General features: G+C 34.3%; 3 protein-coding genes and 1 long non-coding RNA gene across 7 annotated transcripts; 2 read left to right on the top strand and 2 right to left on the bottom strand.

The window, feature by feature from the left end:
- The first annotated feature begins 6,889 nt into the window (after positions 1-6,889).
- On the top strand, positions 6,890-8,924 carry LOC121230362 (uncharacterized). Its single transcript, XR_005928309.1, has 4 exons — positions 6,890-6,994; positions 8,483-8,566; positions 8,649-8,717; positions 8,805-8,924. It is a non-coding gene; the product is annotated as an uncharacterized lncRNA (long non-coding RNA).
- Positions 8,925-20,252: 11,328 nt separating this feature from the next.
- LOC107963228 (uncharacterized) lies at positions 20,253-21,219 on the bottom strand. The gene is made up of 2 exons (XM_016899794.1): positions 21,206-21,219; positions 20,253-20,955 (listed from the first exon to the last, which is right to left on the bottom strand). The coding sequence occupies exons 1-2, from the start codon at positions 21,217-21,219 to the stop codon at positions 20,253-20,255; spliced, it is 717 nt and encodes a 238-aa protein (XP_016755283.1).
- Positions 21,220-38,938: 17,719 nt separating this feature from the next.
- LOC107962469 (protein Daple) lies at positions 38,939-49,887 on the top strand. 4 transcript variants are annotated; one of them, XM_041114982.1, is made up of 12 exons: positions 38,939-39,352; positions 39,805-39,893; positions 40,345-40,492; positions 41,673-41,873; positions 42,077-42,199; positions 42,419-42,456; positions 42,533-42,662; positions 43,368-47,816; positions 48,399-48,551; positions 48,734-48,835; positions 48,913-49,052; positions 49,246-49,887. In XM_041114982.1, exons 3-12 carry the CDS (start codon positions 40,415-40,417, stop codon positions 49,523-49,525), a joined length of 5,694 nt encoding a protein of 1,897 aa, XP_040970916.1. In that variant the 5' UTR covers positions 38,939-39,352; positions 39,805-39,893; positions 40,345-40,414; the 3' UTR covers positions 49,526-49,887. The 4 variants fall into 4 exon arrangements, with proteins under 4 accessions (XP_040970916.1, XP_040970918.1, XP_040970915.1 ...); XM_041114983.1 differs by lacking the exon at positions 38,939-39,352 and adding an exon at positions 39,435-39,707; XM_041114984.1 differs by lacking the exon at positions 39,805-39,893 and having other exon boundaries at positions 39,011-39,352.
- A 300-nt stretch (positions 49,888-50,187) lies between these two features.
- On the bottom strand, positions 50,188-52,439 carry LOC107962471 (membrane-anchored ubiquitin-fold protein 6). The gene is made up of 3 exons (XM_016898880.2): positions 51,843-52,439; positions 50,953-51,123; positions 50,188-50,516 (listed from the first exon to the last, which is right to left on the bottom strand). Exons 1-3 carry the CDS (start codon positions 51,970-51,972, stop codon positions 50,461-50,463), a joined length of 357 nt encoding a protein of 118 aa, XP_016754369.1. The 5' UTR covers positions 51,973-52,439; the 3' UTR covers positions 50,188-50,460.
- Between the last annotated feature and the right edge of the window lie 19,650 nt (positions 52,440-72,089).

Here is a 72,089-nt window from a genome sequence, read left to right as displayed (position 1 = left end):
TGAAACATAACAGAAACCAAAAAAAAGAAACCTCTTTAAATATCCAAAAATAAGGGGAAAAAAATTAGATAACAATATTTACAGTCAGCTGACAAATCCACTTAACAAGCTTTGTTCTTGTCATCATCCTTTACTTCATTTCTTACATGACCCAACGTAGATGCATGACCCGGATGAACCTTTTTGAACATCGATGGGAAACAACAACCACTGGATTTCTTCCCTGCAAATCCAACATCCTCACTCTTTGCTCTTTCTTCTTCTTCTTTCTTCATTTTCTCTTTATGAAGCTTCCGCATGACATAAATTTCAGCAATTTGGTATCCAGGAGTCGCCATGGCAGCTGGGGCTAGAATATAGATATTTTTCTTTTAAGGTTTTTCTGATATGTATATGATGAAGATTGAGAGTAGAGAAAGTGAGTTAATTTATATAGCTGCTTGTACCAGCTTGGGGAGCAAGTAAATGAAGCAGAAACAACCAGGAAGTGACTACTAGCTTGATTTTGCTGAATATTTCATGGTGGCTCTTGGACAAGTAAAGGAAGAGGGGACCATATATGTAAAAGTAAAAATAAGAGTGGTGTTGATTTTTAGTTGGAAGGTTGACGTTTTTGCTTGATGATCAAGGTTCTTTTTTAAATATTCTTTAGTTGATGGTCATGATCTATTTGGAATTTTTGCAAGCTTAGCATTCCCTGATAAGGACTTGAGAATTAGCCAAAGAGGTGAGATGAGATTTTGTTTTCTAGCTACATTTTTCTCCCCCGAATCCATAAATAAATTCTATCATAGTTGAATACTTAAGAGTTCACTGCATATATATTCCAATAAATCAAGATTATAGGCATCACCAACAATGGCACTTGAATCGATATAGGCTTGTCCCAGATTTTGGGACAATAAGGTTTGTTTTCGTGCACATTGAGATTTGTGAGATAAGTAATAACAAAATGAAAACATGCATTGCATATCCATAATGCTAATATATTTTACTTTTAATATATGTTATAGATAGTTTTATAACAAATTTGCATGTGGTTAAGGATATAAATGCATCAATTAAAATTAAATTAAATTAATTATTTTTTAAAAAATTGTTAAATATTTTATTGGTTAATTGTGAATTTTTAATTGATACAAATCAACTTACGAAATAATTATTTTAAATATATTTTTTAAAGTTAAAATAAATATTTAATTAAAAATTTTCAATAAATATTTTATTAAAAATTTTCATATAATAGAGTAAGTTATACCGAAAGTTATCCTAAAATAACATCGTTCCTATTTTGATCACTCATTTAGTCACTGCCATTAGAAAAATTAACTAAAATGGTCACTCATCCATTAAATCCTTAACATATTGCTAATTGGGCCTGTAAAAAAATGAAAATTATTCTTTTAGTCCCTGTAAAACTTACAAAATTTCAATTAATGCCATTGCTATACTCACGAAGTTTTATTTTTTTATGCTTAGGCAAAGAAAATACAACGATTTACTGTAGCTCCATCCTCTGTCTCCACTCCATCGTCTTTCACTTGAACAAGAAACCTCCTTCATGGTTTTCACCCTAAAAAAACGTAATCACTGATTCAATACCTTCCTCTTCCTCTGTTGATGTCACCATTGACTTTGGTTTGGATTTCAACACCTTGGTTGTGGCCGAAGGTTCTGCTTCTACTTCTATGGTATTACAACCGAGAGAAGTAATGAATAAGTGTAACGTGCGCAAATTTGATGGTTGTTTGGAGTGCAACATTTTCCCTCCAAGTCAACAAGTAGAAAAAAGGAGTCGCCACTGCTAATAAAACTAAAACTAAAACTAAACGTTTATTTAATTTTATATAACTATTCAGATGCACCATTTTTTTTCCAATCGTTACTCATCTCTCCCATAACTTCTTACTTTTATAAAAATAATTTGTGAATCACGAAGTCATCATTGCTCATAGATATGTCAACTAGTAAAGTGTAGAATATTTAGGTAAGGATCAATATATATATTCAATCCGAGTCGTATTATAAAAGTTCCACAGCTACGACAGCCTGATATTTGTATCATTTAGATTACTGGTATTGAAGTAATGTTAGTTTTATATACGGTTAAAATGGTACACTAACCTTTGAAAGTTATTCAGATTATTATTAATATTATTATTTTAGCTTGATATAAGTGGAATGCAATTATTGTGTGATTTCAATTAAAAAAATCTTTTAATACATATAATTTTTGTGTGAAGAGTTATCATTTTTTCATAATTATGGTGCATTTAAAAAATGGTTGCAACTAAACTATTTAGTTGAAAAATAAATAAATTAGAAAATATGGATAATTAAGAAATGTACCTCAGTGTCGATATTGAAGGAGGAACAAAGCAAATAGTGAGGGAAGATGACAAGGGAAGCATATAAGAGGTTGGATCTGGCATTTTTATGTTATTTAATATGGGTTTTTTATGGCAATTTAAGGGATTAATTTAAATTTTTGTAATTTTTAAATGGACTAAGAGAACAATTTTTTCTTCTTTTTTTTTTCTTTTGCTGCTCTAGTCAACAATTCGTTAAGGGTTTAACGGTTGGGTGACCATTTTGGTCAATTTTTCTAACAATGCTGACTAAATTGACAAAAATAATTAAGAGTGACCAAAATAGCGATGAAGCTATTTTAGGGTAAATTACACCCAAAGTCACTAAATTAGCAGTAAGTTTACGTTTTGATCATTTAACTTCAAAAGTTACGAAATGGTCACTGAATTATTCAAAAACTTTCATTTAAGTCATAAGGCTGTTAAAATCGTTATTATATGGCTTTCTTTGTTAGCACACACCAATTGAAAACTCCCATTCATTTTCTCATCTACAGTTGAATATTTTTCATTAAACAACTTTAAACGTCACAAATCTACAAATCAAAATCCAAACTACTTTCTTTTCCAATCTCCAACATTGATCGTCAGATTAACTTAGATCTAAAGTATGTTCTTTTACTTGTCGATAGGTACTAATCCATTGATCGTCAAATCATCACTTAGAGCTCACTAGCTAGACTTTTTAAAAAGAAAAACTTAACATCCCATTGACTTAAATAAAAACTTTCGAACAACTTAGTGACTTAAATGAAAACTTTTGAGCTTAGTGATTATTTTATAACTTTTTAGAGTTAAGTGACCAAAACATAAACTCACTAATAATTTAATGACATTGAATGTAATTTACTTAATTGACATAAATGGAACATTAAATATGGCGTTCAATGGTTAAATGTACAAATTTTTTTTTTATAAAACTGTATATAACTATTTTAAATTTACATCATTGTAAGAGAATATCTTTCCAATATTAATATATACATTCTTTTTCTTTTCTTTTCTTTTTTTTAAATTACGAAGTAAGCTAGACTAAGGCCTAGCCAGATAAACAACTAGGGGCAATGAGCTGCTCTATATCATGCTCCACCAGTAGATCAACCGAAGCAGGAGGTTGTTGAAATAAATGAATGCCCAGAGGTAGATCCCTGGCGAATTTGGCCATGGCAGCAGCCGCAGAATTGGCACCTCGCACCACATACTGCACGTCCACCTGCCATTGTCGAGATAGCAGGCTTCGAATCATCAACCAGAGTGATTGAATCTCGCCTAGTCGCAGACTTAAGAAGGTCAACAACAGCTTGACTATTGCTCTCCACCACCAACCTACGAATGTCGGCTTCCCAAGATACTCCCAACCCGTCATACACAGCCCACAACTCAACCATTAAAACTAAACAACATCCAATGTTACGGCTAAAGCCAGTAACCCATCGTCCCATAGAATCTCGAATCCACCTGCCTCCAACCGCAGCACCAGCCATTTGGTTGACCCCTCCATCTGTGTTTAGTTTGTACCACCCATCCAACGGCCAACACCACCTCACATGCACAGTGGTCTGGTTAACAATCGAAATTTTTGAAATTATTTTAGCCCAAGCCAAACTACTAGACACAATATCAGCAACGCTATGACTTGCGTTACAAAAAATGAATTGATTACGAGATGTCCAAATCTTCCATACCAGAACAATAAACATAATCTCCCAGCAAACCCCTCTAAACATCACATCCTTCACGTTCCAAAGGTTCCCCACTAACCAAGAATCAATAGGAACCAAATAGAAAACATCCTCCAAACACACTAGGACCACCGATTGCCATATCACTCGTATAGATGGACAGTCCCTTAGACTGTGAGCTGTCGTCTCCATATTGTGACCACAAATGGCGCAAGAACTATTATCGGACATACGACGCTTGCAACGTTCCGAGTTAGTCATCAATATCCAATTATTTTTAAGAGTAATTAAATTGAAGATAACATCTACTTAGGGGACTATTTTGAAATGAAATTAAAGATAATATACTATTATTGTAATTAAAATGAAGATAACATTTGCTGGGAGATTATCTTGAAAAGTTTAAATACATCAACTTCTACTACTTGACCAATATAAATAAGATGACATCCGCCTTGAAGATTGAATTGAATTTGTGAATTTATCTTGTTAACTTGAAACATATTTAAAGCTTATTTACTATGTTAGTTTTCAATTCTTTTGAGTGATAATTTTTTTATTGGATAGAAAACAGATTTTTAACGGCGTTTTTAGCAGCATTTAGATAAAAAACGCCGCAACAGTTATATATTAGTGGCGCCTGAAAGAAAACGCCACTAAAGGTCAGAGCTATAGTGGCGCTTGTTAAAAAAACGCTGCAAAAGATCACTATTAGCAGCGCTTATGTAACAAACGCCGCAAATAATCGAGCATTAGCGGCTTTTTTTAGAAAACGCCGCAAAAGTGTTGACAGAACGACAACGTATGCTAATGAGCCATAGAGGCATTAGTAGCGTTTTACGTAAAACGCCGCAATATACGAGAATTAGCGGTGCTTTTATAAAAATGCCTCAAAAGTCTTGAGAGAAACGACGACGTAGCTATAGAGGCACTAGTGGCGTTTTACTAAAATGCCGCAATATATAAGAATTAGCGGCGCTTCTATGAAAACGCTGCAAAAGTGGCTATAGATACATTACTGGCGTTTCATATAAAACGCCGCAATATATCAAAATTAGCGGCGTTTGTCTCAAAACGCCACAAAATTATTGAGAAAAACGGTGTCGTCTTTAGTTGAGCTATATAGAGGCATTAGTGGCGTTTTTATGTAAAACGCCGCAAAAAGATTATGTTATTTTAAGGTTTAGGGTTAACAATTTTTAGAGTTTATAGTTTGGGCTTTATGGTCTAGGATTAATTTATGATTGGTTTAGGGGTTACGGTGTATGGTTTTTGGGGTTTGAGGTTTGGTGTTTGTGGTTTATCTAGAGTTTAGAGTTTAGGATTTAGGATTTTAAGTTTAGGGTTTAAGCTTTCGGGTTTAGGATATAATTTTGGATTTTAATTTATAAGATAAATATATATAAATTATTATTTTAAAATAATATATATCAAAATGGGTTAAATCTCAAAAGCATACATGAAAAGTGATTTAGCGTGCACATGATTGTAAAATATTAATGCAATTATTGATATAATTAACATCATTTTTTTATTTAATTAATTTATATATATGAATTAATGCTTTAATATTTAAAAATATTTAATCTAAACCATTTGATATATTAAAATAGTAGATTTAAAAAAAATGATAAACAAAGAAAGGGCGTCGTTTTTTTAAAAACGCCGCAAAAAAGATTATGTTATTTTAAGGTTTAGGGGTATGTATTTTAGGTTTAATGTCTACGATTAATTTAGTGTTTTAGGGTTTATGATATAATTTTTATTACTTTGTGTTATGGGTTTATGTTTTAGAGTTTGAGTTTTGGGTTTATTGTGTTTTAGGGTTCATGGTTTTAATATTAAAGTTCATGGGTTAACGATTTTTAGAGTTTATAATTTGGACTTTATGGTCTAGGATTTATGGTTGGTTTAGGGGTTACGGCTATGGTTCTAGGGTTTTAAGTTTGGGGTTTGGGGTTTGGGGTTTAGTGTTTGTGGTTTAGTTAGAGTTTAGAGTTTAGGGTTTAGAATTTCAAGTTTAGGGTTTAAGCTTTCGGGTTTAGGATATAATTTTGGATTTTAATTTATAAGATAAATATATATAAATTATTATTTTAAAAGAATATATATCAAAATGGTTAAATCTCAAAAGCATACATGAAAAGTGATTTAGCGTGCACATGATTGTAAAATATTAACGAAATTATTGATGTAATTAACATTATTTTTTATTTAATTAATTTATATATATGAATTAATGCTTTTATATTTAAAAATATTTAATCTAAACCATTTGATATATTAAAATATTAGATTTAAAAAAATTGATAAACAAAGAAAGGCACTAAAATGTAATAAAATTTGTAAAAACGGCACCGTTTCAGTACAGGGGAAATAAATTTAGTGGCGTTTAGCCTTAAAACGCCGCAAATATGTTTTTTATTCCACTAAAATGATGCAGTTTCAATTTATATTTAGTGGCGCTTCCAAAAAAAGGCCGTCAAATTACATTACCATTTGGCTTAAATGACTGCGTTTCACAACAAATTTTTAGTGGCGCTTCCACAAACGCCGCAAATTTTAATACCAAATTGCCAACTGTGACGCCGTTTTGAGTCAGGGAACTAAGTTTTAGTGGCATTTTTGTGAAACGCCGCAAAAGTGAAATACCTATTAGCCTTGTACAACGACGTTTCACTACACGCAATTAAACTTTTAGTGGCGTTTGTTATATAAATGCCGCAAAGTTGCAACCCAAATTCGATTTTAACGGCGTCGTTTCCTTACAAACAAATTAAACTTTTAACTTAAACGTTTTCGTCAGCTTGTTTGCCCCGATTCTGAAATCCCCAGTTTCCCTAAATTCTGAAATCCCCAATTTCCCCATCTCCTCCGTCGCCTTCTCCCCGTGCCGTCGAGTGTCCCCTCTGCTGCGCCACCGTCCTCTACCGTCATTAATCGGTAAGTATTTTCCTTTAATCATCATTCATGCCATAAGGATTCATGGAAAGAAAAAATATATATACACATATGCTTGTGTATATAAACCTTTGTTTCTTGTTGAGATTCTGCTGTAATAAAATATCCGTTAACTAATGGGATTTTTTTTCACTTCCATTTTCACATTATTTCCATATTTTGTATTTGGCTGAATAAAGAGTAATTCACCCTTAAAATAGAGTTCCTCTATGGGTGTTATTGAGTTATTCCAACTTCTTTTTGTTTATTAAGTTTGATTGAACTCTGATAAATGATGAAAAATCATCTCCTAGCTCTAGTTTCTATTTTATTTTATGTTTTCTTTCTAATGCCTTTGTGCTAGGAAAGGTTTAGAAATTATTTTTATGACATAAGGAGTAGTGTTCTTTATTTGTCTGAAGATGTTACAATTTTATCTTTTCATCTACCCTTGCCGAGAAATTAAATCAGTCAGCTTATGTCCTTTTGTTGCTTCACAAGCTAAAGTTAGGTATTATTGATTCTTATAGTTTTTAACTACTTATGAATTTTACTGTCTGATTTTGATGGAAGTAGACCTGACAACTTGTGTACCCATCTGTGTTCATTCATTTTTCTGGTCATGTTTAAATTATTTTATATTCTTATAAAAGTTGATACATAAATAATTTGTATTATATACAATATGCAATATTTCTATTTTCATGTTATAATTATGGTATTTGCTTGTATTATGGCATAATATAGCAAGTAGCCGTATTATGGAAGATATCCTTGTTTCTGAAATAAAACTCTCATTACCAGCTTTTCCTCGTCATTCAGCACATCTACTCTGTTAATATAATTAATTTCTGCCCTCCTCTTTTTTTTTTCCATTTAAACTTGGAATGCGTTTACAACTTGGGTTTGTCGAATTATGTGGCTATATATGTAAAAATATGAATATATTTTCCTTTGTTATGTATGTTAGGCATCTATGCTGCTACATGATTCTAATGGAAAGAAACAGACCGTGTTTTATATTTGTCTAAAGATTTTATGTTGAAATTTCCCCTTTTCATCTCTGAATTAAGTTTAAGAACATTGCTGCTGCCTCCTATTTTCTGCTGCCCAAATTTTTATTGCTTTATAATTAAGTTTTATTTTTTAGTCATTACAAAATTAATTGTCATTAGGGGCTGAGGTTATTACAGGCTGCCTTTGATTGTCTTGTCCAGATATAAATGAATGTATCATGTTAATTGTTAAAGACTCTACTTGAACTTGAATCTAAAAGAAAATTAATATAACATTCATTTTTCAGCTTGATTCATTTCTCTCTATAATTAAATTAGCTTATTTGGGATAATTAGAATCCATTATCTGGTTTTGATGTCTTTTAAGAATTCAGATGAGGTTAACCCAAAATATCTATGGCATATATACAAAGGCATATCAGATTTTTCTTTTGATTGCTGCTTCACTAAAAAAAAAACTTTCTGTTTGGACCAGATTCAGCATCAGTTACTGCTTCCTACTCTTCCTGCAACTATTGGTTCAACTGAAGCTGCCATTTAATCTTCGAATTAATATTTGGTACTGATATTGATAAAGTTTTTATATTTGCTTAAACTGAAATATATTTGGTGCTACTCTTATAATCTTCCATTTGTTCTAGGTACTATCGAGCACCTGAATTAATATTTGGTGCAACTAAATACACCACAACCATTGACATCTGTTCTAGGTACATGTTTCGTTGCTAAATTTTTTCCCTTATTTCTATGCACTTTCGGTTTAACTTACTTAACAAATTCTACTTTTTTGACTCCAGCTCTGTTTGCTGGTGAGAGTGGAGTAAGACCAGGTTATTGAAATTATTAAGGTACGTTTTACTTCAAAATTCTAATCAATAATAGTTTTATTATGATTACTTTGGAAAAATTAATATTTTGGGGCTGCGATTTTGTATAGATTTAATTGTTGGTTGTGTTTGGAGCAGAACTATTTTGTTTTCAAATTATTTTTAAATTTTTGTTTTTGAAAATATTTATAAATTAGTTACACTATAATAAGATTTTAATTTGATATGTTTTCCTTTTTAATTGAACTCGAATAATTTCACTCAATTTTATTCGATACGACTCAAATTTAATTTTACTTAACTCGATAAAATATTAAATTTAGTTAAGATACTAAAATAATACTTATCATAAAATATTACTTAACTCAAATTTTTTTCATTCAAAAAATTACTTATCAAAAAATAAAACTCAGTTGATTCAATGGAATACTCGCTGTTGATTACATTAGAAAAGCTAGAAGTATGACAAACTTGCCTATATCATAGTCATTTTTAGTAGTAACGACGGTAATTCTACAAAATCATGGACTCTAGGAACAACCCCAAAAGTTAAACTTATGGTAGCCATCATTGTCTGCTCCAAATTGATGAGCTTCATATAACAGAGAGATGAAAAGCGAAGTTGTATAAATATTTTGTTCTCTTTTATTTTATTTTCAAATTACCTAATTAAATTAAATTATATTTTAAGTTTCATTTTAAATATTTTATTTTTTTGAATCACGAAAAATAATTTTAATATTTTATTTTATTTTAAATATTTCATTTTAAATATTTTATTTTATTTTAACATTACCTAATTAAATTAAATTGTATTTAAAGTTTTATTTTAAATATTTCATTTAATTTGAATCACGAAAAATAATTTCAATATTTTATTTTATTTTAACATTACCTAATTAAATTAAATTGTATTTAAAGTTTTATTTTAAATATTTTATTTAATTTGAATCACGAAAAATAATTTCTATATTTTATTTTATTTTAACATTACCTAATTAAATTAAATTGTATTTAAAGTTTTATTTTAAATATTCTATTTTTTTGAATCACGAAAAATAATTTTAATATTTTATTTTATTTTAACATTACCTAATTAAATTAAATTGTATTTAAAGTTTTATTTTAAATATTCTATTTTTTTTGAATCACGAAAAATAATTTCAATATTGTATTTTATTTTAACATTACCTAATTAAATTAAATTGTATTTAAAGTTTTATTTTAAATATTCTATTTTATTTCAATTTAATTTAATCACAAAAAATATTTTGTTTTCTTTAATTTTATTTTCAAATTAACTAATTAATTAAATTTTATTTTCAAGTTCACCAGCAACTCACATAATTTACATAATTTACATAATACATAACTTACATAATTTAAAGTTCGAATTTCATAACTTACATAATTTACATAACTTACATAATACATAACTTACATAATACATGACTTACATAATTTAAAGATCAAATTTCATAACTTACATAATTTACATAAAATTAACACACATGGAACTATATCCTAAAATTTAAATATTAAAACAACTATAACATGGAACTATATCCTAAAAGTCAAAACACAATAATACATTTAAATAATTGTATATATATTACTTTATGTCGTACATAATACATAACTTACATAATTTACATAACTTACATAATACATAAATTTATATCATATCATAACTTACATAACTTAATTAAACTTATAAATAAACAACTTACTCGTGTAACTTATTGTCAACTTTAGACTTCAAGAACAACAAAATGGATAGAAGTTGGATGAATTTGTCAACGGTAAGCAACAGATATCGAAATGGAGTTCAAACTTTTCTAAATTTTTCATTTCAAAATGCAAGCCAAGAGAATATGATTCTATGCCCGTGTAAGAGGTGTGGCAACATCAATTGGCATTTTCGTGAAGTTGTCTATGAGCATCTAATTGTTGATGGCTTTATTCGGGGGCATAAAAAATAAATTTTCCATGGAGAGTGTACATCTAGTGAAACTTTTTCAACGATTAATCCGACTTATCCTGATACTGCTTACCGTCAATATGTTAGACAAGATAACATGGAAGGTATGTTGCGGGATGCATTTAATATGCACAGTCATGGTGAGCAATTGTTTCCAACTAACTTTATTACATCCGATGATTGTAATATTGGTGGAAATGTTTTTTGCGAAACGGGAACAAATGCACGTGATGATGAGCCAAATGAAGAAGCGACGAAGTTCTACAATTTACTTAATGAAATAAACGAAGAACTTTACGAGGGTTCAAAATATTCGAAATTGTCCTTCTGTATTCGTCTATTTCACTTAAAATGTTTGGGAGGGTGGACTGGAAACTCTTTTACAATGCTGCTAGAGTTTCTGAGAGAAATGTTTCTGTTTGCAAAAATCCCTCATTCTTGTCAAGATATGAAGAGACTAATAAAAGATTTGGGTCTTGGGTATGATAAAATTCATAGTTACCCAAATGACTGCATGTTGTACTAGGTGATCAGAAGAACCAACAGTCTTGTCATGTTTGCTGTAAGTCTTCTTGGATGAATGGAAATACAGAAGATGTGAATGCGGATGAAGGTGGGGCACAGTTAAGAAAGAAGCCAGTTAAGGTCTTGCGATATTTTCCCCTAATACCAAGACTTCAAAGGCTTTTCATGTCGTCAAAGACGGCCGATTCTATGAGGTGGCATAATGATCAATGAACCGATGATGGATTATTAAGGTATCCAGCTGATTCTTTAGCTTGGAAATCGTTTGACAATAAATTTCCAAGCTTTGCAAGTGATCCTCGGAATGTGAGGCTTAGGCTAGCAGCTGACGGCTTAATCCTTTTAAAATCATGAGTACTTCGTACAGTACTTGGCCTGTAGTACTTGTTCCTTATAATTTGCCTCCATGGATTTGCATGAAACAATCTTCATTTATTTTATCAATGATTATCCCTGAAGAGAAAGGTCCCGGAAATGATATTGACATCTATTTGCAACCACTTATTGAAGAGTTAAAACGATTATGGTCGGGTGTTGAGACATATGATATATTAAGAAATGAGAACTTTAATTTACGTGCAGCTTTATTGTGGACAATTAATGATTTCCCGGCTTATGCTAATTTATCGGGTTGGAGTACTAAAGGACGTTATGCATGTCCTTGTTGTGCTGCACAAACTTGTTCGAAGTGGTTGTATAGTGGGAAGAAGTTCTCTTACATGGGCCATCGTCTGTGGTTAGATGGAAATCATAAATTTAGATTTTAGAAGACTCTATTTGACGGTACTAAAGAGTACAGAGGAGCTCCTGAGCCGACTGTTGGATCTGAAATCTTGTTTATGTTAAAAGATATCAACTTTAGTTACGGGAAGATGAATCAACCACCTAACACGCAAACAAAGAGGAGATGGAGGGATGAATCTGATGATGAATCTGACGAAGAGGATGATCCTAATGAGGCGGACTTGTAGAAAAAAATGAGTATTTTTTTTAGTTGCCTTATCGGGAGCACAACATTTTACGCCACAATCTTGATGTCATGCATATTGAGAAGAATGTCTGTGAGAACATAATTGGGACAATTTTGAATGTCGATGGAAAATCAAAAGACAATCTTCAGAGTCAACTTGATTTAGTTGACATGAGAATTCAGCGTGATCTTCATCCTCAAGTACTTCCGAATGGGAAATATCGGTTGCCGCCTTCTATTTTTTCAATGTCAAAGGAAGAGAAAGAGGTGTTTTGCATGGTGTTGAAGGATATAAAAGTCCCAGATGCGTATGTGTCAAATATATCTTGATGTGTGAGTCTTAAAGATCGAAGATTATATTCATTAAAATCACATGATTACCACATCTTGATGCAAGATTTACTCCCAGTTGCTTTACGGTGCTGCATGTCAAAAAATATGACGTCCTGTATAATTGAACTATCCAATATAATGAAAGCTATTTGTGGCAAATTTTTGGATGTTGAAGAACTTGAGAAAGTACAGGATCGAGCCGCTTTGACTTTATGCAATTTGGAAAAGATCTTTCCACCTTCTTTCTTCACTATTATGGTGCACTTGGTAATCCATCTCCCTCACGAAGCAATACTTGGTGGATCGATTTTTTATCAATGGATGTATCCTATAGAAAAGTGCTAATTTATTTGTCAAGTATTTATTTATTCGCCTCTATACATTTAGTTACAACTTTTGATAAATATTGTATATCATGTTTAGGTTCCTAAGCAAATTGAAATCTTATTCTCGCAATAAGCGTTATCCAGAAGGATCAATTGCTGAAGGCTACTTGGCAGAGGAGTGCATGACCTTTTGTTCTAGATATTTAGAAGATGTTGAAACACGATTGAATAGACCAAATAGAAATGCTGGGCTCAATGATCATAACTTGGCCGAAACTTATTTATTCCAAAGTTATGGAGAACCAATCGGCAAAGTTGAAATTGCAGAATTAGATGATATATCGTGGATACAAGCACATCGATATGTACTTTTTCACTACGATTCAGTTGAATCGTTACACAAGTAAGTTCTAAAATTTTCTCACATATTCGTCGTTTTGATTTGTTTATCTTCTAACCAATTAAACTTGTATGTAATTGAAGTTAATAAGTTACATATAATCGTAAAATTTAGTTAATCAAATAATAATGTTTTTACATAATACATTTATAATTACTCAATTTACTTTCGATTCAATAAGTTTAGAGTGGAAGGGACGTCAATGACGAAATTAAATTGCTTTCCCAAGGTCCGAACAGAGTAATAAAAAGATATAGTGCTTTTCTCATCAATGGATATAGATTTTGTACAAAATATTGCGAGAGAATGAGGAGAACTCAAAATTGTGGAGTTGTTGTTAATTCTTCAATTACAAGTTATGCTAGTGCTAGGGACAGTAATCCAGTTGAGGGTAATGTGGAGTATTACAGACTTCTTACCGACATTATTGAGTTGGATTACTATGGCAGATGGAAAGTTGTCTTATTTTGGTGTGATTGGGCTGATGTTAATACTGCTCGAGAAATTAAAAAAGATCAATTTGGTTTTACAATGGTGAATTTCTCTCGCTTGATTCACACTGGAAAATAATTAATGGACGAGCCATATGTATTTTCCTCTCAAGTGAAACAAGTTTTTTATTCGAAAGATCCAACTGATGAGGGTTGGTATGTTGTACTCCGAAACACCCCTAGAGACTTGTTTGACATGGGTAATGGAAGTAGAGATGACATCGTCGAAAGATCAGAAACATTACCTTTTCCAGAACAAAACTTAGATAAAAATATCCCTAGTACTAGTACACAACATTAATGGGTTCGACATGATGTGGATGAAGATATTTAGGAATAATGATGTAGTAAGATTTTACGATTTTTTAATTATATGTAATATTATAATTTTAATCTTGGCCATGTTATATAATTCAACTATTTTATATGTATTATTATTGTTGTAATTTGTTACTAAAACTTTAACTATTTTATGTGTATTGCAGGAAAAATGCGTAGAAGAAGATTATGAGATTTAAGTATTGTCCAGAATACTCCAAATTCGGAAGAAGCATATAGTGAACAGTAGACAGTTGTTGGATCTTCGAATGTGCCGGAGACACTTGACAAGCCTGAAGAATTTCAAAGTAATGTTAAGTTCATTTTACATGTGTTGACTTTTATTATTGATTTATTTGTCAATTTTAATATAATAATAGTATATCATTTTTCAGCTGAAAGTGGCGGGACGCGCAGAGTTCGAGGACGTACGCTGTTTAAAGATTTATACGACTTAGATCCTGTCGAGCGTGTCAAAGTAAGTAGAAATACTCATGGTAAGCCTGTTGGATCTGAAGCTCGACTTTTAGCAGGCTATTTGGGCATTTTAGCGTGAAATGTCAATATGTTGCCCATCAACTACGAATCATGGCATCACATGCCTGATAGCAACAAAATCAAGCTCTCGCTAATATTAAGGTAACAAAATGTGAATGTAATTTATAATACTTTGGTTTAAGTTTCATTTATATCTACATTCTAAACTTGTGTTTTTTAGGAGAGATTTGCTTTAGAGGTCTTCGATGATTATATCAAGAAGGCATCGGGTAAAAAATGGAGAGACAATAAAATCACTTTAAAAAAACAATATTTTAAGAAAGACATAAGCCTCGAGGAAAAATTGAGAAATGTCCCGCCGGGAATGCTGAGGTACCAATGGGAAGATGCGGTTAGATTCTGGAATTCAAAGAAATGAGAGGTATTACGTATTTCCAAACTCTTATATATAGTGTTTACTACATACGTAATAATAATTTCATTATGTAGGACCGTGAGCGAGTTGGAACAAGCAGCAGGCAAAAACAAAAATTCACGCACACGGCAGGGTCAAGAAGTTTAGCTTCTGTAGCTGAGGCCGAGGTATTATGAATTTATTAATTCTTTCAAATATTAATAACTTTCTACTATTAAATAATATTTTTACTACTATATTGTAGGAAGTCAAATCTGGACAAAAAGTTAGAAGCCTTCAGCTTTTTTAGATTACACATAGGAAGAAAGATAGATCTCCTATGACATCCGAAGCTAGAGAAATTATGGTATATTTACTTAATAATATTTAATTTATTATAAATATTTATAATGTTTAATTATAATTGTTTAATTCAATTCATCATTAGTAGTTTTAAATAATGTTAAGTTATGTTGCATTCCTTTTTATTATATATTTTGTTTCTAACTCTTTAATTGATTTTTTAGGAGAAACTAAAAGAAAAGAAGGCGGAATATGAAGCGATTACTTCGAATGATAGTTCTGTTAATCTTGAGAACATTGATAACAGAATTATCACTGAAGTTTTGGGTCCTGAAAGGTACGGTCGGGTTCGATTTTAAGGATCTGGTATTACCCCGACCCAATATTTTTGATCCGGCTCCCAGCAATACATGCCTTCCAGAAGTCAAGCTCAAGCTGAAGTTCAGAGGTTAAGAGACCAGATAGCTCAGATGCAAGTGAACACGGTTGAGCAAATTGCCGAGGTTCAACGAAAATATGAAGAACTCCATCAACAACTTAGAGTGGAGGCAGCAAAGAGGGAGGCAACGACAGCAGCAAAGGAGGCAGAGGCAGCAGCGATGGCAGCAGAGCAGAGCAGAAAGTACGATGACATCCAGCTACAGCTTCAGCAGATGATGCAGATGTTTTAGCAGTAACAAAAGCCACCATATTAAGAATTAGTTTTCTCGTTGTAAGAATGTTTTTAACTTTGTCACGTTTAACATTATTGTAAGAATATTTTAAATTATACTTTATTTATTAATTACATCATATACCTTTCGTTAAATTTGAAGTATCATTTAGAATTAATGTTTTTTTGTTGTATTTTTATTCTAAATTTGCTGTTTTTGGCTGCATTTTATGCTATATTTGTTGTATTTGGTTGGATTTAATGCAGGAAGGGCTAGATATTGGTGAAAAAAATGCATTGCAAATCTGCCAAAATTAGCGGCGTTTTTCCCACAAACGCCGCTAAAAGTCATGGCTTGTAGCGGCATTTTTTAAATAAACGACACTAATTTTTGTGGCGTTTTTTGCGGTGTTTTCAGAAGTGCCGCAAAAAGTTTTAGTGCGCTTAAAAGCACCGCTAAAGGCTAAAAAAGCGCCGCTAAAAGTCTATTTTCTTGTAGTGAGTGATTGAGTGGAAAATGAGTAAATAAAAATTGCGCAACTTTGACGTTGCATGAGCCTGGATAGATCGAGTTGATTATTAAAAGTTGTGCTATGATCAACACCTTATTTCATATACAACATTTTATTGTCACAATTTTAGATATAATATAGTACAAATATAATTGCTACTAGATTTTATATTTTGTACAAGTTGTGAATTTAGTACATGTATTTTAATTTGGTCATTTCCAGTATTTGTATTTTTAGAATTTGAAAATTTTAATCCTAATCAAATAATAGTAATTAAATTCATTAAATTATGTTATTTTAAAATTTTTTGTTAATTTTATCTTGATTCTATATAAAAATTATTATATATAAAAGTTCAAAAAATCTATAAACACAAAAAAATTCAAAAAAATTGGAAGACATGGTCACCCAACTATGCCTTTGTTCCTGTTTTGGTCACCCACTGCTAAATTGATGATGGAAAGTCTTTTTTTTCTAACTAATATAATAACACATTTAGTCCTCAATACTTACATGTTCTATCAATTTGATTCTAATTCTAAATAATTCAATAAATTTAACCCTTCATATTTACAAATCCTATCAATTTGATTATCAAACTTTCTAACCAAAGTTTTCAACTTTTAAAACAGATATTCCATATCTATAAATTTGGAAACCCAAAAAACACTTCTTCGACTACAAATTAATAATATACTTATATTTAGCAAATTTGTAGTGATTTTGCCAACTTGTTCATGGCATGGAATGCCTCTAATTGAAAATATGAAAGCTTTGGTTAGGAAGTTTGAGGATCAAATTGATAGAATATGTAAGTATTGACGACTAAATGTGTTATTATACCAGTTAACAAAAGGCTTTTCATTATCAATTTAACGATGGGTGACCAAAACAGAAACGCATTTAAACATTAGTACATAAATTAAATTTTTTTAAAGTTGGGTTACTAAAACAGGAACACGAGTGATGCGTCATTAAGAGCACCAAAAATATCCTATTCCCTGTAAAATAGTAAAAATAACAGTAAAGGGGAAGTAGGGTCAAATCCTCAGGGATCGGATTGTACGAATGCTCGTTTCTTGAAATCCTGGACAACTTCTTGGCCAAGAAAACCTGCATTCCTAAAAAATAAAAAAAATAGAATTAAGAATTTAGAAAAATAAAAAAAATTAAAGTGAATTGAAATTGCGAAATTAAATAAATTGCAGAAATTAAAAAGAGGAATATAAAAATAAATAGAGTTGGGAAAATAGAAGTTTCTTATGTGGCGAGTTTCAGCCTCCGGTTGTCTCGATTCGCCTTGGGTTCAATCCTTGGCTTTTAAGTAACCCTTCTCGAGTAGGATAAGCCAATTATAGTGGAAAAGGACGCCTACGACCACCACTCCAAGGATTTGGACTTAAGATTTGGTGGAGCCTGACTCTAGCCAATAATCGCTTTTGTGGGACTATCTTCTACTAGATCACCTCTTCCAAACGGCGAATACCATGCCGTTTTGTCTATTAGATTCGCCAACCTATGACGCAGAAAGCCAACGAACCGACTGTGTAACCTTTCCAAAACGTACAAAGCTGTCATTCCTTGCACAAGTTGAAAAGATCACCTATTAAGGGACATGGACGGAAGCGTCAGCCCCGTAATACGGAGAAGCGATGAATACTCTGTTGAGAAGGCTAAGCGCGGATTCTAAGACTCATGAACCTTTTTAGGGAATTTTGACAACCTTCGGCTAGATGGGTTTAGTGGCTCATGATTTTTGGGAAAGAAATAAATATAATAAAAATGAGATTTTTATTGAAGAAAATATGGAGAGAACAAAAAGACAGTTTTTTGGAGAGGGAGTGTTTACAGGAAAAAAAGATGTCAAATATGTGCCACTTCATCCCCTATTTATAGTACTAGAAAACCTAGCCTATTCCTAATGAAATTCTAAAAGATAAATAATAAATAATTAAAGATAAATGAAAATAAATCCTAAAATTAAATCTAAATAAAAATCCTTAATAATTATCCTAATATAATTGAAATTAAAATAGAGTCTTGTGCTATAAAATCTCTTCTTTTGCATTTCAGTCCTTTGGTCTTCCATGTTTGCATTTTTGGCACCACTTCTCTCCTTCTTTGCATGTTGCCATTATATCTTCAAATTGACACTTTTTACCCTTAAATTTCTTCTTGCCTCCAATTTAGTCCCTAAAAGATAAAAACCATAAATAGCCCAAATTAGTAGCATCATACTCAAAATAAATATATAATTAGTGCATAAAATATGACGTTCTAGAGTATTATCATATTCCCCCTACTTAGCCCATGCTTGCCCTCAAGTATGGTTCCTGTCCACTGTGAAAATTAAATCCTGTCATGAAAGAAATACTACTCTAAAGTTTTATAAAAATTAGTCAAAATGCATATGAAAACAAAAAGAACTCTTAGCTTTCTTTAAGTAAAATTGAAAAAGTATTCCAATTAACACAAACAAAATTAAGATCAACTTTGATTATTTCATGAAAATTAGGTAATTACCAAACCTATCAAGACACCTTATTTATTTCTCCCTTTAGTCTCCAATTTTATTAATGCATATTTATTTATTGTTTTTTCTCTTTTTTTTTCTTTTACTTTCATTTCAATTTTATTTATTTACTTTTACTTAGGGAAAAATATTGAACCTTTTGACGCGAAGAGAGATGACAGCCAAACACCTCACCCCGGTTACTCAGCCCAACACATTCCTAATTTTTATTTTTCCTAAGAACATATCGAACCTTTTGACGCGAAGAGAGGTGACAGCCAAGCACCTTACCCTTGTTACTCAGCCCAACACATTCTTAGAAATTAATTCCAGTTAGCGGAGTTTTACCTAACATGTCACACAACCTTTTGACGCGAAATAGGATGACAACCCAAGCACCCTACCCCAGTTACTCAGCTAGTCACGTCTTAAGCTGCACTCATAACCACGGAAACATTATTATTAAACGAAATTTTAATTTTGGAGGACTTAGGAAAAACAATCAAGTGTCAAAAATAAGTTTCAATAACCACCTTAATAGTCATGAACATATTTTAAGCATGCAATTATATTAAGTGTCCTCTTTGTATTTAGACTAAATCAAATTTACCAAAATCAAGATAGGGTTAACTACATTAATCATAATTATTTAAACTAAAAGAAATAAAACAGTGGAGATGAAATCTATCAAGTAAAATCATAATTAACTCAGTAGATAAGACTCATGCATATGGGTCAAATAGTGGGCAAGTCGTGGTCAAATTCTTGGGCAAGAAAAGAGGCACAATATGCTTAAAAAATATTATATGGGTAGAACAACCAAATCAACAGCTAAAATGACAGAAATAATAAGGAATACCTCCCCCTACTTAAAACACATAGTCCTCGATGTGGAATAAATAAAATAGGAGAAAAAGGTGTATAAGAACTCCCCGTGTTATTACTATCGTTCGCGTATGATGGCAATGAGATCTACTAGTTGCTGGCCAAAAGTGTCGAGTAGAGGTGTTTGGCTGCAGATTTGTCGTTCCTCCTTTCTTCCTATCTTCATTTAGGTTTACCTAGAAGAAGAGAATTTTATTAATATCTGAAAATAATAAATAATAAAATAATAAGATAAAATAAAAATAAATAAAAATAAAAATTGGGTTGCCTCCCAACAAGCGCTTGTTTAGCGTCGTTAACTCGACGTCGTGAATGGTTCTATGGTGGCTCTAACTGAATTTTTTCGACCGTGTGGGCCTGGAAATTTTCGTAAAATGTCTTCAACCGTTGGCCATTGACTACAAACTGCTTCTCTGTTTCTTCGCTCTCTATTTCAACTGCACCATGTGTGAATACTTGAGTTAGAATAAAAGGTCCTTGCCACCGAGATCGAAGCTTACCTGGGAACAGCTTTAATACAGAGTTATAAAGCAAAACTTTTTGCCCTACCGAGAAATGCTTCTGAGCTATTTTCTTATCATGAAACAACTTTGTTTTGTCTTTATAAATGCGAGCATTCTCATAGGCATCATTACGAATTTCCTCTAACTCTTGAATGTCTAATTTTCTTGCCTTCCCTGCGGGCTCTAACTCCATGTTACATTGTCGAATAGTCCAATAAGCTTTGTGTTGCAGTTCTACTGGTAGATGACATGCTTTTCCAAAAACAAGTTGATACGGGGTCATGCCAATCGGGCTTTTATACGCCGTCCGATAGGCCCAAAGTGCGTCATTGAGCCGAAGACTCCAATCCTTTTGGTTGGGTCGAACTGTTTTTTCTAAAATGGACTTGATCTCCCTGTTCGAAATCTCTACTAGACCATTTGTTTGGGGATGGTAGGCTATTGCTATACGATGATAAACTCCATATTTTAATAATAGTGCCTCCATGACCTTGTTGCAAAAGTGGGTATCACGATCACTGATCAAAGCTCAATGTGTGCCAAACCTAGAAAAAATAATTTGTTTTAGAAACTCTACAATAGTTTTAGCATTATCATTGCGAGTAGGCTTTGCTTCTATCTACTTAGAAACATAGTCTACTGCAAGAAGTATGTATACGTTTCCAAATAAAGAAATAAATGTGCCCATAAAATCAATGCCCCATACATCAAAAATCTCACATACATGAATTGGGGATAGGGACATTTGATTTCATTTAGTGATGTTACCTGTATGTTGGCATTTATCGTAAGACTTACAGAAGTTATATGCAACACGAAAAATTGTGGGCCAAAATAGCCCACACTCCAATACCTTGTGAGCTGTTCGTTTAGGGCCGAAGTGACCTCCACAAGCTTCTGTATGACAAAAAGTAAGGATAGAGGTTACTTCGATTTCTGGAACACATCGTCTTATTATCTAATCTGAACAATGTTTCCACAAGTATGGGTCGTCCGAAATGTAATACCGAGCTTCCCGTCTAAGCTTGTCCTTCACGGAACGTGCTAACTCAGTGGGTAACGATCCTGTGGTTAAGAGATTAACTATATCCGCATATCATGGATAGTGAGCCTCGGTCGAAAATAAGCTTTCATCAGGGAACTCATCCTTTATAAGAACATCATCAAATGGAGTTTTTATCCTACTCAAGTGGTCAGCCACCAGGTCTTCACATCTTTTTTTGTCACGAATTTCGATGTTAAATTCTTGGAGCAACAGAATCCATCTAATGAGCCTTGGTTTCGCCTTCTTTGCGATCAAGTACCTAAGAGCTGCATGTTCAGAAAAAATTATCACTTTAGATCCTAATAAATAAGATCGAAATTTATCAAAAGCGAATACAACTGCTAAGAGTTCTTTTTCCGTAGTGGTGTAGTTGCTTTGTGCAGCATCTAGGGTTTTTGAGGCATAGCAAATGACATAGGGCTCTTTATCTATCTTTTTCCCTAACACAGCCCCTACACTACGTTCGCTTGCGTCGTACATAATTTCAAAGGGGTAGTTCCAATCTGGTGCTTGCGCTATAGGAGCGGTCACCAACTTCTGCTTAAGTGTATCAAAAGCCTCTTTACATTTTGGGCCGAACTCAAATTTCCTATCTTTCTGCAATAACTCACATAATGGTTTAGCCACTTTTGAGAAGTTTTTTATGAAACGCCTGTAAAATCCTGCATGGCCAAGAAAAGAACGAATTTCCCTTACAGTGGAGGGATATGGCAAAGAATTAATAATGTCAATTTTGGCCTTATCTACCTCAATTCCCTTGGCAGAAACTATATGACCTAGAATCAGACCCTTGTCTACCATAAAATGACACTTTTCATAGTTCAAGACAAGATTAAATTCTATGCATCTATTCAAAATTATTGTGAGGTTTTTAAAGTATTCATCAAAACAATTTCCATCCACAGTAAAATCATCCATAAAAACTTCAATAATTTTCTCCACGTATTCAGAAAATATACTCATCATGCATCTTTAGAATGTGGCTGGTGCGTTACAAAGTCCAAATGGCATCCTTCTGTACGCAAAAGTGCTGCATGGGCATGTAAAAGTGGTCTTTTCCTGATCCTCTGGTGCCACTGGAATTTGGAAGAAACCTGAGTATCCATCAAGACAGCAAAAGTGAGTTTTACCTGATAAACGTTCAAGCATTTGATCTATAAAAGGAAGAGGGAAATGATCTTTTCTAGTGTAAGAGTTCAACTTCCTATAATCAATATAGACACGCCACCCACTTTGTACTCGAGTTGGTACCAAGTCACCTTCGGCATTTTTCTTTACTATCACACCCGTTTCCTTGGGCAAGACTTGAACCGGACTTACCCATCTACTGTCAGAAATGGGGTAGATTATGTCAGCATCCAACAGCTTGATTATCTCCTTTTTTACCACCTCCATCATATTCGGGTTTAATCGCCTTTGGGCCTCTCGCCTCAATTTTGCGTTTTCCTCCAAGTAGATTCTGTGTGTGCATGTCAAAGGGCTTATTCCTTTCAAATCGGCAATGGTCCAGCCAATCGTGTCCTTATCACTTTTCAGTTCCTGGATCAAACTTTCTTCCTCGAGCTTAGAGAGTTTGTTGGAAACTATGATTGGTAGAGTATTACCTTTCCCCAAAAATGCATACTTAAGACGTTCGGGAAGCGATTTCAATTCCAATTCTGGAGCCTACACAACAAAAGGTAAAAGTTTAGTATTTGACGGAGACAATAGCTCATTAATAGATTCATAGTCATCAGATATAAATTCATATTTATCTTTATAAATCGACTCAAAAGTCTCATCTACTAATGAGTTGATTATGTCGACACAATTTACGCTCAAAATTTCGCTTGCATGGCTAATGGCGTCATAAACATTAAACTTCACGATCTTCCCATCAAATTCCATCGTAAGAGTTCCGCTTCGTAGGTCGATCTTAGTGCCAGCGGTACTAAGGAAAGTTCGGCCCAACAGGAGGTCCGAAGATCCAGTAGTGTTATCCTCCTCCATTTTTATCACGTAAAAATCTGCAGGGAAAATAAGTTCGTTAACTTTTACTAGTACGTTCTCAAGGACTCCTTCGGGGTGTACAACAGACTTGTCTGCCAACTGAATTATAACACCTATTTTCGTCAAAAAACCCGCGTTAAGTGATTCATAAATAGAATAAGGCATAACATTTATGAAGGCCCCTAAATCACACATGGCCTTCTTGATCCCCAAATGGCCTATTTTGCATGGTATAGCGAACATACCCCTATCTTTGCATTTTACCGGTGTTGAAACCCAAATTTGCCCTACTCACTTAGCCCACATAACCCCAATTCAAGCCCATAACCCATTTTACACAGCAACCCAAGCTACCCAAACCCAAGACAATTCAAACTCTAGCAGCCCAACCTAACCCCAGCCCAAACAAAATCAAAAAAGAAAAAAAAACTAGCCTTCACCTAAGCCTAGCTGCCGCCTCCATCCCATCACCTCTGTCAGCCACCACCTGCTCCACCGCCCCAACTGCTCCTGCAAAAGAAACACGCAAACAACAGTGGAGAAATAATAAGAAAATAAGTGTAAATGGCTTCAAAAAGCCAAGAAAAGAACACTTTAGACTCTCTACAAAAATTTTTATCAATATTAATAGATTTAAAAACACAAAGCAGTGATCTGAAGGAAAAAGTGTGAATCTAGCAACATCAAAGCAAGAGAATGGTTCGAAATAAAAAAAAACCAAAGTATCAAACATCAAAACCAAAAAACCCAAGGTGACTTTTATTTTTTTTCTTCCCTATTTTTGAGTTTATTCCTCATATATAATTGAATATTAAAAACATATAAAAATATAAAAAAAAACTTTTTGACGATTTCTGGCCATCGTGTACGATGGCCGGCGCGGCAGAGCCCACGGCGAACGGTGACCGGATCTTTGGCCGGAGCCCTTGCCGGCGTAGAGACCTCTGCAGAGAGGAAGAGAGGCAGAAATGTTTTTTTTAAAAGCAGAGGAGAAATGAAATTTAAAAAAAAAACTCAGCTTTTATAGAAACATAAAACGGCGTCATTTTGGGTCTGAAGTTCAGATGCCAAAACGGTGTCGTTTCGCCCGGGATCCGCGCCTTGACCCGACCCGTTCCAAGGATCCGTGTGTTTTTGGTTTCTGGGATATTTATACGCGCAGTCCTTCCATTTTTTACTTTAATTTACAATTAAATTCCTTTTAATTCCTAATTTTGGCCCAGCAGATTACTTCGGATTTCAATTTAGTCCCCCTTTTTAATGCGCGTTTTAGAGGTTGAGGGTTATTTCCCATTCTAGGCCCTCTATGTTTTTTGAGATTTTAAATCAGTCCCTTTCTTCTTTGTTTATTTGCAAATTGGCCTCGAACCTTCATTTTAATCTAATTTACTCCCTTTTTGTTATTTTCAATATTACATATATTAAACTAACTAAACTAATATATTATTATTGCTATAATTATTCTACTATACCATCTAAATACATTATTATTGTTACAGTTATTATTATTTATTTATTCCTTATTATTGTTATTATCATTGTTATTTACATGATTATTATTATTATTATTATTATTATTATTATTATTATTTTACGTTACCATTACTGTTATTACTATCTTTATTCTTATCTTTACTTTTATCATTAACATTATTACTATTTATTATTATTATTATTATTATTATTATTATATATATATTTTACCATCGTTATTTGCATACATACATTATTATTTATATTATTATTATTATTACTATTTCTTTCATTTCTATTTTTTATAATACTATTATTATAATATCATTTTATTATTATCATTTCTAATATATATATCGTATATGTTTATATATATATCATGTATATTTTTTTAATATTATTAGTTATATATTTTTTATACTATTTCATATATATTTATATATTATCCTTATTATTATTAATATTAGTATATGTTTTATTATATATGTATATATCTTTAATATATATATAGGTATATGTTTATGTAATATTGTCAATAGGTATTTTTTTAACATCATTATTTCCAATATGTATATATTATGTAAATATTTTAATATTATATTATATATGCATTTTTTATATTATGTATATATATCTTTTTAATATTATATTTTTATATATGTCATGTATATATTTCTAATACTATATTACATTTTTTACATATTATCATACGTATATATATATTTTTAATAGCTATATTATGTATGTATTTTCAACACTATATTATGTATATACTTTTACTATCATTATGTATTTATTTTAATATATATGTACATATTTATGTAGTGTTATTAATATATATATTTTAGTATTTCTAATATATATTGTATATGTTCATTTTATATACATTATGTATAAATTTAATATTATTATGTATATACTTTTCATTCCTATTATTACATATGTACTTTAATAAATATATGGCACTATTAGTATTTTTAATATTATGTTTACGTTACTTCACCTATTGTTATTATATGTTTATGTATATGTTCGTCTCTATTTTGTATTTAATACTATTGTTATCATGTTTAATATCGCATACATTGTTATTGTTTTTAATATTATTGTCATATTTATTAGTTGCTTTGATGTATTTCTAACTCTTTTATTTTTGTTTCCCGCCCATTTTATATCATTTTTGCGTTTCACTACTTTAAAGATTTTTATTCATGTTTTTTTATTAATTTCAATAAATAAGGTAATGAACCGATTTAACATTAAGTCATCGACTTCATCGCTTTGTTGGGTGAAATTCGTCGGCTCGTGTTAAAAACGGGACCCCCTTCTAAAAAAAACCGAAAACTAAAAATTCTCATTTTTCAATCGGATCACAATTAAAGGTCAAATTGAATTCGTATTTTTGAAAATCAAGATAACCCATGTTTAATAAAGATACCAGTTTTGGGCGTCGCGAGGGTGTTAATACCTTCCTCGCACGTAATCGACTCCCGAACCCTATTTTTCATTGGCTTTTGACGTAGACCTAAACTCGGCCTTCTTTTTGTTTAAAAAATAAATGTTCTATTTAAAAAAAAAAGAGGATTTATTAGGTGTCCGATCACACCTAGGAAAAAGGATCGGTGGCGACTCCCTTTTTAATAAAATCAAAAGTCGATTTTCAAATTTCCAATAAATCGCTTCAATTAGCGACCAAAGCAAAATCTTTTATGTCGTTACAGCCGGCATTTTTCGCTGTAGCACTGCGGATACATTCTCACCAACACGTACCTTTTCATTACTTGTTAGTTTTCGTTTGTTGGTGCAAAACTCTTTGAGGAACTTGGCATACCGCGGAATCTGTCTGATGGCATCCAACAGTGGTAGATTGATATCGACATTCCTGAATGTTTCGAGGATCTCCTTGTCTTCCTTACTTTTTTGACACTTATTTAATCATCCCAGGAATAGAGGTTGGATTTTCGGCAGTGGGGGCTTCGCTCAGACTTGTTCGTCGTTTTCGGGTTTTTCTTGGGCAATTTCTTGGCCAAGATTTCCACCAGGAATTGGTTCCAGCACCTTTCCACTTCGCAGCGTCACTGCATTAGCGTTTTGCCTCGGGTTTGGTTCTGTTTGTGATGGTAGCTTCCCTTGAGAACTCATCTTCTCAATTGATGTGGTCAATTCTCTTATAGACGCTTCGATTTTCTGTTGAAAATCAAGTATGTTAGCTGCTAATTTATTGACCAAAGTTTCTAGAGAATTACCTGAATCTCTTGGCTATTGTGGAACTCAGTTCTGGTATGGTTGGTTATATCGCGGGTTGGCCCCATAACTTAAGTTAGGGTGATCCCTCCATCCTGGGTTGTAGGTATTAGCGTAAGGGTCGTATCGCCTTTGTGGTGGCCTAGGAAAATTTTCCACAGCATCTATATGAGCCATAGTATCATCATTCAAACTGGGACATGCATTAGTTGTATGTTCAAGAGTGATACATATTCCGCATAACCAGGCTGTCTTTGCTTTGTCTGCAAAAAGAGAATTCAAAATATTAGCAATTCTATCAACTTTATCTTCTAAGGTTGAATTACTTAGCTGATGAACCCTTCTAGGGGGTTCAGGGTTGGCTCGAAATTGCTGAGAATTCGCAGCCATCGTGGAGATTAAGTCTCTTGCTTGTTGTGGAGTCATGTTGACCAACGCTCCTCCGCTAGCGGCGTCTACCATATTCATCTCCATTGGTTTCAGGCCTTCATAAAAGTACTGGAGCAAAGACTGTTCCGTTATACTGTGTTGTGGGCAACTTGCACACAACTTTTTAAATCGCTCCCAATAGTTATACAGATTCTTTGCGTCTTTTTGCCTTATGTCCATGATTTCTATTCTTAACTCGGCTGCACGTGATGTTGAAAAAAACCTGTTGAGAAACAAACGAGATAGATCAGCCCAAGTTGTTACAGATCCAAGAGGTAAATAAAATAACCATTCCCTAGCAGAATCTGCTAAGGAAAAATGGAAAGCACACAGTTTAATTTAATCCTTAGTTACCTCCTGAGGTTTCATACTAAGGAAAACCATATGGAATTCTTTCAAATGCTTGTGGGGATTTTCGTTCAGTAACCTCTGAAAAGTTGGCAGTAGCTGGATCAATCCTGACTTTAATTCAAAATCAGTATCCATAGTAGGATACGTGATTCATAGTGGCGGTTGTTCTGTCGGCGCTTCAGCCAGTTGCCGAATTGTCTGAGCCATAGGTTGAAGTGCTAAATTAGGGTTTTTGTCAACCCTAGCATTAAACACTTCTTCTGGGGAATCGACTTCTAGTTTTTCGCTTTCAAAAGTTTGAGTAGGGTTTTCGTTAACCCTAGACTCTACTTCGTCGTCGATTCTGATTTCTGGCGATGGATTACTTTGAGTCCCAACCACTGCTAACTGCTTTTTCCTTAGCTTTGTTTCCTTGCGATTGGCTTTCGCAGTCTTTTCAATCTCTGAATCAAACGCGAGAGTTCCTGGAGCAGATCTGGTCATAAGAAACAAAAAACAAGATTAGTACATTACTGATCCCCGGCAACGGCGCCAAAATTTGATGCGTCGTTGAGAGCACCAAAAATATCCTATTCCTTGTAAAATAGTAAAAATAATAGTAAAGAGGAAGTAGAGTCGAATCTTCAGGGATCGGATTGTACGAATGCTCGTTTCTTGAAATCCTGGACAACTTCTTGGCCAAGAAAACCTGCGTTCTTGAAAAATAAAAAAAAAATAGAATTAAGAATCTGGAAAAATAAAAATAGAATTTAAAGTGAATTGAAATTGCGAAATTAAATAGATTGCAGAAATTAAAAAGAAGAATATAAAAATAAGTACAGTTGGGAAAAGAGAAGATTCTTATGTGGCGAGATTCCAGCCTCCGGTTGTCTCGATTCGTATTGGGTTCAATCATTGGCTTTTAAGTAACCCTTCTCGAGTAGGATAAGCCAGTTATAGTGGAAGAAGATGCCTACGACCACCAGCTCCAAGGATTTGGACTTAAGATTTGGTGGAGCCTGACTCTAGCCAATAATCGCTTTTGTGGGACTATTTTCTGCTAGATCACCTCTTTCGAACGGCGAATACCATGCCGTTTTGTCTCTTGGATTCGCCAACCTCTGACGCAGAAAGCCAACGAACCTACTGTGCAACCTTTCCAAAACGTACAAAGCGGTCGTTCCTTGTACAAGTTGAAAAGATCACCTATTAAGGGACATGGACGGAAGCATCAGCCTTGTAATGCAGAGAAGCGATGAATACCCTGTTGAGAAGGCTAAGCGCGGATTATAAGCCTCATGAACCTTTTTGGGGAATTTTGACAACCTTTGGCTAGATGGGTTTAGTGGTTCATGATTTTTGGGAAAGAAATAAATATAATAAAAATGGGATTTTTATTGAAGAAAATATGGAGAGAACAAAAAGACAGAGTTTTTTTGGAGAGGGAGTGTTTACAGGAAAAAGAGATGTCAAATATGTGCCACTACATCCCCTATTTATAGTACTAGAAAACTTAGTCTATTCCTAATGAAATTCTAAAAGATAAATAATAAATAATTAAAGATAAATGAAAATAAATCCTAAAGTTAAATCTAAATAAAAATCCTTAATAATTATCCTAATATAATTGAAATTAAAATAGAGTCTTGTGCTATAAAATCTCTTCTTTTGCATTTCAGTCCTTTGGTCTTCCATGTTTGCATTTTTGGCACCACTTCTCTCCTTCTTTACATATTGGCCCATTATATCTTCAAATTGGCACTTTTTACCTTTAAATTTCCTCTTGCCTCCAATTTAGTCCCTAAAAGATAAAAGACCATAAATAGCCCAAATTAGTAGCATCATACTCAAAATAAATATATAATTAGTGCATAAAAATATGACGTTCTAGAGTATTACCAACGAGCATAGTTGGGTGGCCATTTGTATAGTTTACCCAAATTCTAACATCTTGTGATATCCTTAACTTACTACTGAGTTAGGAACAATACCAAGTTCGGTTAGGCATACTTGAGAATTTTAGAACTAGATAAAATAGGAATTAAAGTATAGGGGCAAAAGTAAGAAAATTAAAAATTTGAAATGATTGCATTGAATTGAAGGAAAAATGAGGAAGGACTAGAATTGAATACTTACCAAAATAAAGTAAATGATTCATAGATGGTATTATAGAAAGTTGGAGTATTAAATGGTAATTACTCAAATATGATAATTATGGAAAATGTAATGATTAAGGACTAAAATGTGTAAAAATATGATTGGTGGGTCATTTTGATAATTATCATTTTTAATTATTAAATTAATTAAATATTTTTATTAGAAAAGTTGAAAAAGATGAAGAAATCATTAGTCTTTCTCCTACATCTCACGCCAATTCCATTTCTCCTTCCTTTCAACTTTTATTTTTGTTACAAATAGGTCATTTCCACAATTTTTAAGTCTTTTAAGCTTAATTTCTCCAGTTTCTTTCATGAACACTTAGCGAAATCAATAGAGAAGCCTAATATTTACCTTAATTTCATGAAAATAGTAGTAATAGTTGTCTTGGAGGAGAGAGAAAAATAAGAACTAGGGTTTGATTACAAGTGATCAAGGTAAGTATGATAAGTTTCTTCATGAAAATCATGTTAGTTTCATTTGAATAGCATAGATATGTTATTTGATTATAATTTTAATAAGTAACTATTATATGTTTTGATATGGAAATGAAAAAAAAAGAAAGAGAAGAAAAGTGAAGGATTAGTTGGTGATAAAGGCAAGGAAGTAGCCAAGGAGTGAAGAAAGAAGAAAATGTTTCATCCAAGCATTGGTTGTAAGTATTTCATGTAGCACCCCAAACCCGGCCCAAAAGTTATGATCGGATCCGACATGCCACATCGAAGCGTTCAAAACATTTTATATTGTTGATCCAGAAAAAAACTTACTTAGTGTTTTAAAAGATAATTTCATTATAGGTTAAAGTGAGTGGAAGCTGTGCACCAGGTAGGAAACCGGAAAAGAGGTGGTGAGTCCATCGGACTGCTTAAGTACCAAGCTCCCTTCGGATCCAATCCTAGACATGCATACCGCCATTGCCACACCTTAACGTCATGGATATTTCTAGGAAATCGATTTGATTAAGTCATTTTTAGGAAAAGTGATTAATTTTGGAAAATACTTTCATTGCGGAAGCTTTGCTTGTTGTCGTGTTATTTTGAAATCAATTGTTGTTTTTGAAAACGCGCCCTAAAGCTATCCAATTTCAACAGTTAAATATAAATATTACCTATCTTAATAAAACATATAAAAAAACCATCAAAAATAAATAAGCGGCCTTATTACATTTAAAAGCCCAAAACCTCAAACGTAATTAAAAGGATGTCCAGTTCACCAGAAGAAAATCAAACTTTCAGAACGGGTGGCCACTCCGAATTCCCTCACAGCTCCAAGCCCACTATGGTTGGGGATTTCCTGCGTGGATGAAAATAAAAGGGGTGAGTTTGGGGAAACTCAGTGTGTAAATTAACCCAACCATAGCCTATATCAGCTTAAACCACAGAAATAGAATAAGTTGGCCTTAGCCCAGAACAGAATTCAAAATAAAGCCCATAGGCCCATAACAGAACAGAACAGATATTACATGTTTATGCAGAAACCCAACCATATCCAACCGTATACACCCCCGTACCAACCTTACACCGTGTGGGGAGACAACTCGACCCACCCAACCGCTACACACCACAGAATTTGCAGCATGGCTGCCAGAACAGATAATGTGACAGAGTCACCAGATACAGATAATCGTGGCAGAGCCACCAGAACAGATATATGTGGCAGAGCCACCAGATCAGATATTTGTGGCATAGCCACCAGAACGCTTCCTCCATAATATAACCCATGTCCTCATGCAACAGATATATAATCATGGCATACATCATACAGAATGAAATCGTCATGCTTTTCAGTCAAAATTAACTCTAGGGGTATAACGGTAATTTTGCACCTAGGGGTATAACAGTAATTTTCCATACACAGGGGTATTATAGTAATTTAGCTACTTTTAGGGTTTTCATGCATATCCTAACTATTTACGTACTATCAGAACACTTACCGCAAATACTTACTGAATTGGGCCTGTTGGCCCATGAACCCGATCTTTGACCCATTAAGCCCAAATTATCAAAATGTACGAAATCGCGCGTACTGCAGTTTATTACTTTAGATTACCAAATATACAAACCCAACTATCTTACGAGCATTCGCACACTCGCAAATTCCCAAAATACTGACTTTTCGGCATTTCGGCTTTTCGGCTTTTGCCAATCTAGTCTATGAGAGGGTGTCAGTTACACACCTGTTTGCGACGATATGCTGACGAGATCCACACGAACCGCCTACAATTGGATTACTAATACGTTAATCTAACTATTCAAATACAAACTACGTATTAACCCCTTACAATATTCGGCCAACCACACCTACAAATCATAGTAAGCTTATAAGAAATCAATAAGTAACTCATTAACAAATTTTTGTCAATGTTTACCACATAATCATAATTTCACTGCAAGCTGTCTTCCTGAGCAACAGTCACTAAATTATTTATAACTGGAGCTACGAAACTCCAAATCAAGTACCGTTAGTTTTCCCTGAAAATAGACTCATATATCTTCTATCTATAAAATTTTCAGAATTTTTGGTATGGCCAATCAATACCAGATTTTTCTTAAAGTTTCCCATGTTTCACTGTTTGACTAATCTGACCACTCTTCATTACAAATCAAATTTCTCATTGTACAGAATTCAAAATATGTTCTCGTTTATTTCATTTGAAACTAGACTCAACAAGCTTTAATTACATAATTTATTTAGCTTCTAATTCATCTCCCACAATTTATGGTGATTTTCCAAAGTCACATTACTGCTGCTGTCCCAAGCAGATTTATTACCAAATTCACTCTTTCACACATAACTTGCATACATGTTATTTAAACATGTATATCACCAATCAATCATCACATATCTATGATTTTACTTAAGTATAATCTCCATTTCATCATTTTAAAGCACAACATGTTAGCCAATTTTTCCCTTTAGCATCTAAGGCACATGCATGTTCATTTGTTTGGCTCAACTTCACCTATCTTCCATTTTTCATCAAAAGAACATGAAACAACAACCATTTCCTTCATTTTAATTCATGACCAAATGCTCACAATACAACCAAAAATCAAAACATGCTTCAAGAGTTAAGGTAGAATCAAGAAGAACTCATGAACCTCAAAATAGAAGCAAGTTACCAAGAACTTACCTTCAATTTTCCTCCTCCTAATGACCAAATACTCAAGAGCTTTCTCCTCTCCTTTCTCTTCTCTAACTTTCAGCTATGATGAACAAAGATGGACAAAACTTTGTTCTTTTCACCCCTTTTTCTTTTAATAAAACTTCATATTCCATCCATTTAATTCTTTAATACAAAAGACATGAAATTCTTATCATGAAACATTTACCTAACCCATTATCATGAAACATTTACCTAACCCATTATCATGGAACATTTACCTAACCTATTATCATGGAACATTTACCTAACCTATTATCAATTTGTATCAATTGGTACCTTAAATTATGGATATCAAGTGTACATTTTGTCTACAACAACATGATGGCTGGCCACTTCATGTAAAATGGGAGGTTTGTCATGCAAATCCTCCTATTTTGCACTCCTATTTATTTGGCCACTTCAATTTAGCCTATAGCATTTTCAAACATTTTCACATAGGTCCTATTTCATAATTTCACCCCATTTTTCTTATGGAACAAAAATTAACTAAAATTGCCGGGTTCTATCTTAAGCTTGGGCTTTCTAGAGGCCCACTAACATAATTAAACCTATGCCAACATTCACAGAATTCCCGAAAATTGGGGCGTTACATTTCAAGAATTTTATTTATTTAATTTTAATCTAAATATCTAAATTAATTAAAATATGTTAGTATTATGTGCAAAAAAAAGTAGTGATAAATATAGTTTGAATTCTAATTATGTGATGAATTGATTTAATATACTGAAATAATAAAAATGATTAAAATGTGTAAGTTTGCAAAATGGTTATGAAAACTGAATTTTTGATAAATTGGAATGTGAATGAAGTATAAATAACTAATGAATGTATGAGTAGTAAAGTGGGGTTGAATTACAAAGTATAATGAAAATTATGATAATAATGACTAAATTGTAAAAAGTGAAAATTTAAAATTGTTTTCATTTGAATGAGTAGATGAGATGGAGTAAATGTATTAAAATTCCATATAGACGATATGAGAACTAGTAGGATATGAATGGCATGCCATTAGGAAATCTTATGCATGCAAATGAAAGTGGCACTTCAGTGCAATACTACGACTATTTCATATATCTTATACGTTCTATTTAGTTTACAATGGGCTATACCAATGAAACATGGCAAGAGAAAATTTTCAATGGATCCGGTAAATGATTTAAGCCTTGTGAATTAATTCTTATTTATTAGTATTGGCTTTATGAAATTATACTTATTCTAACATTAATTATATTTTAAATAGAAAGTTTAATCCTTGTAGTACTTACTAAGTTGTCACAAGCTTAACACATTAATTTCTAATGCGTAGGTAAAGGTTAGACTTGAAGTGCTAGAGTGGAGAATCGACGCCAACTCATCTCATCACATCCCAAGCTTGGAAGAAAGTATGGTTTGAATATTTTGGTACTAGCTATGACATGTACGTAGGAAAAGTCTAGTTGTGAATATAAGTCTTTTGGTGAACCTATTAGTAGAACTTGAAACTCTTTGCTTATTTTATAAACTTAGCCTTAATTGAATGAGTTTATGATGAATTATGTGAATATTGAGTTTGGAATTGAACCAATATGAATGATATGTTAATTGAATTGGCCATAATATGATGTTTGAATAGGGTTTTAGGTGATGAAAATTGAAATAATGAAAAATTCATGAAAACAAAGTGCATGTCGCGACGACATAAGATAGTAAGTGACGTCGCAACGTGGAACCCCAATATTGTGACGTTAGCCTGAAACTTTAGAAATTTTATAATTTAGTCCTTAATTGATCTTTAACTATTATAAGAGATGTCTAAAGCTCGTACAAAATTTAGACATTAGTTTGAATTGTGTTAGAGATGTATAGTGATCCTAATAACTCGAATGGAATGATAAAATGAATTGAAATTATACTATCCTCGCTTTAGCAACAAATGTAACATTCTGATATTTTGACCGACGATCTGGTCGGGTATGAAGGTGTTACATATTTATACTTATTATTTAAGCTCTTGATTAAGTTGGTGTCACTCTCAACCGGGTCACCAACTTAATTAGGAAAATTATGAACACACATTTCTATAATAAAACTAAGTTATATTATTTGAAAGTATTTTAATTTTTTAATTTTAAAAAACCAATAAAAATATATAGATGGTGGAGTTTGAATCCCAAATTAATTACATTAGTAAAATATTAATTTATCACTTAACTAAAATATTATGTTATTATTTTTGTACATTCTGATTTTATTATTCACATTTTATTGCTTCCCATCATTTATTTATAGTAATAATATATTTAATTAAGCTAGTTTCACAAGTTAACTCAACACCAACTACTTATTTTTTTATAATTTTAATATTATAAATATTTAATGTATTAATTTCGAAGTAATATATTAGTTCAAATTTCATACACGCATGCGTAATAACAGTATTTGTAGAAATTCTATTATATTCATCATATCACCATACGTCTTCGAAAGCTATGGAATCGAATCGAAATGCATTGAAAATCAGAGCATGGGACGTGGGTGTGGGTCCACTCCATGCAGAGAAGTCCCCTCTCGACGCTCCAAGTCTCCAATAAAATGTTTAAAACGAAACACCACAGTGCCACATGGTTGCTTACGCTTCCCAACCTCTCTACTTTCTTCTCACCTTCACACTTCAACTGTTTCTTAAATATTCGCTGACGCCATCCAAATGAACAAATTTGGTTTAAATCCAGAGTATTCGCATACTTTGTAGAAGTAACAATTTTTTTAATTTTCTGTTGTCGGGTTATAAAGTAAAAATGCCGGGTTCTCACACCAGAAAAAATGCAAAAAAGAAAGAAAGACTTGGGCAGCAAGCAAAGCCAAATTCAACCCATATTTTGCATGGACCACTACACAGCAGCCTATAAATTTCCAAGCAATTAGCTCCTCGGATCCTAATCGTAACAAGTCTTGCTTCTCCTCTACTCAACCCTTAACTACTTCCATAAACAACAAGTATTAATCCTTTTTTTTTGGCGATGGCAACGTATGGAGTTGGTTTAGCAGAAGCTTACGTTATGCGATCTTTACATAAGGAGAAAATGAAGAAGAAGGACAAGCAACAGGCGTCAAAGAGTGAGGAGGAGGAGGATAATAACAAAATGGTTTTTGATGATGAAATGAAAATGCCTGCTTCTTGTTTCTCCTGGGTTTCTAAGAAAACCCATTTTGCTAGGGTTTCTGATGCTCCCGGAAAACCAAAAGTAGGATGACAAACAGTGTCTTGAGGGCCTTGTTTGTATTTTATTATGTAAGCTTTGGCCAAAGAAAATGCCTTTTAGCTTGTTAAACTAAGGAATTTTAGGCAAAGCTTGGGATTGCTTTGGTGGGATTCTTGTTCGTATCAATAAAAGAAAGAAAGGTAGATACTTGCAAATTTCTTATTTATTCTTTTGTACCAAAGATTTAGCACATATTAATTCATTTTTAAACTACTAATTTTATAGATTAGTGAAAGGCAGTTACCTTTTAATTTTTAATGACTTAAAAAGAGGATGAAAACCTCATGTCAAAGTAATTAAGGTGAAAGAAAATTATAAATATGATTGTGAAGATGAGATCATGAAAAGCATAGCATATGTTGGTAATCAAAGATGTCTGTTCATGTGATGTGGGCAACCCCACAAGGTTAAAAAGTAATACATACTATCATATCACAAGCTAATCCAACTTTTTTCCTTGTGGGGAAGATTTTAACTTTGGGGTGCACGTGCTTCTTGGGGCCTATCACGTGCTTGTAAGGGTCTATCACGTGTGGGCCACATAATGTCATGAAAACTCTAATTGACATTTTATATTGGAATATTTATCTTGAGGACCTTAAAGGAGAACAAAGTCATGTGCATAAGGCCACTGAATATGACCCCACAATGACAAATTTCCATGCCACAATTCATGCAATATTGCTTGCTCCATGAACCAACTTAATCATGCACTCAATAGTCTTTGGCTGCGACTTGTATGCAATTGCAAACATTGAATCGGTTTTTTCGTTCAAAGTATTATTTAACTGTTAGAATAAAAAATTTAAAATGACATAAGTGACTTTATTGAAATCCCAATCCACTCTTCAGTTTACTTCTAAATAGTAGACCCGTTTTGTAGATAAATTCATGCTCTTAGGCCTTAGCTTTGAGATATAAGACATTATAGTCTATCTCCAAATTCTCCTCTAGACTACCTTAAATCTAGGCTTTCCTTATAGCACTAAAGGGAGCTAGCATCCATTTTCATAAATGAAGCAACTTTTAGTAGAAATAGTGTTGAGAATTGGATTAGTGATCGAATTGATCAAATTATCGATTTGTTTATTAGATAAATTTTAATTAAAAATATTAAAGTATTATAAAAGTAAAATAAAAAATTTTTGATTCAATTGATTCAATCGATTTCTATTTCAACTGGTTTAGCCAGTCGATTTAGTTTGACTCAAACATCAGTGAAGTTTTGAGTAAAAAATAGAACTTGAAAATTTAATTATTGTCGATTAAATCATAATTAAAAAGTGATAAAATTATTGTATTAAAGTCATCCATACATGATTCTATCCTTAATGATTTCTACCTTTTTAACTTTGTTTTATAAAATAAAGGGATAATTAAATGCTAAAATTATTGATAGATTTTAATTTAATGTGTAATGTTATATATGAACTTCAATTTTGTGCGATTTTAAACATGTAATTTTAATTAGATTTATTTTTTCACAAATCACTAATAACATTATTAAATTATTACCACTTTAAAATAATATATTACATACATAAACAATTATATTCATCCAGTATGAAAATGAGTGTATGTATTCATTTTTTTAAATGTGTACAATTGAATAAAAATCAAAGTTTCATATATACACATGTACCACAATTTAAATTTCATGTGTATAATTACACTAAATCAAACTTTATGTATCAAATTGTATATTAAATCAAAATTTATATATAAAATTAATATTTATAGAAAAAAAGGGGAAAACTAAATTAGTGTTGAGCTACAAGGCAAAACGTGTGAAGCTACATATGTAAAATTAAAAGATTAAGATGGCTATAAGATGCATTTTTATCTCATTTTTGGCTTAATTGTAGCTATATTTGAATCCAAATATATATTTTATCGTTGTTTTTAATCTCATCACTACAATATTCAATTTTATTGTCATTGTTGTTTTTAATATCACTGAAGCTAAACGCACCACCTATTCAAATTAAGCTTAAATATTTTTTTATTATTCTTAAATGCAAAATTTAATATAAAGTCAAGTTATAATTTGGGAAAGTTTCAAAATACTTATAAGAAGGAAATAAAAAAAAACAAATATTTAAAAAGGGAAAAATATAAATTCCCAACCATATTGAATTATTCAAGGTGGTCCAATGGGGGAAGAATAGTGAGACTTCAATTCAAGGCATCAAATTGAATGGAATTATTAATGGTCCAGCTGTATCTTAAATGGCAATCACTCATTGGTTATTCAATTGCTAATCCCTCTAATAATATTAATAAAAACTTTATACTTATTAAAGATTATTTAATTATGTCACTGAGCACTAATTAATTTGATTATTAGATCATAATAAATAATTAGCAAACAAGCTTTGGCGGGATGTCGCTTTTCTTACACTAATGCAAATCAAAGCCCTTGTTTTCGAAATCTGAAAACTCCTATTTTACCTGTAAATAAAACCTCCATTTCACCTAATGAATTCTCTTCTTAACCTTAAACATTTTTATTATTTGCTTTGCAAAAAAACCCAACATTTTCTCCTTATTTACGCCAACTACAACACACACACTCTCTCCCAAAAATCCCACCCAACAAAAAGTTTTCAACTTACAAAACACCCACACATCACCAAAAACAACTCATCAATTTCAAAAGAATTGTTTTTTTTAAATAAAAAAACACAACCCTTTCCCTGTCTCTTTCAAATTTTGATTTTTTTTTTGGTGGGTTTTTAGTTTCCTCTTATTCATTGTAATTAGTATGAAAAATGGAACCTTCCCTGTAAAGATTTATCTGCTATTTCTTCCAGCTTAAGCACCTACCGATCCGCTACTGGGTACCTAACTTCATTGCTACACGCCATTATTTTATTGATTTTGTTTTTCTTTAGTGTTTAAATGGATTTTAAATGTTAATTTTTTTTACTCCATGTGCATTTATTGACGTCTTCTCACTTGGGTCGGGTCAGTTTTTTTTCTTTTACTGTGACAAATCTGGGTTCTTTTGTTTTTCTTTGATGTTTTCTTTAAAGGAAAGAAAAATAGTGGTATTTTGAGATTTTGTTATAGGTGCTATTCTTTTTTCTTATTTTGGGTGTGGCATTTGGTTTTGGATTCTCTTTTACTCTATTTCTTTTTCCTTTTGTGTCAGTCTTTCTGAAGCTGGACATTTGCATCTTTGTTTCTTTTCAAGTGTGTGAAGTGCCATTTTCTCTTCTTTGCTTCTTTTGTCTTTCTTTTTAGCTTAAAAAATTTGAAATTCACCGTCTTCTATTTCTCAATAAAAAAGGGTTTGGATCCGAGAATTTGAAGCCAGCATTTTGAAGTTTGCTTCTGGGGTTTTGCATTTTTGGAAAATTTTGCCTTCCTTTCAACAAGGTATGGTCGGGATTAGCGATTTTCTCTAATTTGGTTTTTAGTTCAAATATCCTCTTTACACGTTTTTGGATCTTGTGTTGGTTTCTGAAGAAATGGTGAAGTCAATCTCAGTAGATCAGATCATTGAAATAAGCAGAGTTTAAGTCTCCCTCCCCCAACCCCTCCAGATTTTAGCTCGGGATTTAGTTTAATTTGGGTTTCTGTTTACTAAACATAAACCTTGGTCTGAATGGACCTTTTATGTAGTTGGGGGGTTAAAAAAAAAAATCCTTCTGTTTGCTCTTACATTGTTTTCTCCTAATTATGTTACTGTCTTGGTGAGGTACACTTCCTCAAGGGGTTTTAATCCTTGCAGTAGGCTCTGGATTCCAAACACGATATACTTGCACTTGAACTAGTTTTAACTGCTCTCAGCTGTCTATATGGAAATGATGGTCCTTTTTGGTTGCAGGGGCAGTTTAATCAAAGGGGGAGGGGGATTGGTATGTCAATAGAGCTGGTGATTAATTGATTTGCTGGTAATGTCGAGGATCCCTAAGTGGAAGATCGAGAAGACAAAAATAAAAGTTGTATTTCGGTTACAATTCCATGCTACACATGTAAGTCGCACTTTGCATTTGTGGAAATTTCTGGCATTGTCTTTTCCATTTGAAGTTAATGTCTTATTGAACTCGTTAGACACAAGATCATATTATAAGTCGATCAATTGGCATGGTAGAAATTATTTAACAATGAATGTGAACCAAATTGTACTATGTAGCTTATTAAGGTGAATCAAGACATCAATGACATGCATTGATTGTATAATTTCAGTTATAATGTATTAATTTTCGAAGATGCTCACATAGATTGTGATTTTATCTTTTATCTTACCTCTATCATGCGATTACTATTTCATGTAAATTGCTTGCATTTGTTGGAAGTATGTATTTTCAATGCAAAAGTATTACTTTCGAGTCTTTGGCTCGTGTATGTAGTTAGAGAGTTTTAGGCCAACCTTTTCTGCACTTAAAACAATTTATTCCGTTTCCCAAGGAAAAACTAGATCAGGAAGTTTACAAAAATGGGTGTAGATTGTTTGATGCTCAAGAGTTTTAGAAGGTCAACTGCTCAAGAGATTAATTTTTTATGCAGTAGTGTGTTTAGTCTTTTCCAGAACCTGTTGCTTGACTGCAGATTGCATACTGTAACGTATAAAGTAACCACCTATGGGTTCAGTATCATCATATCTATGAGATTGTCAATTGTTTTGCTCCCGCAATTGTCACATAATGATCCATGTCAAAAGATGTGACAAGATTTTATGTTGACGGTCACAAGATTTTACCATGGAAGCAATTCACCCATTGCGACAACTTATGGAGAGGTTTAGAGGGTCAAAGCAAGATTTATGTATGATTTTTATTGATTTAAAGAAATCTGTTGTAAAGTATTGAGGGCCATTCTTTGGTAGGTTTTGAACAAGAAGGGAGTTCCTCAATGTACAAAATATGTATGAGGGTGTAGTCATGGATGTAAGAACTTTTGGTGGATTGACAGATGAGTTTCTAATCATGATAGGGGTGCAACAAGGATCAATGTCGAGCCATTTTCTCTTTGCCATAGTAGTGAAGAGATGATCAACTAGACTTCAGTTTCTAATCATGAGTTCATACTCTTTATTTCAGTAATCTATTTGTGATTGTCCATCTTTCATCACTGGAAAGCATAAATTGATGCATCCTTCATCTTGATTGCTGCAATGACCACATGCTATGTATAATCTTCTGAAAAATTCAGATTCCACAAAGTGGATGGGATAAACTGTATATATCCTTCATTCCTGCTGATTCTGGTAAAGCAACTGCAAAGACAACCAAAGCAAATGTGAGAAATGGAACTTGCAAATGGGCTGATCCAATCTATGAGACCACGAGGCTTCTCCAAGACATCAAAACTAAACAATTTGATGAGAAACTCTATAAGCTTGTTGTGGCAATGGTAAGATTGTAGTCCTTACACTCCAATTGCAAAACTTAACCACAAAGACAGACACTCTTAGTATGACCTAAACGTGAATTGCGAATTTCCCAGATCTATAGACAGTTTATTCCGAACCTCTAATTGCAGCAGAACAGCTCTTTGTTTTCCGTCTCATTTCAACTGAGTTTAACTGTCTTTCTCCTTAATCTATTTGGCATCAGGGTTCCTCTCGGTCTGGCCTTCTTGGCGAGGCTACGATCAACCTTGCTGATTATGCTGATGCCTCAAAACCTTCTGTTGTTCCTCTGCCACTTATTGGCTGCGATTCTGGAGCTATATTACATGTAAGGACTTTTGGAATTTTCAAAACATTCATGGTGTATTTTTTTAATTGCTTGTTGGATTTCTTGGGTCATGCATATGGGTAGATGCTAAAATATTTTTGTGTAGCTTCCTCTAAAATGTGTGTGGAACTCTTTACTAATTGTTGTTGAAGTTTTTTTCCTGTTACTAGAGACTTTATTTTGTTTTTGTGCCTAAATAATATTTATATTCAATGACAGGTTACAGTACAACTGCTAACCTCTAAAACTGGTTTCAGGTATTTATTGCAAACATTTAAACTTATTGCTTCAGCTAATTTCAAACTGCTTATCTGTAACTATGCTTGGTCTCAGGGAGTTTGAACAGCAACGGGAACTTAGGGAGAGGGGATTGCAGGTTGGGTCAGACCAGAATGGTTCTGATCAGTCTTCTTCTGGAAAAGTATCAGTTTCTGAGGATATCGTCAACAGTAATACGGTTAAGGTTAAGTCTTTTATTTCTTTTGGATTCCTAGATATTAACATGTGTTCTATATTGTAGTTAAGGTTCTTTGCTCTTGTTTCATACTTTCTTTTTGAGCTTTTTGCACATAAACTTACAAATGCACATTCTTTGTTGGAGATGTATGATTGGTCATAGTTGTTCTTCACTTATTGTAATTAAGGAATCTCTACTCTTGAAAAAATGGTTATTTTAAGGTCTCAGAGATCACTTATTAATGAAAAGTGTTGGCATCTATTTCCTGGTTGAATTCAGAAGAATATTAATCATGGAGATCATGCCAAATTGAGTTTTGTTGTTACCAAGAAATTCATTAATATTTCCATAGGTTTTTATGGCTTTGCTGTAGAAACCACCAAAGAGGCTGTGTTGTGAGTCGGTGTGAAAATGTTATTGAAAAGTCGAGATGATTAAATGAGTCTGAAAATGAGTAATATTCATATGATAAAGATCCTCAGCAGTCCCATGCTACAATACCAATATGCAACAAGTACTCAATGTATTTTTAAATATACTTTTTCTTCTGTTTCTTTTGGGGCGAAATTTTGGGTGTTCAAGTTATGTGAAAATCTATATTGTAGGCTCTTCAGTTGTTGCAAGCTTCTTATGAATGAGCAGTACGTGATTTCCTGTTGTCTTCTGTTGTTAGGAGATAATCTAATCTTTTACCTTTTGTTCTGTACATAGGTCAATCCAAGGGTTAGATTTAAAGAAAAATCTAAAGAACACTCTTTGCTTGTAGAAGATGTTGGCTTGAATGAAGACTATGGAGACTCAGCTGTTGGGTTTGATGGTTCTTCTAATACATCAGAGAGTTTATATGCAGAGAAGCATGATACTTCCAGTACTCATGAAATTGACAGCATAAAGAGTACAGTCTCTGGTGATTTGACAGGCCTTGGTCATAGCCCTCAGCAAGAGAAAGGAGATCCTTCAGATCATCGGTTTTTGGCACAGGGGACTAACAATTGGGTTCATGGCTGGAGTTCAGACCATTCTGGGGATAATGACTTAACCGTTGCCTATGAAGAAAATAGTAGACTTAGAGGATGCTTGGAAGTGGCAGAGTCATCTATTCAGGAACTTAAGAGGGAAGTAAGCTTGTTACAAAATCATGCTAGTCAAATAGGTGCTGAAACTGAGAAGTTTGCTCAGCAACTTGTCACGGAGATTTCTTCAGGAGAAAGGTTGGAAAAAGAGGTTTCTGCTTTAAAATTAGAGTGCTCGAGGTTGAAAGATGACCTTGAGCGGATGTCGAGTTCTACACTGTGCCCTTCTCTAACCAGCAAAGAAGCCATTAAGAAAGACCAGGATCACTTACTTCAAGACTTAGAGGTCATATTCTCAAAGGGGCTTTTAGTTATGGAAGAAAAGATAAGGGAACTTCAAAACAAGGCATGTCTGAATAACCATGAAAGAGACCAAAGGTTCCTTCAAGCAGACTTGGAGGCATTGGTTGGCATCCTGCAAGATCTTAAACAGGGAACTCAAAAAGAAATTTTTATTCTTAGGTCAGTACCATCCGACAGATGCAACATGAAGAGTACCAGAGAAATGAGTTTAACTAATTCTTTTATACCGGCAACTAGTTTTGATGCAGAACTTTGTCAACCAGAACCAGGCATGGTACCTTGTAATACTGTGCCTGGTCTTGTGTCACATGAACCTGATTCTATGAGTACTTCTAATGCAATGAAAGGCAAAATCTTTGAACTTCTGAGAGAGTTGGATGAATCAAAAGCTGAGCGGGAAAGCCTTGCAAAGAAAATGGACCAGATGGAGTGCTACTATGAAGCTCTTGTTCAGGAGCTTGAGGAAAACCAAAGACAGATGATGGGAGAATTACAGAGTCTCAGAAATGAGCATTCTAATTGCTTGTATAGGGTGCAATCTGCGAACGCTGAGATGGAGGCTATGCGCCAAAATATGAATGAACAAGTCTTGAGATTTGCTGAAGAAAAACAAGATTTGGAATCTCTAAGCAAGGAACTAGAAAGAAGGGCTATTATTGCAGAAGCGGCACTGAAAAGGGCACGCCTTAATTATTCAATTGCGGTGGGCCAGTTGCAAAAGGATCTTGAGCTGCTTTCTTCTCAGGTTATGTCTGTGTTTGAGACAAATGAGAATCTTATCAGGCAAGCTTTTGTAGATTCTTCACAGACAAACTCTCGAGGATACTCAGAGATGGTGCGGAACCATGGGCTGGATTCAGAAGAATTCCAACCCACCAAGCCCTTGCATTCTCAAAATCAGTATGTAGGGGTGAAAAAACAACATATGGGTGGAGATATTCTTTTAGAAGACTTGAAAAGATCCCTCCATTTGCAGGAAACCCTTTATCAGAAGGTTGAAGAAGAAGTTTGTGAAATGCATTACCAGAATGTATACTTGGATGTGTTTTCAAACACTCTACAAGATACTTTGGTTGAAGCAAGTGATGAAATGAAAACAATGAAAGAGAAAATGGATGAGCTTACATGGAAATGGGAACTTTCTGTTGAGTCCAAGGAGTTATTGATGCAAAGGCTGCAGACAGCTACGGATGATGCTCATTCCCTTAATGAGTACAAGGCTACTTGCATTGCCAAGTATAATGACTTGGCTTTGGAGAAACAAGCTTTGGAAGCAAATGTGGAAACTGTTACCCATGAAAATCATCTTCTCTATGAGAAGATAACTGAACTGGAGTGCCACTTGATGGAGTACCAAAGTTACAAGAGCAAATTTGATGCCTGTGTCATGGAGAAAACAGAGTTGGCTAATTTATTGAAGGAAGGAACTCTGGAAAATGATAATCTTAGAAACAATAACTCTTCTTTGCAGGATGAGTTGAGAATGATCAAAACTGAGTTTGATGAATTGAACCTTGTGAAGGAAAAGCTGCAAAATACTGTTGACTTTCTGCGAAACAAGTTTCTTAACTTATTGTCATCCTATGATAAGTTTTTTGATGAACCATCCCTCTCACGTGACTTGGTTTGTCAGGATAGAGAATCCATGGACGTGACATCTGTCATTGTCGAGGTAGAAGAGGTCCAGAATAATGCATATGAAAAATTTCTTCATCTCTTGAAGGAAAAGAAAGATCTGATGGATGAAAGAGACAAGGCTCAGGTGTCTTTAAGTGCGGTAGAATCAGAGATGGTGCTAATGAAACAGAAGTTTGAACGTGATATACAATCCATGGTTGATAAAATGGATTTGTCCAATGTGGTTGTAGAAAAGCTTCAGTTAGAAATTGAAGCTGTTACTGAAAAGCTCAAGGATAGCTCTGAAGTTGAAACCTATGCACAGCAGCAGAGAGATCTTTTATCTGATCTTCAGCATTTTGAAGCAGAGCTGCAAGAACTTACTTCTAAGAATAAGGAGATTGCTGAAGAACTCTTGGTTTTAGAGTCTGTCAATGAAGATCTGGGAAGCAGTAAGTTGATTGTGGCTGAACTTGTGGAAGAAAACAAAACGTTGGTGCAATCTTTACAGGATAAATCTGAGGAGGCAGCCAAGCTTGCTTTGGAGCTTAATGGTTTGAAAGAAAGTTTGCATTCTGTGCATGATGAGCTGCAAGCAGAAAGAAGCACCAAAATTAATTTAGAGAGTATGGTTACAGATATTACTTCCCAAATGAATGAGAAGCACCATCAGTTGTTGCAATTTGATCAGCAGAATTATGAACTGGCCCATCTTAAGCAAATGTTATTGGACCTAGAATCAGAGAAATCTAGGGTTTGCAGTCTTTTACAGCAGTCTGATGAGTGCCTCAATAATGCTCGCAAAGAGTCTTCCACTATTACTTCTCTGGAATCTGAGTTGTATGAAATGCATGAACTTTCAGTAGCTGCAGATGTGAGCCTCATTTTCTTAAGAACTCAATATGAAACCTGGACCACTGACCTTGTTTGTCAACTTTCCAGCTCTGAAAGACACCTTGGGGAGCTTCAAGAGAAGCATCTTAATTTTGAGAGTATACTTAATGATTGTCTTGCTCGTGAAGCACATTGCATTGAAGAAAATAGAAGATTATCGGTGAGTCTGGACTCCCTAAAATCAGAGTTAGAAGCTTCCATGGCTGAAAACAAGGTGCTACTCAATAAAAATAGCTCTGCAATATCTGAGCTTCAGGATTACAAAAGTAGGATTGCAAAAATTGAGTTCGCTTACTTTGAGGATAAACATCAGCATGCTCTTGAAGTTGAAAGGCTGAAGCACTTACTAGGTGGTTCCCAAGAAGAGATTGATGATCTGATGATATTGAAGGAAGGACTGGAACTCAATGTCTTAGTACTCAAAGCTAAATTGGATGAACAAAGCACTCAGATAAGCTTACTGGTAGGGCGTAAGGATGAAGTGCTGCTGCTGCAGAATCAGTGTAATGAGCTTTCTCAAAGGCTTTCTGAACAGATTTTGAAGACTGAAGAGTTCAAGAACTTGTCCATTCATTTGAAGGAGCTCAAAGATAAGGCTGACGCGGAGTCCATCCAGGCTCGGGAGAAGAGGGAATCTGAAGCACCACCAATTGCTATGCAAGAGTCCTTACGAATTGCATTTATCAAAGAACAGTATGAAACACGGCTGCAAGAACTAAAGCACCAGTTGGCTATCTCCAAAAAGCATAGTGAGGAAATGCTATGGAAATTACAAGATGCCATTGATGAGATTGAGAATAGAAAGAAATCAGAAGCTTCTTATTTAAAGAAAATTGAAGAACTGGGTGTTAAGATCTTGGAATTGGAGGCTGAGTTACAGTCGTTGGTTTTAGACAAGCGTGAAAAAATGAGGGCTTATGATCTGATGAAAGCTGAATTGGATTGCTCAATGATAAGCCTTGAATGCTGCAAGGAAGAAAAAGAGAAACTTGAAGCTTTTTTGCAAGAATGCAAGGAGGAAAAATCTAGAATCTCAGTTGAACTTAGCATAGTGAAAGAATTGCTCGAGGCATCCACATCAACCATGAATGTTCAGAAGGAAAAAGATAGCAAACTGAAAGATGGTTGCTTCTCTGATGAGCTGGTTGTCAATAATGCTCAAACTAGGGACATTGATCTTAAATATTTGGACCAAGATACTCCAAAAAACTCCAAAGATGCAGATGATGGAAGTGACTGTACAAGTGCACCCACAAATTCGCAACTTGAGCAGGTAACTGTTATAACTTTGCTTAGGATATCTTTCACTATTCTTGATTCAATTGGCAATTCTCAGTTTTTGAACGAACTATGTTACTATAATATTTATGTAGCATATGATTCTGTTGTGTTGCATATATTGTTTTTCACTATCTTAGATTTAATGATGTAATTTAAGCATTTAGTATGTTGATTATCAACTTACTGTGAATGCTAAGTATGCCTTTCTAAGAAACAACTGAAAATGCATTTGGTCCTAAGGATACAATTGCATTATTTTTACTTTGATGTTATCTAGACCTGTCCACAGGCTAGGCCTTAGGCTTAGTAGCATCGTCAAAGTTGTTAATCTTTAAGGTCTCCCTTTCAGTTCTTCTGATAAGCTATCTTGCATTTTTTGCTTTAGACTGTATGTTAACTGGTTAAAAAGTTTTTTTTGATTTTCAAATTTATCCTATTCCTTTATCAAAAGTCTTGGATGAAGGTTTCTTTGAAGAAAATGTTATCTATTCATTTATCCTTCCTCTACTGCGTGACTCTTCTATTTACATAATGAAATTTCTTTATAGTGATGATTTACTTAATTGTTTATCAGGATCTTGTATCTAATGATACACATGAAGTTCACAGTCTGGCACTTGTCAACCAATGCAACTTGCCAAACAGTGATGCAAAGCATCTAGCTTTAATCAATGATCATTTTAAAGCTCAAAGCTTAAGATCTAGCATGGACCACCTAACTAGTGAGGTATGTTTATTGTCAAAGCATAAGGTGCCAGTTAGTGATGATCTCACTTGAATTCAATTGCAATTTCTTCTTACATTGTTGAGCTAGGGAATCATTACATTTGTGGCATAAAATTTCTTTAGGATAATACCTAGTAATGGTGATTAATTTACTCTTCTTTCTTTTTCATTTTATGCTTTTAGCTGGAAAGGATGAAAAATGAGAATCTGGTTCTTTCAAAAGATGCTCATCATTTCGACACCAAGTTTCCAGGTTTACAGCAAGAATTAATGCAGTTAGATAAGGTGGATCAATATGGACCTGTTCCATAAAACTGTGATAAAGTAATTCAATCAGGTTCTCACTTTTTGCCTATGCACAGGTGAATGAAGAACTGGGAAGCATATTTCCTATGTTTAATGAATATTCAGAAACTGGAAATGCATTAGAACGAGTACTTGCATTGGAACTTGAGCTTGCGGAGGCACTGCAAACAAAGAAGTCAAGCATACTTTTTCAGAGGTATACTTGTGTTTTAGAAAATAACATTAGCCTGCTTTTCTGAGACAACCTTTTTTGTTAAGGGAAACAACTTGCTTTGGCCTTGAAGGTCACTTCAAGAAAATTTCTGTGGCTTCCATGTTTAAAGTACTAACCCTAACTGAGGAAAGGAAACATCGAAGAATATTTGACATAATATTTTCTTGTGCTGCAGCTCCTTCCTGAAACATCACAATGATGAGGAAGCAGTGTTCAAAAGTTTCAGGGACATCAATGAACTGATCAAAGACATGTTGGAGATAAAGGGCAGATATGGAGCTGTAGAGACCGAACTAAAAGAGATGCATGAACGATACTCTCAGCTAAGCCTCCAATTTGCAGAGGTTGAAGGAGAGAGACAAAAACTAATGATGACTCTCAAGAATGTTCGGGCATTGAGGAAAGGTCAAAACTTAATTCGCTCCTCATCAGCTTCTCCTGGGGACCATTCCTGAGTCACAAGAACAAGCATGGCACTGGATGTCCTTAAAATGACCCCTTACAGGATTAAGTTTATGCCTGCAGCTCCTTATCATTAAATTATTAAATTTCCTAAGACTTCACTGGCTATTAAGCTATTGCAGGGTTCAAGTTTGCCAAGCTTGGTACACAATGTTCAAAAGCACAGCAGCTGTATTTTATGTAAATAAATATAAATTTCCCGGCCTTTGTAACGGGTTTAACAGTATCATAAGGTATAGATAGATGCAACACTTCGACCTTTTTCCCCTGGTCATAGTGATTTAATTCTTCTATTGTATAGTGAAATTCTTTACTGACAACTATTTTCATTTCATTACTAGCAGCAGTTATTCAATATTTGCGTCACACCTTTTCTTTAATCTCTGCTTCCTTTTTCTGCATATAAGCCCTTTTCTTTGTTGATTTTCTGCTTGACCTTGCGTTCTTCACTAGACTTTTCTCAAGCCTTTCTGGTTTCAATCAACCTTGTTTTAACATGGGAAAGTTAATTGTAATGATGCTAAATCTAAGGTCTACTCTACTCTCCATCTATAATGGAAAAAAAAGATCATTGTAAACAATCAAACATGGTTATCCACTGTGCATGTGACAAGGATTTACATTTTCAAAGCAGTATCAACAAAAAACAAAAAAATTAATAATTTCTTCTATAAATTTCACTTTTTAATCTTTTTCTGATCCATAATCAACTAAACTTCAAATTGAACACTTGTCTTTTACCCTTTTTTTTTCAGAAGCAACAATGGAAATGCAAGATATTCCAGTAAAACCAAACCATACTACTTTTTCTGTTTATGTTTCTGTAGCCATCAGAATAAGCCTCAAACATGTAAAGATGAAGGATTGCAATCTGAACAAATCTAACAGGAATGCATTGAAGAAACCAGTATCGGATCTGATTAAGCAGCTACAATATTGTGCATGAACAGCTACTTTTCTTTGGAGAATCATCCTGTTGTTTCTCTGGATAAAATGTGGGGAATTAGTAATTAAGGCACATCAAGCAAAGTTAATAATGCAAATATGGTGCTAAACAACATATATTTGAACCCCGGTTTTCCAATTTCGAATAGCTATGGGTGCTCAGAGACAAGAATAGGAAAACAAACATGGATCGTGTGGAAATGAACTAAAAGAACCCTAATTTTTCACCTATAAGCAAAAACTTTGTGGAGCTTTTGGCATGCAGAGGAGGAGGAATAGGATCAAAATGTTAAGGTTACTTATGGAATGATAGCTGCTGAAAGTATATTGAAGAAAATGTTCACATGGGGGCAACATACTATATTGGTGATTTAGTTGGTCGATTGTAACTAATGGTTAAAAGAAGGCATATTGTGTCATATCCCTCAAGCTACTTTCATGTGCAATGAATCAAATAGATATGCTGGAGATTTACCATTGTTTTTGTCTGACAAAGGAAGGCGTAGAACGAGATGCATTGTAATTACACCTCCTGGAAGTTCACCAACTGGAAGTGTGGACTCAGCAAGTGTCTTGTTGTTTTCAAGTATCTTTCCAGCATTAATTAGCTTCACATCCTGTATTGTCTTTGGGCAATTTTCTTTGTCTGTGAAACAAAAAAGAGTGATTTCATATGAAAACAGAAGCCGAGTATATACCATATCACAGTGTTATAACCTATGTTACCCGGACTTTTATATGAATTCGTACACATTAGAACATTTGTACGAGTGTATAATAGTCCTTCAAACATGAAAAAATACGAAAAACTGAACATAGACACACCATATAATAACAAAAAGAACACTAGAATTCAGATATAAAGCAAAGTGCAGGAGGATTAAAAGCAACATATATAGTACCCATATACACTAAAAACTGTGACTGTCTTCATTATAGGAGGCAAAACTGAGTGAAAGACTGGTACTAGTAACTAAGTTTGGTCCAATCATCTAATTCGATATTGAAAATTTAGATTACAAAAAAGAATCTGTGAAACCAAAGGCGTAATGGAATGGCAGAGTGGGGCATGCTTTAACTTTTGTCAGCCTCAATTAGAACAGTCAAAATAAGAACAACAGTGTTATTGATCTAAATTCAGGTGCGTTTGAGTTCCAGTGGCCTGGATCCAAGAATAGAAAAGATTAAAAAAAGAAAAAAAAACCTTCACCCATTTTTTGTCACCTAAGATGAAAAATAGTTATTGTGCAACCATGGAAAAGCGTTGAATCAAATCAACAAATTTGGAAGCATATATTATATTGATGTTGAAACAATGAATAATATATAATTAAACAGGTAAAAAAATGGAAAAGTTAGGGTAACCTTTAGGCCACTGAGCAAGTATTTTCTCTTTGAGAGATGCAACAGTTGTATCTGGAGTATGCTTGGTTGGACCAATATCTGTTCCATCTGCAAGCCTGAATTTGAGCTCCACTAAATCTTCACCAGCCATAGATGAAATCTCTCACCAAATAATCTCTCCTCAAACTCTCATACTAATCTCTAAAACCAAAAGCCTAGATTTTTTTTTGTCAAATAGATTGAATTCAACTGTTCAATATAAAAGCCCTTTTCTTTTTTCTGTGACAACTGAAATTTGCTTTTTGTAAAGGAAAACCAACATTACAGAAGAAGATATGCATAACCCAGATTTTGTTTGTGCAAAATTCACTGCATAAAGTTAATTACTTGGAGCTTGAGGAGATTTCAAACTCCAAGAGAGCAAAAAAGCAGTATTTTAGTGATTTAAAATCAACCTAAGAGCTAGATTGATGAGAGAGAAGGGGGGGGGGTTTGCAAATTGATGAAGAAAGAGGAGAATGAAAGCACCCAAATAGGAACTTTTCAACTGAGATTGTTGCCTGAATCTAACCGAAAATCTAATGATAAGGAAAGTGACGCTTTTTACATTGTCACTCATGAATAACCCATCTAGTTAAAAGCTCCATTAAAATAATGTATGCAATTTGATGGATACAACAAAATCATCTGTTTGAATGGGTTGACATGTTTTTTACTCTTACATATTATTCAATTTTTAATTTACAGTTACTTGAATTCTAATATAATATTATTTGAAGAATTTTTGTTGTTTGAGTAAAATATTCATATTAAGAAAGAAATTTTATAAAATAAAATTTTTATACCATATAATTATAATTAAAAGGTTAGTATTTATGCACAGTGAAACAGGGCCTCCCAATTCTTCTTTTTGAGACTTCAACATGGATAAATTTTATGAGGTGAAGATTTTGATCATCATACTAGAATTCATAAAATACTTTTTCTTATAGTTAAATAAAATCAGATATTGAATTCTTTATAATTTTTATATTTATAGTGATTTTAAATTTGTCAGAGTATGGATCATGATAAAAACATTATCAACTGCTTTAGAAATGCCACAATCATCAAAAAGTGTTCGAGTTGTACATATTAACTTTAAAAATTTCAGAAATTAATTAAACATACATCACTTTAATCAACCGTCAATAGTTTCATTTTACCACTGCCATCATTAAGTTACTTTGACAACAAAATTCGATCAATTAATTGAACACTACCAAAAGTTCCAGAACAATTTATTACATCAATGATTCACAGAAAATTAGGTCTTAAATCACCAATCCTTTTCCTCATCCTCTCAAAATTCAAATTTACATTTAATATCACATTATTTTATTTTTGATAACAATTCACGATAGATCTAACTATACACTTACCATGGTAATTGTTATATATGCACAATATCACAACCATAAACTGAAAGTAAAAGCATCGAAAACAACACTAAAAGAAATTAAAATTAAGAGAAACTAAACTAAGCTTGCTAGAAACTAGTAAAGATTACTGCCAAAGCCACAACTTTTAGAAATAACAAAGATATTTTTTATTTGTGTATAATAATTCAATAGGTGATGTCTAAACACAGTGTAAAAGAAATGCGAGTGTGTTGGTGGTGGAGATGGTCCTCCGATGAGAGAGGCGAAGGAGGACGACCGCCATTATTGGGATTGGTCTTTTTTAGTTGTCAATTACCTGATGTTATTCAATCTTCAATTTGTATGTTGGTCTCTTTTGAGTCTTGTCTTTCTTTGATCAATTATCCCAACCCAACCCAACCCAACCCAACCAGGTTCCTATCACAATCTCACATCCAATCCTATCTATTTTCATGAATTTGTTGTTTTCCCAACAATTCTAAAAGGTAAAACAAGAGAATTCTAAACTGATTATACATAATTTATTGATAGGGGCTAAAAGGTGCCTTCAACAACAAAATCTCAACTATTTTGTCAAGAAAATGAGTGGCAGAAAATAAGTCTTCTTTTTACTGTTAGGTTTTTTTTTAAATATTAATAGAAGAATTTAATGATTTTATTAGGATCAGGATTAAATTGAGATAATTTGTAAATATTAAAAGTTAACTTCTTTATAATCATGATCAAATTGGTAAAATATATAATCGTTGAGAGACAAATCTATTACTATATCAACTTTAGAACTGCCACGTTATCTTTCTGTCACAAAATTAAGATCATTTAAAGGAATTGGAAAAAAAATACACAATTAATTGATGATCATTTTGTGCTTTATATAGTTCAATGACCAAAAATAAAATTTAAGTATAATTGTGTGAGCTGCCTTATAACTTTAAAAAAATTAAGATAATTTTTTTAGAATAATCTCATTATAGGTGTTTGATTATTATATCTGCTCTTTTTAACGCAATATTTAGTCCCTTCTCAACTCATAAATAAGAGGATAATGCACTTTAGCGCATTTGAACCCAAGTCTTCTTGCATTGACAATAATGCTTATATCAATCGAGTTAGACTCAACCGGCATAAAAAAAATTTTAGAGATGAAAAAGTGAGGAAATTGTAAATAATTTTTTTTTAAAAAGAAAGATATTATTAGAATTGGATTTTGCATGACATGCAACTTAGTGGGTATACAAGCTTACTCAATTTCATCTAACATGTTGAACACAAGAAAAGAAGATGATATTAGTTGAAGGGAATTTTAAAACATGAAAACAACAAAAATTTGAACAGTGAAATTCTATGAAAATGAAAGGAAATGGTTACAAATGCTGAATTTTAATCCTGTAATTTATTGACAAAGCAGGTCAAACTTTTTAATTTTAATGATTAGAATTTTAATAATATTATAAAAGAAAATGGAAGTGATGAGTGGGAATCATGTTTTCTCACATTCTTAGTAAAGTCTGTTTTTTTTTTTTTTTGTGAATTCTAAAATTGCAAGTTGAGCACTCACATATCAACAAAGTACCACTCTCTTTTCTTTATCATTTCAACACTTAAATATTCCCTTGTAGATTTTTCCTTTAATAAAATAAGATTTAGATCAAGAATAAAGAAAGTAATAGAAGTCTATTTTTTATATTATTATTATATGCAAAGGAAGATATTAATCATCTACCTATATTAAAAAAATAAAAAATTGTAAATTATAAATGCATTATTGATATTTTACGGGATGATAATGTGGGTGTATTGAGTAAGCTTATTGATTTGGATTATATTTTTTTTATTAAACCTTATTTTAAATACTTTTAATTTTTTTATTTTTTATTTAAAATATTCAATGTTACATTAAACTTCGAAATTAAAACAAATATTAAAAGGAGGTAATTGGTGAACTGGCTCTTTTATGATGGGGACATTAAAACATTAGCATTATTTATGAACAAGCCTTATCTGATTGTGTTAGCAGGACCACCACCACCAATAGTTGACTAATAATAAACTAGGTTGGCACAAATATTCATGTTGATTCACTGCCATGAAACATTACCAATTTTTTCATGTAACAAATACAGCAATTTGATGGCCATCAACAATGAAATACAACTGTGCATTTGATACTACCAGGAAAACTCCAAAAACAGAAAGATTTAAACTAATAATAATATAAGGAACGAAAGAATCATTATCATTAAGATATGCATAAGTTGCCTAATGGGGAACCTAAACTCCATTTGCAGATATGCTTTTGTTCAAAGATTCTTTTTTGTGCTGTTTATAATGGTTGTAAGCCTTTTTAAAATTCAACCTATGTTTTATTAAATTGGGTAATTAAGAGTTCGATATTTAAAAAAAAAAATAATTAAGAGTTCAATATTTTTTTAAAAAAAATTGAATTCGAATCTTATGGTAGTACAACACGTTTCAAGATAAAAAAAAACCAAGTATATTAACAATAATATTGAATTACAATGAAAATTCCATATGCCAGCTAGTTAGACCAAATCATACCATCCAAATCGTGACCACTTCAGGTTGAATCTGTCAATGATAGAGCTGAAAACAGCTTTAAAATAATCAATTTGCAGGGGTATTTTATCCAAATAAGCTAATTATTCAGGTTAGCATCATAATGGACAACATAAGGATCATAATGCCAATAGCTAGTTGCCAGCAACAAGCAGCAGATAATGAAATTTCCAGGCAAATTAGATGGAATCTGTTTTCACCACCCCAATTTTTTTTCCAGTGATATAACTACTTATTTTTCTGCAAACAAATTGTTACAATTTTTAAGGGTTAAATCATTTTTTGGAACTTGAACTTGGTAATTATTTTCACATTAAAACTTGAATTTTTTTTGTCTAAATTAGACCTTAAACTTGACAATTGATTTCATATTGAGGCTTCAAAACCTTAAATTTCAGTCGCCAATGTAGAAACAATTGCTAAATTTAGTATTAAACTTGAGAAAAAAATTTAAGCCTAAATATAAAAACAATTGCCTAGTTCAAACCTAAATGTGAAAATAATTACTAAATTTAGAGTGTAATTTAGACAAAAAAATATTTAAACCTCAATATTAAAATAATTTCAAATTTCAAATAATAATTTAACCCAAGTTTTTAAAATAAGTGAACCCATCATTTGTCCCCACAATTAATTTTCAATACTTCATAAATTTTTACATGTAATTCAAGCTTTTAGCCAAACTAGTATTGCACTAATAGACTCATAATTACCACCAAAAGCTTGCAATTGCAGATGACCAGTAAAAAAATGATAATGAAATGAGTGAGATTTATCAGGATTACATGAAACAGTATTTGACATTTGGTAGGTATATAGCATGGAGGTCCACCACTAAGGAAGATTCAGTTCAGTGGAACTATGAAAATGAGGAGAATATATTTGACAATAAAAAATAATAATAATAATAATAAATCACCACCATAAGCTATAGAGAATATGCCAAAAAAATTCAACACCACTAAAGCCAAAAAAAAAAATTAGGAACTAGAACAAACGATGAAAAGAGTTCCATGTTGTTGGCTGAAATTAGGGGAAAATTAAGAGTAGATCTGCCATAGCCATGAACTTCGAAATCTTAACATCACCATTACTCAAAAAAAATAACTAATCTTGTAGGATGTGGATCGTATTTTCGACCAAACAGACAGCGACGTCACAATGAGAAGTTTCTCAACGTCGCGATGACAAACGATATCATGACAACACGAATGAGGATGTTGCAACATGGCGATGTGTTTCCCACAAACATCGGGTTTCTTCTTCCAGTGATATTTTAGTATGATTAGACCTCTAATCTTAGCCTATTTAATGGGAAATTGTATCCCTATTTTGAGAGGCCAATTAAAAAGTAATGAAAGATGTAGTCGCAAATGAGTTTTAGTGACATTTTACGTGGTAACTATATAGAGAATTTTGTACCCCTTTTGAGAGAACTCTATGAGAATTAAAGCTTTGTTTTTAGGGTTTGAGTTTGTACATTTAATACATTTAGCTTTATTTTCTCCCTATTATATTCTCGTTTGTTTACTCATTTAGTGAAAAGTCAAAACCTACTTTGTCCGTGGTTTTTATACTCTTAGTACGAGTTTTTCATGTAAAATTTGTGTGTTCCTTCTTCTCCACTTTTACTATCTTGTTATTTATATCTATAAAGTATCTTGCTGCTCTATTCTTCAAGCTCTATGTGTGAGTACAGATTTGACTTATATCTTTTATGTTGTCAAGCTGATTTACGATCACGATTTTTGGCTTTCTTATAGTTCGTTTGATTTAATATCATGACCTTTGGCTTTTTGAAAACTTGTGGATCTACACTCCCAACTGATTATTAAGGTTAGCAGAGTTAAGGTCGTAACATCTGATCTTTTGAGTTAGCAGAGTTAATCTCGCAACCTCTGATCCTATTTACAAACAAATTCTATCTTATGGGAAATATAGTTTGCAATATTCTGCAATATAATTCTTGACTCCTATATTACACTATCAAACAAAAAACTCACTCGATAAAGCTTCAAGTTAAAACTTGTATAAAAGTCATAAATTACACAAATTTCATAAATGTCAGGTTGTCTGAAAGAGTTATCTTATAATTGTTATTCGATCAGGTGTGAGACAAATTGTTATATATTTATAATTAAAATGACCCGACTCAAAATCCAACCCAGAATCTGACCCGATATAATAAAAGGTGACTGACATCCCAAAGAGATGCAGCTTCTCTTATCCATTTTCAAAATCCAACCTGGAATCCGACCCGGTATAATAAAATCAGTTGAACAGCTTCTTCGAGAAATTGGTCAACTCAAATTTCTCACTGACCTTGCCTTGTGTAGCAACAAGCTAAATGGTTCCATTCCTGCTTCTCTTAGAAAACTAAGTTGACTTGTTTCCTTGCTTCTCTATAATAATTCCCTTTCTAGTTTCATTCTTCCAGAATTGGGAAACCTTAGGAATTTGGTTGAAGTTTACCTGGACAGCAACTATCTAACTGGTCTCATCCCTTCCACATTTGGAACCATTAAAAAATAGAATGTGCTAAATGTTTAACAATAGTCTATGATGTCCCATTCCCTCTGAATTAGGGAATATGGAATTTGTTTCTCAAATAAGCATGCATCAAAATAATCTATCTGGCTTCATCCTATTTGGTGACTTAAGACTTCTTACACTTGCCCCTCTTTATGAAAATCAACTCTTTGGTCCCATTCTTGAGGAGATATGAAACTTGAATTCTCTTATTGAACTACAGTTGAGTGAAAACCAACTGAATGGCTCTATTCTGCTTCACTTGCAGTTTGAGAAACTTGGAAATTCTGTTCCTCTGAGACAACTGGCTTTTTGGTTCCATTCCTCTAGAATTAGGAAATCTTAGGAATTTGGTTGAAGTTCACCTCGACACCAACTGTCTAACTGGTTCCATTCCTTATACATTTGGAAACTTGAAAAAACCTAAGCTTGCTTTACATGTTTAACAATAATATTTTAGGTCCCATTCCTGAGGAGTGTTAGAGTTGTTGAAAGGTCAACAAAGGTAGGAAGCAACTTGTTAAAAAGGTTGAGCAAGTTGCACCGAATGTTGAAAAGTTGAATGGGATAATTGCAATTTTGGTCCCTAATTTTTTAGGCCATTTGCAAGTTAGTCCCTGAACTTCAACTATAAATAGGCCTTTTCATTTTTCATTTCAACCATCCCAACCAATCTTTCTCTCTTAGTTTTCTCTCTTCTCCCATTTGAGAATTCTTAAGGAATTCTATTTGTTTGTAATACTTTGGAGATAGTAAAGTTATCATTTGGTGTTAGTGCCTGAGAACGTAGGTATAATTTACCGAACCTCGTTAAAACTCTTGTGTTCTTTCTTGTCCTATTTTTCTTTCAATATTTGAGGGTATAATAGTAGTATTTAATTGTGCTATTAAATTACTATAGAAGGGATATTCTGTCTAAGGAAAGACTTGGTATTTAAGAGATCCATGTGATCCACCTCTCTTTCCTGAGAATTAAACTTTGTGTGATTTTTTAGTACAATAATTTACACGCTTCCGACCCTATTGGAACAACAAGTGGTATCAGAGCCGAAGGTTAATCGTAGTATGCTCTGTGGTTGCAGTTTGAACTGATCTTCCACATTAGAAAAGATTTCCTTAGGTATATTGAAAGATTATGGAGAAAACGGTCGGTGTAGGAGCTTCAACATCGTCCATGTGGACAAGACCGACAATTGCAAATGCAAGATTGGCCGTGGAGATCTTTGATGGCACGGGCCATTTTGGTATGTGGCAAAGTGAGGTTCTAGATGCCCTTTTTCAGCAGGGTCTAGACATTGCCATTGATGAAGAGAAACCAGATGATGTATAGGAGAAAGATTGGAAGGCGATCAATCGGTTGGCATGTGGCACAATTCGATCATGCCTTTCTCGAGAGCAGAGGTATGCTTTTTCAAAGGAGACTTCTGCAAATAAGTTGTGGGTGGCACTTGAAGAAATTTTTTTGAAGAAAAACAGTCAAAATAAGCTCCACTTGAAGAAAAGACTGTTTCGCTTCACATACGTCCCAAGTACCACAATGAATGATCACATCACCAAATTTAATCAGTTAGTCACTGATTTACTGAATATGGATGAGACATTCAAAGATGAAGATTTGGCTTTGATGCTGTTGGGGTCACTTCCTGAGGAGTTTGAGTTCCTAGAAACTACTCTACTTCATAGCAGGAGTGATATATCTCTGAGCGAAGTCTGTGCGGCCTTATACAGTTATGAACAGAAAAAGAAGGACAAACAGAAAAACTCAATCAGAGATACAGAAACTTTAGTAGTTCGAGGTCATTCATACACTCGGAAGAAAACTCAAAAGGGGAGATCAAAGTCAAAGTCCAGACTCGGGAAAGATGAATGTGCTTTTTGTCATGAGAAAGGCCACTGGAAGAAAAATTGTCCAAAGCTGAAGAATAAGGGAAAAGCTGCTGTAGATGCTTGTGTTGCTAAGCATGATACTAGTGACTCTGAACTATCACTGGTTGCATCATCATCGTCGTTCCATTCAGATGAGTGGATATTGGATTCGGGTTGTACCTATCATATGTCCCCTAACCGGGAGTGGTTCTCTGATTTAGTAGAACTAAATGGAGGAGTTGTTTATATGGGCAATGACAATGCCTGTAAAACTGTTGGGATAGGTTCAATCCAATTAAAGAATCAAGATGGATCAACCAGAGTTCTGACTGATGTTCGGTACGTGCCCAGTTTGAAGAAAAATCTCATCTCATTGGGAGCCTTGGAATCCAATGGTTCAGTTGTTACTATGAGAGATGGGATTTTGAAAGTGACATCTGGCGCACTTGTGATATTGAAGGGCATCAGGAAAAATAACTTGTATTACTACCAAGGTAGTACAGTTATTGGAGCAGTCGCTACAGCTTCCAGTAACAAAGAATTGGACTCAATGCAGTTGTGGCATATGAAGTTGGGACATGCCAGCGAAAAATCCTTGCAAATTCTGGCAAAGCAAGGATTGTTGAAAGGTGCAAAGGCTTGCAAATTAAAATTTTGCGAGCATTGTGTTCTGGGAAAGCAAAAGAGAGTGAAATTCGGTACTGCTATCCATAATACAAAAGGTATTTTGGAATATGTTCACTCAGATGTGTGGGGGCCTTCCAACACACCTTCATTGGGAGGAAAACACTACTTTGTTACTTTTGTTGATGACTTTTCCAGAAGAGTTTGGGTGTATACCATGAGAACTAAGGATGAAGTGCTTAGAGTTTTTCTTAAATGGAAAACTATGATCGAAAACCAGACTGGCAAGAAAATCAAGCGGCTTAGGACGGACAATGGAGGGGAATATAAAAGTGATCCGTTCTTTGATGTGTGCCAAGAGTATGGTATTGTTCGACACTTCACAGTTAAGTATACACCACAGCAGAATGGATTGGCAGAGCGTATGAATCGAACATTGCTGGAGAAAGTTCGATGTATGTTGTCCAATGCTGGGTTGGGCAAGTAATTTTGGGCTGAGGCTGTGACATACGCTGGCCATCTTGTTAATCGTTTGCCATCATCTGCATTAGAAAGAAAAACTCCTATGGAGGTATGGTCTGGAAAATCGGCTACAGATTATGATTCCTTACATGTGTTTGGATCCACTGCATATTACCATGTGAAGGAGTCAAAGTTAGATCCGAGGGCAAAAAAAGCTCTCTTTATGGGAATCACTTCTGGAGTGAAGGGATTTCGTCTTTGGTGTTTAAGCACAAAGAAAATGATCTGTAGCAGAGATGTTACCTTTGATGAATCTGCCACATTGAAAAAGGTAGCAGATAAAGATATTCAGACGAGCAATACTCCACAGCAGGTGGAGTGTACTCCAAAACAGGTGGAGTTTGAGCAGATGGGGATTTGCCCAGTTAATAAGTCTAATTCTCCAGCCACAATGGAGGAATTAGAGGTTGAAGAGGTTCTAACCCAAGAACCACTAAGTACACCAGAACCAGTTGTAGTTGCAAGGCCACGGAGAGAAATTCGTAAACCTGCTCGATTTACTGATATGGTGGCCTACGCCCTTCCCGTTGTTGATGATATTCCTATCACTTATCAAGAAGCAATGCAAAGCTTAGAAAGTGATAAATGGAAAAGCGCCATGGATGAAGAAATGCAGTCTCTCTGGAAGAATAATACTTGGGAGTTGGCGCAATTACCGAAAGGTAAAAGGGCAATCGGATGCAAGTGGGTATTCGCAAAGAAAGATGGATCTCCTAGCAAGAAGGATATTCGCTACAAGGCAAGATTGGTAGCTAAAGGCTACGCTCAGAAGGAGGGAATTGACTACAATGATGTATTTTCCCCTGTTGTGAAGCATTCCTCCATTAGAATTTTGTTGGCTTTGGTAGCACAGTTGAATTTGGAGCTAGCTCAACTTGATGTTAAGACGGCTTTCTTGCATGGTGAGTTAGAAGAGGAGATCTATATGACTCAGCCCGAAGGATACACAGATGCTGGTGGTAGAAATTGGGTTTGTAAGCTTAACAAATCGCTATATGGATTGAAGCAATCCCCGAGGCAGTGGTACAAGCGATTTGATAGCTTTATGAGAAGGCAGAAGTACACAAGAAGCAAATATGACAATTGTGTATATTTGCAGAAGCTGCATGACGGATCTTTCATTTATCGACTCTTGTATGTTGATGATATGTTAATCGCTTCGAAGAGCCAAAATGAGATAGATAAGCTGAAGGCTCAGTTGAATCAAGAGTTCGAGATGAAAGATCTAGGTGAGGCCAAGAAGATTCTCGACATGGAGATAAGTAGAGATAGACCGAGAGGCAAGCTCTGTTTAAATCAGAAGTAATATCTGAAAAAGGTATTACAATGTTTTGGTGTAAATGAAAACACAAAACATGTAAGTACCCCACTTGCTTCTCATTTGAAACTTAGTGCTCATTTATCTCCAAAGACTGAAGATGAAAGAGAATATATGGCGAAAGTCCCATATGCTAATGCAGTTGGGAGTTTGATGTATGCGATGGTGTGTACGAGGCCTGACATTTCACAAGCTGTTGGAGTTGTGAGCAGGTATATGCATGATCCTGGAAAAGGACATTGGCAAGCTGTGAAATGGATTCTACGGTATCTTCGAAAAACCGTAGATGTTGGTTTAATTTTTGAACAGGATGAAGCACTTGGTCAGTTTGTAGTTGGATATGTTGATTCCGACTTTGCTGGTGATTTAGATAAACGTCGTTCAACTATGGGGTATCTGTTTACTCTTGCGAAAGCCCCAGTGAGTTGGAAGTCTACCTTACAGTCTACAGTAGCTGTGTCTACTACAGAGGCAGAATATATGGCAGTTACAGAAGCTGTTAAGGAGGCTATTTGGCTTAATGGATTATTGAAAGACTTGGGAGTTGTTCAAAGTCACATTAGTCTATATTGTGACAGTCAGAGTGCTATTCATTTAGCGAAAAATCAAGTCTATCATTCAAGAACCAAGCATATCGACGTAAGATATCACTTTGTGCGGGAAGTCTTTGAAAAAGGAAAAATTCTACTTCAGAAGATTCCGACAGCAGATAATCCCGCAGATATGATGACCAAAGTGGTAACAACAATCAAGTTTAATCATTGTTTGAACTTGATTAACATCCTGAGAATTTGAGCACCTACAGGTGTATGGCGCTCGAGAGCGCATTTAGAGGCACTACAAAAGATAACTTTATCGAATTTGGGGAGTTGAAGGAAGTGTGTGAAGATGTGATTATCCTAATCAAATCTTCAAGGTGGAGATTGTTGAAAGGTCAAAAAAGGTAGGAAGCAACTTGTTAAAAAGGTTGAGCAAGTTGCACCGAATGTTGAAAAGTTGAATGGGATAATTGCAATTTTGGTCCCTAATTTTTTAGGCCATTTGCAAGTTAGTCCCTGAACTTCAACTATAAATAGGCCTTTTCATTTTTCATTTCAACCATCCCAACCAATCTTTCTCTCTTAGTTTTCTCTCTTCTCCCATTTGAGAATTCTTAAGGAATTCTATTTGTTTGTAATACTTTGGAGATAGTAAAGTTATCATCTGGTGTTAGTGCCCGAGGACGTAGGTATAATTTACCGAACCTCGTTAAAACTCTTGTGTTCTTTCTTGTCCTATTTTTCTTTCAATATTTGAGGGTATAATAGTAGTATTTAATTGTGCTATTAAATTACTATAGAAGGGATATTCTGTCTAAGGAAAGACTTGGTATTTAAGAGATCCATGTGATCCACCTCTCTTTCTTGGGAATTAAACTTTGTGTGATTTTTTAGTACAATAATTTACACGCTTCCGACCCTATTGGAACAACAAGAGTAACTATATTAGTTAGTATTTTGTTATAGTCAATTGTATTCTGGTTATAGTTAGTTACTAATCAGTTGTGAAGTATACTGTTATATAAGATATTACTGCTACTGTATTCGGCACCTTGAATTGAATACATGAAGTATTATATGAGTTTCTAATATAGTATCAGAGCGATTTTTTTAGAAATAGAGTTCGCCAACAGTATGTGAACCTCTTCGACAGATCCAACCTACACTTAATGAGATAGATTCTACTCAGCGTGGTCAAAGTTCACACTTTCACATGCTTGCAGTTTTGGTCAGACATCACGTGGGTATTCTATTTCTGGTTCAGACTGTATGCATAGGCGATCGAGGCTCATATCACAGTTGATGTGTTCAACGAGTGGTCATGCAGTTCAATTGACTGGATCACCTGGGCTTGCAGTTCCATCTATAGTTGTCGATCCCGTTTGGTATCCTGATAGTGGCGCTACTGCTCATATGACAAATGACTCAGCAAAATTTTCTGATGCTCATTTGTACAATGGTGGAGGTAAGATTGTTATAGGTAATGAATTTTCTCTACCTATTACACATGTTGGTGGTTCGTCTATCTTGGCTGATGATTCCAGTCCATTATTGCTTCGGGATCTGTTATATGTTCCTGATATTAAAAAAAATCTATTGTCAGTTTCTAAGTTTGCTAACGATAATGGTGTATATTTTGAATTTTATCCTAACTGCTGCTATGTCAAGGATTTGAAGACTCATCAGACATTGCTCTGCGGAAGTGAGTTGAATAGGCTGTTTCGGTTTGATACTGTCAAGTCAGATTTTGCCTTTAATGCTGCTGAAAGTACAGCTAGCATTACCAGAGTCCTTTCAACAGTAGAGGTTAGATGTTAAGTTCGACAGGTGGCATCGGAGATTGGGTCATCCATCATGTGATGTTGTTCGTAGCATTTTGAATTCTTGTAAAATTAGAATTTCGACACGTAAAAACTATACGTTGTGTAATACTTGTGAGTTAGGAAAGGGACACAAATTGCCCTTTAGTTATTCTGATTGTGTGTATACTGCCCATTTAGAACTGGTAGTTACTGATGTATGGGGGCCAGCTCCTTGCTTTTCTTCTGGCTATCAATATTACTTGTCCTTTGTTGACTCATTTTCTCGACACACCTGGATCTATTTTCTTAAAAAGAAATCTGATGCCTTTTCTGCATTTTTCATTCAAGAAATATGCTGAGCTGCAATTAGGTGTTAAACTCAAACAGCTTCAAACTGATGGTGGTGGTGAGTTTCGCTCATTTGATGTATATCTGAAACAATTTGGAGTTGCTCATCGTGTATCATGCCCGCATACCTCGAAGCAAAATGGTCTCATTGAACGTCGCCATCGACAGATTGTTGAAACAGACTAGTGGTGTTAGCTCAAGCTTCCTTGCCCATTTCCTACTAGGCTGATGCGTTTGCTAGAGCTATGTATATCATGAATGTTCTTCCAACTAAAGGTCTAGCTGGTATATCTCCTTGTGAGCAGTTTTTTGGTCGCAAATCAGATTATCAACAGCTTCAGGTTTTCAGATGTCTTTGCTATTCGCTTTTTCGACCATATAATCGTCACAAGCTTCAATACAGGTTTGTTCCTTGTACTTTTTTGGGTTATGCCACAAATAACAGGGGATATAAATGTGTTAATCGATATGGACGTATTTATATTTCTCGTCATGTTCGTTTTGACGAGGCTACTTTTCCATTTGCTCAATTGTCGAAGTCCGTGTGGAAAATGTTCTCAATATAAAATTGTTCTCTCATATAAAATCAAAAGCTTACAAACTATTTATAGGCTATAGTTTACCATTTAAAACAACAAAAATTGAAAATATTAAAATCTAATAATAACCATAAACCAATGACTCTTGACCTTTCATTTTCCTAAACAAAAAACTACTAATTTAAACCCATTAATAAACAATATAACTCTTGACCTTTCACTTACATGACTCTTAACTTTCATTTAATTTTATTTAACAAAACTCCCCTGTAAACTTAAATGCTTCTGCCATCCTTCATGCCGATTAATTTCTTGTAGTTGTCGAAGAGTATCATCGGTAGCGGTTTTGTAAAGATATTCGCGACTTGGTCCCGACTTGCCACGTGCACTAATTTCACACTTCCTTCCTTTACATGATCTCGGATGAAATGAAAACGAATGTCAATGTGTTTGCTTCTCTCATGATTCACTGGGTTCCTTGCCAACTCAATCGCTGATTTATTGTCAACTCGTATCTCAGTTGCACCAAGTTGTTGTTGCTCCAACTCACCCAACAAATTTCTGAGCCATATAGCATGACACACACACCAAGATGCTGCCACATATTCAGCTTCACATGTCGATAGTGTCACGATTGGTTGCTTCTTTGAAAGCCAAGCAAATGCTGTGTTACCCATAAAGAACACATATCCCGATGTACTTTTCCGATCATCTAAGTCTCCGCACCAATCACTGTCGGAATACCCAATCAACTTGTAATCTTCCATATTTGAATAAAATAACCCGTGTGACACCGTTCCTTGAATGTACCGTAGGATTCGCTTCAACGCCTTCCAATGTGAATAAACCGGCTCCTCCATGAATCGACTTACAATGCCAACACTTAGCGAAATGTCAGGCCTTGTGCAAGTGAGATAGCGAAGGCTTCCCACCAAACTTCGGTATTTACTTGCGTCGACTCGTTCTCCTCCATCGAATTTTGAGAGTTTTACACCTGGTTCCATTGGTGTTGATACCGAGTTGCAATGTGTCATCTTGTACTTCTTCAAAATTTCCTTTGCATATGCCTCCTGTGACACAAAAATACCTGTCCTTTCTTGTCGAACCTCCAAACCAAGGAAAAATTTCATTAAACCCAAATCTGTCATCTCGAATTCTTGTGTCATTTTGCTCTTAAAATCCAGTATCATCTTACCATTGTTCCCCATAAAAATGAGGTCATCGACATAAAGAGCAACAAATAACATATTAACTCCATTCTTCTTCACGTAGAGGGCATGTTCATAAGGACATTGTTTGAACCCATTCTCCTTGAAGTATGTATCGATACGAGTATTCCATGCCCGCGGTGCTTGCTTCAACCCGTAAAGTGCCTTCTTTAATTTCAGCACCTTTTTCTCCTCTCCATTTTTCATGTACCCGGGTGGTTGTTCGATGTAGACTTCTTCTTCGAGCACACCATTCAAGAATGCCGACTTGACATCCATTTGAAATATTGGCCATTTAAATTGTGCCGCTTGTGCAATGAGCAGCCAGATTGTCTCCATTCTTACAACAGGAGCAAATACCTCATCATAATCGATCTCCTCCTTTTGCTTATATCCCTTTGCAACGAGTCACGCCTTGTACCGTTCTAACTCGCCTTGAGCATTCATCTTTCTTTTGAACACCCACTTCACACCAATGGGTTGACTTCCTTTCGGCAATTCTGTTAACTCCCATGTGTTGTTGCGGTCAATTGCTTTAATCTTCTCATCCATAGCAGTTTGCCACTTCTTGTCCCGTGCAGCCTCTTCAAAACTTATAATCTCAGAATTTGCCAAAAGACATACAATATGTACCTCATTTGTTGAATCATACAAATCTTGCAAACTTCGCATTTTTGGTTGTTGCGGTTCATCTTCATCATCGGTAGTTTCAGGATTTATCGGTATGATTGTTGGTGTAGCGATTGATGATCCTCCATCTTTGGTGATAACCTCCGTTGAGTTATTCCAATCCCACTCGCTTGCTTCATTGAATCGTACATCACGACTTACCACAACCTTCTTACTTATCGGGTCGAGTAGCTTGTATCCTTTTGTTTTCTCATCATACCCAATAAAAATAAACATTTTGCTTTTGTCTTCGAGCTTCGTTCTTCGCTGATCTGGCACATGTGCATAGGCCTCACTACCGAATACTTTAAGATGAGAAATTGATGGTTTTTGTCCGCTCCAAGCTTCTTGTGGTGTTTGATCATCCAACTTCGCATGTGGACATCGATTTTGCACATAGATGGCACATTGCACGGCTTTCGCCCAAAATTCCTTCGGCATCTTCTTGCTCTTGAGCATTGATCGAACCATGTCGAGAATAGTCCGATTCTTCCTCTCGGCCACACCATTTTGTTGGAGAGAGTACGGTGCAGTTAGGAATCGTCTTATGCCTTGCTCCTCACAATACTCCATGAAAGCCGTCGAAGTATACTCGCCACCTCTATCAGATCGTATAGATTTGATGTGTCTACCAGTTGTTTTTTCCACCATCACTTTGAACTTTTTAAACACCTCCAATGCCTCGGATTTTTCTTTAAGAAAATAAACCCAAGTTTTTCGTGAGAAATCATCGATAAAAGAAATGAAATACCTTTTACCGCTAAAAGATTCAGGGGTGATTGGTCCACATATGTCGGTATGAATCCATTCGAGAAGTTGCTTAGCCTGATATTCTGCCTTATTTTGAAACGAAGTTCTCGCATGCTTACCGAGCACACATTCTTCACAAAATTTTCCCTCATAGTCCATGTCTGGTAGCCCATGCACCAAATTCTTCTTTGCCAACTTGTTTAGACCACCATAATGTAGATGGCCAAAACGGAGATGCCATAGCAACGCCTTGTCTTCAACATCAACTCGCAAACATTTTCCTCGAACACTTCTCAAATTCAACCTGAACATGCGATTTCTCTCCATTTCAACTCGAGCGACCAAACACCCTTCTTTATCTTTCAAGTGTAACACTCGATCTTTCATAAGTACCGAATAACTTTTTTCCATGAGTTGCCCCATACTCAAAATGTTGCTCTTGAGGTCTGGTACGTAATACACATCATGGATTGACCCAATTAACCCATCATTTTGTAAATAACAAATGGTACCTTGGCTTTTTACCTCAACCTTCGACGCATCTCCAAATGACACATGTCCCGTTTCAACCTTTTGCATCTCTTTGAATAGGTGCTTGAGCCCACACATATGGTTGCTTGCACCCATGTCAAGGTACCACACCATGTTGTTGTTGGTGTTGACTTCGTTGTGTGCCATCAAGAGAAAACCTTTTGCCTCCTCATTTTCCGTGGTTAGGTTGGTTGTCTCTTCCACCATTTCCGAGAAGCGACATTCTTTCGCGAAGTGTCCCGCCTTACCACAATTGTAACACTTATCAGAGTTACAATCCTTCGCATAGTGACCATATTTGCCACACTTGTAGCACTCGACATTGGAATAATTCGACCATCCGCCTCTTCCACGACCACGTCTTCTTCCCCGCCAATTTTGTTGGTTTGAATGCTCCTTCTCTTCATAATTCCCTTCTTGACCACGACCTTTTCCACCACGACCATTTCCTCGATCTCCACGACCACGGCCTCTACCTCGAAAGCTTTTAGAATAGAGAACCTTTTCGTCTTTGATTGATGCCTTGGTTTGAAGTGCTTGCTCGAGTGTCTCCTCTTTCTTCTTCTTCTTACGTTGTTCATGTGCCTCGAGAGAACCGGCGAGTTCATCGACTGTAAGCGTTGCTAGATCTTTTGACTCTTCTATGGCACATACGACATTTTCGAAACTGTCAGTTAACGATCTCAAAATCTTCTCCACAACTCGTGCATCAGTTAACGCTTCTTCGTTTCGGTTGAGTTGGTTCACCACGGTTTGAACACGCGTGATGTAGTCGGAGACACCTTCTGATTCCTTCATCTTCATGCCTTCCAGCTCGCCACGAAGAGTTTGAAGTCGGACTTGTTTAACTCGGCCGGCTCCTTTGTACACCTTTGCTAAAATGTCCCACGCTTCTTTTGAAGTTGTCGCACTTGCAATCTTCTCAAAGCCTGACTCATCAACGGCTCGAAATAACATGTACAATGCCGCCTTATCTTTCGACCGCATTTCTTTCAACGCCTTGTTTTGAGCCGCCGTATATCCCGCAGTAGTTGTCGATTCTACGAAACCTTCTTGGACCACCTCCCAACCATCTTGAGACCTGAGAAGAGCTTTCATTTGGATGCTCCAATTCTTATAGTTCACCTTTGTTAGTCGAGGTAATGGCACATTACTAGTCACACTCTCCATAGCTCTGATACCAAATTGTGAAAAATGTTCTCAATATAAAATTGTTCTCGCATATAAAATCAAAAGCTTACAAACTATTTATAGGCTATAGTTTACCATTTAAAACAACAAAAATTGAAAATATTAAAATCTAATAATAACCATAAACCGATGACTCTTGACCTTTCATTTTCTTAAACAAAAAACTACTAATTTAAACCCATTAATAAACAATATAACTCTTGACCTTTCAACTCTTGACCTTTCACTTACATGACTCTTAACTTTCATTTAAGTTTATTTAACAGTCTGTAGTTTCTGTCCCTGACAACAGATCTGAGTAGTTCACGAGAGATGTTACCTCCTTGCCTATATTCATGGTTTCTCCTGCAAATATATCAGAGTAACCTACGGTTGATTCCACTCTAGCTAGTAATACTAGTCGTGTGGATACTAGTCTTGTGGATTCTTCTTTGGACAATTCAGAAGGTCATTTAGCTCCAGTTGTTGATCAAAAGGGCTCTTCTTTAATAAATAGTCATCCCATGATGACTAGGAGTAAGATGGGGATTTACAAACCAAAGATATATATGGCAGTAATGAGTGATGTGGAACCTTCAACTATTCATGAGGCAATGACAATCCCGTCATGGAAGCAGGCTGTTAATGACGAGCTTCAGGCTTTAATTCAGAATCGTACATGGGATTTAGTTTCAGTACCGGCGAATCTGTAACAACCTGATTTTCGGGTTTTTTGCGATTCTTGATATTTTAAGTAAGTTTCTAAAGTTTGGTATGTGATTATGGAATTCATAATTTGGGTATGTAAATGGGCTTATGGAAGGCCCATGAATTGGCCAAAACCCGGTAGAATTTTTAAATTTTGGACTTAGGAGTTAGGGGTTTTGGCTAGGTGCCCATATGTAAAGTTGTGGGTAAAATGTATCACAAAAAGAGCTTTCGTAAAGTGGCAAGGGTGACGGCACTAGGCTCCTAAAAAGGTGGCGTGTGGAGCATAAGGGAAGACCTGGGATCGATTCCCTGTGTTGGCAAATAAGAGTATTTATTTTTATGTGCAGGAAGAGTAAGTGTTGGAACCTAAGTAGATTCTGTAAGAGGAGAGTTGGATCAAGTCAAATGCATAGATTAAGGAGGGATAAGGGGAGAGATTTTAGGGATTTGATATGGAGATAGAGTTGGCCGAATAAGGGAGATTGGAGAGGGGATTTTCGGCAGAGGGGTTTTAGTTAGGGATTTTCGGCACTTAGGTATTGGTGTGCCGTTTTCTCCCTTGAGGTTAGTCTTTTTCTCTCTTTTCTTTTCCAGCCGAATCTACCTCCCTCCCATTCATTTTTTCTTCCTTTTCCTTCTTTCAAATTAACCCACTATTTCCCTCAATTCACTATTGTTTCTTTCCCTTATCTCTACTTCTGCCAAAATACCGCAAAAGCCAAAATCAGTGAAGATAGGGGGTGGCAATTCTTTGTGACCAGCAACCTTTTCTTTCCTTTTCAATTGTTGGCATTCAATTCCTTTACCTTTTAGGTATCGGGATTCAAGAGGAGAAAGACTGTGGTAAGTGCTCGAACTCTAAACAATTCCTAGAGTAACTTTTGGCCAAAAGCCGAAACCCCTCTAGTTTAGGGAGGTGGCCGAATGTGTAAGTATTAATATTAGATGATTTTTGGTTTGGTTCAATTATGGGAAGCTGATTATTAATGATGGATTATAGGAGAAATCGTGTAGGAGATCTCGTCGAGGAATATCGCCAAACAGGTGTGTAACGAACTTTCTTTCACGAGCTTAAAGCGATAAATGCCGAAAAGCCGAAATGCCAAAATTCTGGCATTTCGAGGACTCGTGAGCAAGCGAACGC

Source organism: Gossypium hirsutum, chromosome A06 (assembly GCF_007990345.1).
Source record: "Gossypium hirsutum isolate 1008001.06 chromosome A06, Gossypium_hirsutum_v2.1, whole genome shotgun sequence".
Taxonomy (NCBI): domain Eukaryota; kingdom Viridiplantae; phylum Streptophyta; class Magnoliopsida; order Malvales; family Malvaceae; genus Gossypium; species Gossypium hirsutum.
The sequence above is the reverse complement of the archived record's forward strand: the minus strand, read 5'-3'. Positions and strand labels throughout refer to the sequence as shown.

Coding starts and splice junctions, on each gene's coding strand:
- LOC107962471 (XM_016898880.2), bottom strand. CDS start 51,972: ATGGCTGGTGAAGATTTAGTGGAGCTCAAATTCAGGCTTGCAGATGGA. Junction 51,124..51,842: donor ACTTGCTCAGTGGCCTAAAG/GTTACCCTAACT, acceptor TTTGTTTCACAG/ACAAAGAAAATTGCCCAAAG. Junction 50,517..50,952: donor TTTGTCAGACAAAAACAATG/GTAAATCTCCAG, acceptor CATTTTATCCAG/AGAAACAACAGGATGATTCT.
- LOC107962469 (XM_041114982.1), top strand. CDS start 40,415: ATGTCGAGGATCCCTAAGTGGAAGATCGAGAAGACAAAAATAAAAGTT. Junction 41,874..42,076: donor ATAAGCTTGTTGTGGCAATG/GTAAGATTGTAG, acceptor ATTTGGCATCAG/GGTTCCTCTCGGTCTGGCCT. Junction 42,200..42,418: donor ATTCTGGAGCTATATTACAT/GTAAGGACTTTT, acceptor ATTCAATGACAG/GTTACAGTACAACTGCTAAC.